We start from the raw sequence: 72089 nt of genomic DNA, 5'->3' as shown, positions 1-72089 counted from the left end.
CTGACAGAATAGTGAGCCCACGAATTCTTTTCCTCCTGATCTGTCGGAGTTGCTATAATGGCCACCTTAGATGATTTAATGGCGGTAATTGTAAAAATGCAAACTGATCTAAATGAAACCATGAATGCAACTGCGTTATTGGCTGAGAAAGTGGATAACATTCAACTTCAGAATACACCATTGCCTGATGAAGTTCAGGATACAGGTTCAAGAGCTCCCACTAATATCTCTGTTACTGTACCCCCGCAAATTCCTTTAGCATCCCCAGAACGTTTTACTGGAGATCCTTCTAAGGTGCAAACCTTCTTGACACAAATTGAGTTGCACTTTTCTTGCAGGCCTGCAGCCTTTCCCACTCCTCAATCTAGGATTGCGTTCCTTATATCCTACCTGTCTGGAGATGCCGCTACTTGGGCGGTTCCGTTGGTCAGACAGGATAGTGCCTTATTATATAACTGGAGACGTTTTGTAGGGGAATTTGAAAAGGTGTTTGATAGGCGAACCGTAACTTTATCTGCAGACAGGGAATTATTGCAATTAAGACAAGGAAACAGAGACCTTATTTCTTATTTGTCCCATTTTAACAGACTGGTGGCCGAAACCTCTTGGCCAGAAGAAAAGAGAGCTGCTCTTTTTTATCAGGGTTTGCGGGATGAGTTGAAAGATGTTCTTGCACAAATTGATCCACAACCAACTGCATGTTCGGATTTGATTAATCTAACCTTACGACTGGATCATCGGCTCTCTGAAAGAAGATCAGATAAAAGAAAGAGCGAGAAGCCAAATTGGAAGAATGAACCTAGATCTCGGACTCAACTATCTCACTCCGAATCCAGTTCAGAACCAATGGAGATCGGAGCTCTTAGACAACCATTATCTAAGGAAGAAAAAGAAACCCGACGCAAAAATGGACAATGTCTTTACTGTGGTCGCAAAGGACATTTCGTGAAGGATTGCTTGATGAAGCCAAAAACTAAGTCCTTCAGTGCAAACAAGGCGGCAATCCTAGGAAAAACAGATCAAACGTCGGAAAACTAGTTTGCCCGAGATGTTTAGAAGGGGATCTCTTGGGTACCATTGCTTACCCTTCCATAAACTCTTGTGTGTCCAATTACAAAGCTCATTTCAGGTTAGCAGTACAAATTCAAGTAACTCTTAAGATTTGGCAAATGGAAGTTTTAATTGACTCTGGTGCTACTGGGAACTTTGTTGATCTAGACACTGTACAGAGACTAAGTATCATTTGCGAGAAAAAAGAAACTCCAGAAATTGTCCAAGCAGTCGATGGGAAGGTTTTGTCCGGAGGGCCAGTTACAATGCAAACCTCAAAAGTGGTTATGATCTGTGAGGATTCAAAGAAACAAAGACATTTAGAAGAAGTGCAATTCGATGTGATCCAAGCTCCTCAATATGGGTTTATTTTGGGCATGCCTTGGCTCTGCTTGCATAATCCTCTAATCGATTGGCAAAAAAGAGAACTTGTATTCCTCTCAGAGTTTTGTCAGTCATCTTGTTTAAAAATCTTGGAACCAATTGTAAGTAAAATCGCAACTGCAGAAGAAAAAGAGACAATTTTACCCAAAGCATACAGAGAATTTCAGGAGGTGTTTAGTGAAGAGAAAGCAGCAAAACTTCCACCTCATCGAAGCTATGATTGTCAGATTGATCTTCTGCCAGGATCATGTGTACCCAATTGTAGAATTTACGCATTATCAGAAAAAGAAAACCAACATTTGAGAGACTATCTAGACCAATATCTAGAAAATGGTTTTATCCGTCCTTCTAAGTCTCCAGCTGCCTCCCCTTTGTTTTTTATTCCAAAAGCGAACGGGGAATTAAGAACTTGCATCGACTATAGGGCGCTGAATAAAATAACCATCAAAAATAAATATCCATTGCCGTTAATCCCTGTCCTTTTGGATCAAGTCAAGACAGCAGTGATTTATACCAAACTTGATCTCAGAGGGGCTTATCACTTGGTACGAATCCGACAAGGAGACGAGTGGAAGACTGCATTCAAAACTCGATATGGTCTGTTTGAATACTTGGTAATGCCATTCGGTCTCTGTAACGCCCCAGCAGCATTCCAATTCTTCCTCAATGATGTCTTGCGAGAATTTTTAGATCTATTTGTTATCGTCTATATCGATGATATTTTAATCTACTCAAACTCTGTGGAAGAACATGAAGGCCATGTAAAACAAGTTTTGAAAACCCTACAAAAACATAATTTGTATTGTAAACTAACAAAATGTGACTTTCATGTATTTGAAGTGGAATTTTTAGGTGTCCTACTCACCCCAACAGGAATGAAAATGACTGATCGAAAGATCCAAGCAGTAGCTGAGTGGCCTATTCCAACTTCAGTCCGGGATGTACAATGTTTTTTGGGTTTTGCAAACTTTTACCGTCGATTTATTGATCACTTTTCTGCAGTAGTAGCTCCTATCACAAGATTACTGAGAAAAAAGGTAAAATTTGAATGGTCTTCCGAGGCAAATGATGCATTTCAGAAACTAAAAAAGGCGTTCACAGCAGCTCCAATTTTAATGCACCCGGATGTTAAAGAACCTTTCATAATCGAAGCAGATGCGTCAGATGTGGCAATTGCAGCTATTCTTTCTCAAAGGCATCCTAAAACTGGTCAAATGCATCCGGTGGCATACATGTCACGAAAATTGAACTCAGCCGAACAAAACTATATCATCGCAGAAAAAGAGTTACTTGCTATCCTAGAAGCCTTCAGAGAATGGAGACACTACATCATGGGAGCTAAATTCACGGTAACCGTTTACACGGATCATAGGAATTTGCAATTTATGAGCTCAGCCAGAATGTTGACACCCAGACAGCTAAGATGGATGATGTTTTTTGCAGAATACGATTTCGTAGTAACTTATCGTCCTGGTCAAGACAACAAGAAAGCTGATGCTCTTTCTAGGAAAGATTCTTCTTTGCACAGGTTCGAAGGAGATCCACAAGCGATCATAAGCCCAGATAAAGTACTTTGTTTGATATCAGCCGATCAATTTCTAGAGAAAATACACGAAAGCTTCTCTCCTAATCAATGGAAAAAATGGGAGAATAAGGAAGAGAATCAAACTATCAAAGAGGGATTACCATTTCATGGAAGGCAAATCTATCTACCAACCAAAGAACTACAAAGAACTGTTTTCAGTTGGTTACATTCTCATCCAATGGCAGGACATCCGGGTCCGAGGAAGACAGTGGAGAAAATACAAAGATTATTCTGGTGGCCAACTCTGCAGAAAGATGTGACTCAAATGGCTCAAAACTGTGAAACTTGTGCAAGATTCAAAACGGATCACAGTAAACCAAAAGGTCTGTTGCAAGTGCTACCCACTCCAACCAGACCTTGGGAACATATTTCCTTGGACTTCATTACAAATCTTCTGCAAAACAGTCAACATTCAGTTATCTTGGTAGTTGTAGACAGTTTAACAAAGTACGCACATTTCATAGCTTGTAAACAATTGCCTACAGCTGGACAGTTAGCGCAAATCTTTCTAAAAAATATCGTGAAACTACATGGACTGCCTTCAGTATTGATATCGGATCGAGGTTCTCAGTTTTCATCCAAGTTCTGGCAACAATGGTGTCAATGTCTACAGATCACGTCAAATATGTCAACCAGTCATCATCCTCAAACGGATGGTCAAACCGAACGATTAAATCAAACCCTGAAGCAATATTTGCGATGCTATGTAACAGATTCAAAAGAGTCTTGGTTGGATTTGCTATGGTTTGCTGAGATAGCCTATAACTCATCACCTCATTCTTCTACAGGATCCTCTCCTTTTGAGGCCCTATATGGCTATATACCAAAAACAATTCCTCTAAATCTGCCCAAAGAAGAGACCAATGCACCCGCAGTTCAAGAGACAGTGCAAATCATGCAGAACATTCATCAGAAAATTCACAAAAGGCTATTACAAAGTAAAGAGAAATACAAGCAGCAATATGATAAGCGTCATCGAGCAGGACCAATGTATTCTTCTGGAGATAAGGTGTGGTTATCCACTAAGAACTTACAATTTAAACACAAAAACATGTTTCGTCCCAAATTCATTGGTCCATATTCAGTGATCCGTCAAGTTAATCCAGTGACATACAAATTGCAACTTCCCAAGAACTTGCGGATTCATCCTGTATTTCATACGTCATTGTTAAAGCCAGCTAGACAAGGTGTAACCCCCAAACCTGCACCGATCCTGATTCAGGGCAATTGGGAGTATGAGGTGCAGAAGATATTGGATTCTAAACGCAGAGGCACGAAACTATGGTATCTGGTTTCCTGGAAAGGTTACGGTTCTGAGAATGATTCTTGGGAACCGGCAGAACATGTTCATGCCCCTCGGTTGTTACGCAGATTCCACCTCCTTCATCCTTCTAAGCCGGGCCCTAGACCGCTCTTGGGAGGGGGAGGTACTGTCAGGAATATCAGGGCGGCTTGCGGTCTAGGGCCCGCCCCACGGCATGAGTTATGCTCGAGGTCTAGGGCCCGCCCCACGGCATGAGTTATGCTTGAGGTATTTGTGTGGGAAAGTTCACAGTTTTCCCTCCAGGGGGCGCTGGTGGTTCGCTTGCACAACCTACAGTAACATATGTTGATGCATATAATGATGTGTGATGTAAATGTACTTGGAACATGCTCTTTATACCCCTTAGTTCGCCTAATGCGTGAGATTTGACTGTCTCACGCGAAATGAGTGAGGTTTGGCAACCTCACGCGAGATGAGTGAGGTTTGGCAAGCGGTATTGAAAACCTCACGCGAAATGCGTGAGAAACGGCAAGCGGTCGCGTTTAACATCGGGCGTAGCCACGTTAACGTGCGCGACCACGCCCAGACCTCTTTGCTCACTATTCTAGAGATCTTGAGGGTGTAGCAGCGTCTCCCTGTAGCTCTGAGTGGAGTTCAGAGTTTTGGAAGCATTTTCTTGGACTTTGCTTCTGGAAGTGGTTGGCAATCCTTTTGAAGGTCCTTGGGAAGGCGCAACCTGCTGTGGAGGCATGTGGGAATCCTTTGCAGTACCAGTAAGTTGGATATCTGAGGCTTAGGTTTCTTCGGCCACGCCCTGTGTATCAGTAGAGTAGGTCGTACTCTACAGGTAGGACATTTTAAGCTATTTTCTGCGCCAATATTTAAAGTCCATTATAGTAAACTTATTTAAAAGTGTTTTTTGAGTCTTTTATCTGCGCAAATTACACATTCTTTGTTCTCTGTGAAATAATTCTCTGAGAGCTTAGGCTCTAACTTGTTGGGTCTTTTTCTTATGGTTTCTTTGGTCGCAATCCATAACCGTCGCAGTACAAATTGATATTACAAAAGAAAGAATTATATTGTTAAAGAAAGAATTTTCAAGTGAAGGTTTTGAACTTGAGATTATTTATGTAAAGACTGCACTAGAGATTATTCATGTAAATGTTTATGTTTTACTAGGCGAAGAGACATTTTTGACTGTCATTGTAAAGTGGTTATTTACAAGAAAGGTGTCATTCTGTCAGTGTTGAATCTGAGACCCAAATGTGTTTTCTTTTGATGCTTAATTTAAAGGAATGATTTCATATATGTTAATTTGGAGTTAAACCCAGGTTAAAGACAAAAGGTCTTTTATTGAGGGGTGAAATTTTAGTTCTTTAAGCTGTTGCAGAGTTCTTAGAATATCGGTATAGATTTGCAACACTAACTTTTCCTTTTCAGATCTCCTTCCCTGCTGTTCCCTACCCAACTCCCCTGACTAACTTTTCCTTTTCAGATCTCCTTCCCTGCTGTTCCTTTCCCAACACCCTTTTCCCCTCGCTTGATCACTTCAATATTCTGTGTATTTACTACAATCAGAATTGGAGGTATCGAGAGGTGGGCCCCTATATCAACTCGACAGATCCCGAGGAAGACCTCGTCTGACACGACCTCATCAAATTCCTGCGTCTGAATACCGGACTTTACGATTGTATGCAGAAGATCCTAGGTTTCGGCAATGCATTCCCTATTTGTTTCATCTCCTGTTTGAAAGCGATCTGTCTGGACTGTCATATGCAGTGAACCACATCTTAAAAAGTGGTATACAGATGCGAAACATCTCGGCAAGTGACTTTATGCATAAAGTCAATGTCCAAGACAGTATTTTGGATTCTCACTTAATTAATCTCATGGCGTGTCAGCGTGGTACTAATGAGTACTGGTACCGTCGTCATGGTGATTTAAAATGTATGCTGAGGAACTTAGGAACTCCAACATGGTTCCTCACTCTGAGCTGTGCCGAGTATGGCTGGGAAGACTTACTTGAATTTCTACGAGAGGCAAATGGAAATATTGAAAACATTGAATTCAAGACACCTGGAGAACTGTGTTCTTTGGATCCAGTGAATGTATGCAGGTACTTCAATCATAGATTTGAAGCTATGATGTCTTTCATCACAAATAAAAAGAATCCACCTCTTGGAGAGGTGTTGGATTTCTTCTGGAGAAAGGAGTACCAAGCAAGAGGTGCCCCTCATATACATATGTTGTTGTGGATCAAGGATGCACCTAAATTTGGAACAGATCCGGATGACTTAGTGATGAATTTCATCGAACAGTATTCTACGTGTGCTGTTCCAAACGCAACGGAGAAGAAAAGTCTAAGAGAACAAGTTCTACGTTTCCAAAGCCATCATTGTGGAAAGTACTGTCGTCGTAAATTCAGAAACAAGGACAAGTTCTACACCAAATGTCGTTTCAACTTTCCACGACCGGTGATTTCTAAAGGAAGAGTGAACAGTTTGATGTCTTCGCTGCGACATAATGTGACGAGAAAATCACCCAAGAATACATACAATTTGAAAAGGAACGAAGAGTCCAAGTACATCAATGACTACAACCCAGTGATTTTGTCCATGTGGAATGCTAACATGGATATACAGTTTGTGGCTGACAACTGTATGGCTGTGGCTCGGTATGTGACATCTTACATCACCAAAAAAGAAAAGACCGAACTGAAGGATATGTGGGAGGACATTTCCCATGAAAAGAGCCTCAGCAAGAAGTTGTACAGTTTCAGTCTGAAGATGTTGTCGCATCGAGAAATCGGAGCTTACGAATGTTCTGACCGATTGTCTTCAGCAAGTCTCTATGCCAAATCCAGGAGTCTCGTTTGGGCGAGTCTTGGTCTTGCTGCAACGCGAAATCGAGTTCTAAAACCTGTCCGGGAAATTGAGTATTTGGCAGAAAAGGAACCAAACAGTACCGACATTTTGAAGACCAACATGTTGGATACATATTATCCAAATCAAAGCAGTCACCTTGAGAATGTTTGTCTATATGAGGTTCTCCAAAATTATATATTCAAGAGGAACATCAAAGAAGATATTGAGAAAGGAGTGTATGCTGTAATTGGAAGTGAGGGATGCCTGGTCAAGCAAAGAAAATGCCAATTAGTAAACCATCGAAAATTGAGTGGTGAATCTCCAGAAAAAAAGGAGTTTTTTTATTTAGCACTTTTGCAACTTTTCAAGCCTTGGCGTGCAGAAGAGGAACTGCTTGGAGATTTTCTCTGTTACGAAGACTCTTTCAATGCAGCCAAGGAGTCCATAGAATGTCCTGCTTTTTCTAAATATCAAGAAATGCTAACTTTGGAAATTGAGCAGGAAGCAACGATTGCAGCCGAGATTGCCAGAGACAGTTCTCAGGACAGTCAGAGTTCTGTTTCATTGAGTCAAGATCCACTTGGAGGACCTATTATCGAAAATGAAGCTGCCACTGCTATGAATGAAGTAGAAAGAGCCATGGCACATGCTCAGGAGGATTCAGTTAACTTAGAAGACTTGGAAAAACAACTCAACGTTGAGCAGAGGAAAATGTATGATGAAGTTACCAAGGAAATTGAGCACGGATTAAGTCATGAGAAGAACAAGTGCTCATGTACATCGTTGAAGCCTGTCCGACTGTACGTGAGTGGAGAAGCGGGAACTGGAAAAAGTTTCCTCATTAAAGCAATCTCTTGTTATTTGCAGGAAAGGACTGAGTCATCGCTGTCTTGTGTTGTCACCGCTCCTACTGGACTGGCGGCACATAACATTAAAGGTATTACTTTGCATCGTCTACTGATGCTGCCGGTGGAGCATGACAACAAATTACAATACAACAAGTTATCTGGAGATGCTTGCTGTGAAGTTTCAAGAGTCTTGAGGAAAATGAAACTACTTATCATTGACGAAGTAAGCATGGTTTCCAATGTCATGCTTGCCTTTGTGCATTTGAGAATGCAAGAAGTACTTAAAACTGAATATGATGTGTTATTTGGTGGGAAACACATCATTGTTTTCGGAGATCTTCTGCAGCTGACACCAGTAAAAGGTCAACCTGTGTTCAAAATACTCACGCATGAAGATACCAGGAAGTGCCTAGGGAGCATTGGCAACGTCAATATATGGTTAAACTTCAATTATGCAGAACTGCATCAAAATATGCGTCAGGCAAAGGATGAAGATTACAAGAATATTCTACAAGATATTAGAATTGGAAAAGTGACTGAGCATGGGAAAGAAGCTTTAAATGCACGATTACTGTCAAATTTATATCCCAAACAAGAGATTGTGCCTGAGAATATTTTTCAGAAAATTACTGAGAAGAAATCCGGGATATGTCTCATGCCAACTCTTGCAGAATGTGCCATCTTCAACAACAAAATGTTGAATTTAGAAAAGCAAGAGATTGTGAAACTTGAAGCTATCGACAAATTAGAGCATATGGGATCAACAATTATTTTGTCAGACAATTTGAAATCAAAATTGGATTCATTAGAGAAGACTATATCTAAAACAGCGGGTTTTGAAAAGACTTTGAATGTGTGTTTAAATTGCCGAATCATTTTGAGAAGGAATTTACATGTAGAAAGAGGTCTGGTAAATGGATCAATGGGTAATGTTGTTGATTTTGAGAAATACAGAAATAGAGATGGAATAGAATTTTTAAGAATTAAATTTGATGGCATTGAGGAAGTACAGCAAATTGGTCGTTGTTCTGCTAGGTTTTTGCTTGTTAAAGACTTATATGTTCGCCGTAAACAGTTTCCTGTTTGCTTGGCATATGCGGTGACAATCCATAAATCGCAAGGTTTAAGTGTAGACTGTGCATTGGTGAATATTGGCAGTTCTGTGTTCAAGGAGGGTATGGCATATGTGGCATTGTCACGAGTTAGAACTTTATCGGGATTGTACTTAATTGACTGTGATGTCAGAAACATTTGTGCGGATCTAGATTGTGTTAAGGAATACAATAGGTTAAGAAGAGAGTATGCGCCACATTTGCCTCAATATCCTTTGTTTGAGAAACGTGTGGTAGGCCGGAAACGTAGAAATAGCAGTAATAGTAGGGAGGTTGTTGCAAAAAGACTAAAAGTCAATGAACCGAAAATTGTTAGCAGAAAGAAAGTGGATTCTGTTGAAGATGTTGTTGATTTTCAATTTGAAAACAGTTCTGGTGTCAACTGCTATGCAAATGTAGTGGTTAATGTTCTCTTTTCACTAGAGAGTTTAAAAGAACAGATTCTGTTGAATTCAGAACAAATTTTATGCAGTTTGTTGAATTCTGTTTTCGAGAAATGTAGCACTGATCGAACAAAAGTAGAAAGTGTGTCTGAAGTTCGTTATCTGTTAGATGAATGTTCAGGTCAAACAGACTTCTCTGAAAATAGTCAGCAAGATTGTCAGGAGTTTTTAATGTATATGCTTGATATATTGCAAGATGAGGGTGTTGATGTAGATCAACTGTTTGGGCTTTCTTATCAATGGCAGCATGACTGCGAGAATTGTAGGGTATCAAGTACTACTAGTGTAGACTCAGAAAGATTTATATATTTAACTTTGCCAGACAGTAAATCAGTCTCCTTTAATAAGCTAGTAAATGCAGCTGATCACAACATGGAGTGTAGCCAATGTAAATCTGAAATGATGTCAACATTACTTATACGTAGATATGGCCAGTATGTCATTTTAATGATGCAACGATGTAGGCCTGATGGATCAAAATTGTCAACTTTAATAAAAAATTTTGTGGCTTCTCAGCTTTCAATATCAGGAAGGACTTTTGTAACTGTAGCAATTATCTATCACGATGGTCCTTCAACTACTTCAGGACATTATACAGCTTATTTAAAGTCTCGAAACGGCTGGTCATTCTGCAATGATTCCGTTGTAAGTTTCAAAAAAAAATTGCCGTTTGACCTTAAAAATTCTTACCTGGTGTTTTTAAAACCAAAATTTTAAAGAAAGAATCTCGAGATTTCCTATGAAGAATTGGAAAAGGTTCATCAAGTTGAGGGAATGTAAGTCTGCAATGCTGTCTAGATTATTGGTCCAAAACTTTTAATTGTAATGTTATTTTGTAAAATCCGACTATATAAACCTGATGCAAGTAAGTCTGCTTCATAGTAAGCAGTATCAGTGTCATAGGAAAAGGAGAACATGAGTGACAAAGAAGGGTAAGATATTAGTAGTCCAGGATTGTGAAAATTATCTTAAATGTTTTCTTTTTGAAAGTTGCGAATATAGAAAATGACGGGATTTGATTGGAAGAATTACAAGACTTGTGAATAGCTGCAACATGATTTGGCCAAGTGGAAACATGTGGTAGAATGTGAGAAGTCTTTTCTTGTATGTAGCATATTTTTCGAATTGTTGGAGGTTTTCTTTCAGAAAGTGGCGGGCTGACAATATTTATAGCACAACACAGTGGACGCTGTTCATAGGACATCCTTCGACGTCATTGAAAGTAAGTTAATTTTAAGGAGTTTTGAATTCAGATTTCTTATGTTGAATGGGTTTTTTAAACACAATCATTTTGATTGTGTTTTTTTTCCCCCGCTGTTACATGATGAATACCTTCAAGTGACTGATTTAAGTGAAATTTGATACATTCTGAGAACAGCAAAAATAAACCATTTAACATGTATAATTAATGTTTTGCTTTTTGTACTTATGATATACATTTAGAAATGTGAAGTAGATATGGAGAAACTGAGTCTTCTGTAAGTGTCAATTTTAATCCTTACAGTGCTGTACTTCTGGGTACTGTTTTAAAAAAAAAAAATGAATAGGCCTCACCTCAAAGAAAGCTGTTGAAAGCACACATCTTATTTGCATCCTGAAACAATCATTTAAAATGTTAGACACAATTTTATGATGGCTTTACATCTTTTTTGCGCTGCAATTGCATCACTATTGTGAGACATTAGCAGTGCAAAAAAAGCACCATGTTCCAAAATAGGCCTCAGTTCATCAACATCAAGATACAGTTTTTTTAAAATATATATATTTAGGATTGTGTAGGGGACGTAGAGAAGCAGAGACTTCTGTAAATGTCAAAGTTGTTGAAAAACTGTTTGTTCTTGAACCTTTTCCCTTGTCTTTTCTAATTTTTAAATACATGTTTTAATATTTTTGGAAATGTTTGTTCTCTGTTTTACAGATTGAAAGTATGAAAAAATATTTTAAAAAGGTAACAAGAATTATAAGGTAAATGTTTTCTACTCTTTTTACCCGCAATGCACTGCTGATGATGTCACTGACACTATCTCTCATTTACTCTCTATAGCTGTCTTTCTTTTTACATTATTCTCTGTTTACTTCCCTTATACTAACTCTTCTTTTTTTTAAAAAAATATTTTTTTAGTTCGCTTACAGTTCGCGAACCGGTCAGCGAACTTGAAGCGAACCAAAAGAAATAGAGCTTGCCAGAGTGATAAACATTCTAGCAATTTTATTTGAAAGGGGAGGTAGTTCTGAAAAGAACTTTTTTTTTTGTTTTTGTTGTTTTATATATATTTTTTTTTTTTTCTGAACATTTTTTGATTTTTTTGTATTTTTAGAACAGTTTTATGTTTTTTTTGTGTTTTTTATGGAGGGGAAACAACAAAAAAACAGGCATTGAAAACGGCTCAACAGGAGCAAAAAAAAAATTACTGCTTGGGTGCATTAGGGCACTTATGGTTTTCGAACACCATATTAATCAAGTTGATGCTCATGTTCCCATACAACAGCATTGCACCACAATATATACAAGTTAACCTCATATGTTTAAAATTTGGTTGAATGTTTGGCACAGTTTCCTGTGCCTCTCTTCCTGTCAAAGACATTGTTGAGGTAGATCTGGCCACAGGAGTTGTCGGGGGATTGTCTTGTAGGTCCCTTAACTCAGCCCGGCTGTAGTTTAAGGGATGCCACCTGGTCATATGTCGATGCATAGTATAGTTGCCCATACTATATTTCTTCTCTGTGCCTCTAGACAATCTGTAATCACAGATGAGGCAGGTGGCATATTTCGCATTCACCTTCTTCTCCCCTGGAGGGATGGAAAAAAACTGCCAGATGAAACTTGTTTTTCTCTTAGAAACACGGGGCAACTCCAGGATAAATTGTGGTTGATCTGTATCCTCTTCTTCTTCTTCCTCCTCTTCCTCCTCTCTGTTGGAGATAAATTGACTTGGTGGTCCTCTCTTCTTATGAGGAGGTTGAGGTGGTGGTGGGGGTCCACCAGCTGCAGCAAGTACAGAAGCCATTGCTCAATTATAGGTAAATGGTCTTTCTCTCACCAAGATGAAAGTCAGAGTGAGGAAAGAAGGAGGGGTTTACATGATTTGGGAAAAGCAAAAGTTCTAAACCAATGAAAAGTGTTATTTTTAGGTCACATGACCTAGTCATACATCATTTGGAAACCAAAAGTGAAATGAACCAATGAAAAGTTTGATAAACAAGTCACATGACCTGTTCCGCTTACGTTACGCGGTGCGCGCCGCGTCCCGGATCGCTTCCGGTTCGCGGTCCGGAGCACTTCCGGGAGCGCTAACGCAGCGCGTCATTAGACGCATTACGCGACAACGTGATACGTCGCGCTTCCGCGACGCGTCACAGTTCCGCTAACGTAACGTTGACCGGTTCGCGGACTAGGTCGCGGCATCAAGATGAGCTAACGGAAAGCTTCCCGGTTCGCGAACTAGAAGCGAAGAAAAAAAATATTAAAAAAAAAATTATTATAAACATCTAAAATATATTTTAAGATTTAAAGAAGAATACATTTTACAGCTACAGATGTTAGCTTTTAAAAAACCAATGAAATTCACAGAAAAAACCATAGGTTATAGACCATATATAGTTAGGAATTTGCATTTACAAAACCTTGAAAATTCACTGAAAAAACCATAGGTTATAGACCATATATAGTTAGGGATTTGCATTTACAAAACCTTATTTTACTCGCATAAAACCATTGAAATTCCATATATAGTTAGTTGCGCTAACTATATATCGCGCACCCGCAATCCACTGCTGATGATGTCACATATTACATCATTCATGACATGGTCAGTGACATCACTGATGACATCACTGATGACAACATCCAGTGACTGTATGTTTCTGTAAAGTGTAAATATGTCTTACATATTGATGAATGAGTGGATGTATAAGTGTCTGGATGAAGGATTTAGTAGGTGCATGACTGACTGTATGAGTGAGTGATTAAATATGTCTCACTGAGTGCATGGGTTAGTGACTAAACTGTCTTAATTTGTGCATCATTATGTCTGTTGTTCTGTAAACTGCTGCATGTGTTGATAAGTAGCTATATGAGTAACTATATGGGTTATTGATTGGTAGCCCAGGTATTTGTATGGGAGACTGAGTGTGTGTGTGGGTGGCTGGGAGGTGTATGACTCTGTGCATAGATGTGTGAGCAGTGGATTCACTAGATGTATGGTTTCAAAAGTGCATGTGGAAACAGCTGTATGGGCGGTTGACTGTGTGCACGAGTGTATTGGTGAGTGAATGGATATCTCAGTGCTACATGTCAAAGTAAGTACATATGTAAAACACAGTACATGTGAGAGTTGACATATATAAATAACTGTGCATAAGAGCCAGTGAATGTGTGAGTGGCTGTATGGATCATTGTGAACTTGTATCAGGGATTGTATAAGAGAGTAAATATGTGTTAGTATATGTTTGAATAAGTAAAGTTTGTATAACTGTATAGTTGAGGAAATGGAGGTGTGATTGATTCTTTGCATGACTGACTAGGTGTGTGAGTAACTCCATGGATGAGTGACAGTCTGTGAGTGTCTGTTTACACTGATTGTATCTAAGGTTATATTAGAGTCTGAAGAGGTTCATCGTATTATCACATGAATGATATCATCAGTGATGTGATCAGTAATGTCAAATGAGATGTCATCAGTGATGTCATCAGTGATGTCATTTGAGATGTCATCAGTGATGTCATTTGAGATGTCATCAGTGATGTCACTGACCATGTCATGAATGATGTAATATGTGACATCATCAGCAGTGGATTGCGGGTGCGCGATATATAGTTAGCGCAACTAACTATATATGGAATTTCAATGGTTTTATGCGAGTAAAATAAGGTTTTGTAAATGCAAATCCCTAACTATATATGGTCTATAACCTATGGTTTTTTCAGTGAATATATATATATATATATATATGTATATATATATATATATATATATATATTACCTACTGGCGGTCGCCAGTAGGTAGTTATAGTTAGGATTTTTTTCAATGTTAAATCTCAAAATTCTATTTGGAATAACTTTGGCACCGGTTGACGAATCTGCCTGAAAATTTCCTGAAAATGGCCTCGTCGAGCTCCGGTCCTTCCTTGAAAGTTTGGGGGGGATTCGTCAAGCGGGGGCCGAGATAAAAGGGGGGTCCCAAAACGCGTTTTCCCCATGTTAATTTCCATAGGGCGGTCGATTTCACTTTTAGCCCGAACGGCTGAATGGATTTGCACGAAACTTGGCAAAATTGTAGGGACTGGTAGCCCGATGTGCCTTTGCTATGTCTCAAGATATGTGCTTCAGTGGATTTTGAGAAATTAACGTTCAAAAAAATATATATATCTGTAGCCGCTCACCGGTGCGCGCACCGGTGAGCGCTCCAGGCGCGCCACGCGACTTGCGCGCAGAAAGCTGATTGGCTGTCAGTTGTCTGTAAACATTCTAAACAGTCCGGAGCGGCCGCCATCTTGTCTATCGGTAAAATCTAGTCATAAGAGGTGGCAAAAACAAAGGGGGGAATTGACTATAAGGGGGCAGGGTAGACCCCCCCTGACCCCCTAGGTTTGATATGGGGCCATTAAAGGGCCCCGCGGGGCCTCAAAAAAAAATTTTTTTTTTGCGTTTTTCGCGGGGGAAGCGCCCGGTGCGCGCACCGGGAAGCGCTCCAAGGAGGGTACTATGGAAAAATAATCACTTTAAAAAATTGTATGTTTATTAATTGTTTTTTTTTATTTTATGTAAGTACCTACATGTAGGTACCAATGCAGAGACTTTCATTTAATGTACACCATCTGCTCTGTAGATATCTTGCATGTTGTTATTGTATGTTTTTGTGGTATATGGAATTCATAACATAGTCTGTCTGGAAAGGAGAAACAGATCTTTTAAGCACTCCCTGAGAATTTCTAGGGGATCATGAGTAGTCTATCCTGCTCACTTATGAAAATGAGGTGTAAAATATTCATATGAGATAATATAGTGGGAGAAAGGTAGTAACTATGAGTAAACTTACTATGTAACAGAAAAATAGTTGAACAGTATACTATAAGTCTCACTTTATATTTTAAACATTTTTGGTAATACTTTATGAATTACATATAAAAAAGAATATTGTCTGAAACAATTTGAAATTATTAAAGATAAATTTATTCCTCTGATTCTTTTTCATAATTTAATAAAATTTCTAACATAATATTGTCCGGAATTTCCTCATAATTATATGTACATGATTCCATTTCTTCCAAACATTCTATAAACTGTTCATCCAAAGAGTCATCCATGAAATCAACTTCTTTTTTTTGATCTTCTGGTTTTTCCACCTTTACTTTGATAGAAGTATCATTTGCCTGATTTTCTCCTTCCATTTTCTTTCTGAAAATTGCATACAAATTAACTATATTAGTAGAGTTAGGGTACTGTATACCAGAGAAGCCTAACTCAATCCATAACTATTACAGAGAAGTCTATCTCTATCTCTAACTATTAAAGAGGGATAGCATATCACTAACAGAATATTTTTTCAGAAATTAACTTAAAGTGTACAATATACTTCCATAATAACAACTTACCTTAGAGAAATCAGTTGAAGTTGTCAGTGAAATTTGTTTTCAAATGTACTTCTGGAAGCAGTAGTCAATATGGCCGAGATACCCGCCACCCCCTCTCAACACAATCAATCCCCAAAAGGAGGGAAACCGGAAACAGTTCTTGAAGTTTTTGGAAGTGGGATGGAGTGACCATCCCGGCCGTATTTATTAAAACAAAATTAAAACATTAAACGTTTCATGTTATGTACAATTTCATTACCATATTACGATGTTTGGCTAACCTTAACAGATTCTCTAATACAGAGGTTCTCCTAGCCGAACTAGCATCCTACAAAACATTTCTTGACATATTGAAATTGTACAACCTAACGTTTAAGGGCCAACGGCAAGATCATAACCGGTGTCAAGATCCCTAACCAGACTTACCCCTCCCACTTGGGCTGGGCGACAGCACGGAGGCGTACCTCAAGTGCAACTATTCCCAATTTCCCTTGACTTGACGGGGGCACCTAAAGACTCGACGCCAGTTAAAGGTCGTTCGAATACTCGTGTGAGGTATCTAGAAGGTACCGTAGACCTTATCCCAACCCCACACTACTTACCGCATCTGCCGTCGCAGATGTCACTGGCCCCGGGAAATTCCCCAGGAGGGGGCTGTAACCCCTCCTACAAAGGAAGGGGCCTTGACCGCCTTTCCTTTACTTCCGGCGACCCATCCTTAGAAGGGACCGCCTCCCCATTGAGGGGCCAATGGCCACCTCTCCCGAGCGCTCCCATCCGTGTTGGGTGACGCCCACTCATAGGGATCTACTAATTAGTGCTCACCGATCATGACCTTACCGCCTACCAAAATAAATACGACAGTGCAAATTAACCTACGAATACATTGGCCACTATGACCGAAAGAGCATGCATTAAAATTCAACATTAAACTGAATATCTTTAATGGCAAACATACTCAAAACAACCATTCTTAATTAACTCATCAACATGGCACTACAACTTGTATGTGAAAACCGAAGCAAAAATTAATCAACTTTATTATACACAACTGGCTGTCTTCAGGGGCTGGTGGGTGGGTCAAAATTGGCTCTTCGTTCTGTCCCGAGCTCACGTGCAGCGAGGAGGTGCAGCTTCAGAGCACAAGAACAAGAGGATGTCTTCTGGTCTTGCGTCCCTTTTTATCCATCTTCAGGGCGGGCGTATACCCGCCCCTGTCTGCCCCGAGGGCGTGGCTGGCTGCGTCGGTGTCTAGGCCAGCCCACTCTAGGGCGGGAACGAGCGCGCCCCAGCTACGCCGCTTCGGGCATACCAGCTGAGGCGCGCCTCCCGCCCAAAAATGGCTTCCCGGGGGGATCGAGGCACTCGGCCATACGTTCGGGGGGACCGAGTTGGTCGCCCCTTTCCATATGGCCGAGATACCCGCCACCCCCTCTCAACACAATCAATCCCCAAAAGGAGGGAAACCGGAAACAGTTCTTGAAGTTTTTGGAAGTGGGATGGAGTGACCATCCCGGCCGTATTTATTAAAACAAAATTAAAACATTAAACGTTTCATGTTATGTACAATTTCATTACCATATTACGATGTTTGGCTAACCTTAACAGATTCTCTAATACAGAGGTTCTCCTAGCCGAACTAGCATCCTACAAAACATTTCTTGACATATTGAAATTGTACAACCTAACGTTTAAGGGCCAACGGCAAGATCATAACCGGTGTCAAGATCCCTAACCAGACTTACCCCTCCCACTTGGGCTGGGCGACAGCACGGAGGCGTACCTCAAGTGCAACTATTCCCAATTTCCCTTGACTTGACGGGGGCACCTAAAGACTCGACGCCAGTTAAAGGTTGTTCGAATACTCGTGTGAGGTATCTAGAAGGTACCGTAGACCTTATCCCAACCCCACACTACTTACCGCATCTGCCGTCGCAGATGTCACTGGCCCCGGGAAATTCCCCAGGAGGGGGCTGTAACCCCTCCTACAAAGGAAGGGGCCTTGACCGCCTTTCCTTTACTTCCGGCGACCCATCCTTAGAAGGGACCGCCTCCCCATTGAGGGGCCAATGGCCACCTCTCCCGAGCGCTCCCATCCGTGTTGGGTGACGCCCACTCATAGGGATCTACTAACTAGTGCTCACCGATCATGACCTTACCGCCACAGGCCCGGATAGTTGACCGGCTATCCGGGCACCCAATAGAATAGAGATATAAGTGCTGTAAGATGCTCAATTCAATGGAAGAAGCAGTGTTATTTTAGGGAGATGTAAAAGAGACTTTATAAAATTATTTTCACAAATTATCAGTTTGTCCACATTGTCTATACCCCAAAACTCAGATCCGAACTGGGCTGGTGCCTGTGCTTTGTACTTAAACACATCAATGGCTGGGAAAATTTTAGATTTTGTAGCCTGCTGTTTTTTAAGTTTAACAGCTGCAAAATGTTGAAGCACAACACTGCACTTCTGTATGTTTTAGGACCAGGAAAGCCTACTATCAAGCATTTTTCCCCAGGTATTCACAGTTAGCCACTCAATCAAGGCTCTTCTTCTGTATTTCAGGTTTTTTGGGGTTGATTTCTAAGCCTTAATATTCACAGTATGCATTAAATTTATCATCTGCAAATAGCAAGGCAGGCACAGTGGTCCCATCTTACTTAGAGGAATCACTGATAAAGTCAGAGAGGACAGCTATAACATCATTCACGTACAATGTGAATAATCTAGCCGCAGGTACACAGCCCTGTCTGACACCCCAATACAATCAGTTAATTCCCCCTATGGCCCTCTAAGTACTTGAGCAAAGTTGTCAATATGAAAACCTATTAGTTGATCTGAAAGATCCGGGGGTACAACTTGCTTCCCATATCTCTCCCCTAGGCACTAGGTCAAAACCGGACCATAGATTTACAGTAAGTGAGTATAACGTTATTGGTTAGTTAATTAAAACCATAACAATTTTAGAATAAAGCAGATTTTAAAGGATAAATAGGGCACCAATCTTGACCATGGCAAATATAAGGTTCTCCGGTAATGAGGACGCTATGTTTATGATCTGTGTTTAAGGGTCTAAAAGTCCAGCGACTTGCACCATCTTCTTCGAACAATGACTAAAACAGATAAAGTGCGGATGTTGATAACCCAAAGGGGTGTGTGGGGAATAAAAAAGGACAGAATCACACCATGAAATCAATTTTTGAGCAAAGCTGACGGGGTGGGGGGGGTGCAGGGGGTGTCGGAGTAGGTCTTTGAGCTTCTTGACGTATTTATGGCACCTTGATAGGGTTTGTGTGTCAGTATGGTAGAAGCACAGTGACAATGCCTTCAGATATGAGTGGATATCCTTCTTTAGATAAATTGGTTTAAGGAGAGATCTCCTGGGGGCATTGAGTGTGGGAAAACATCACCGAAGGTGGAGTCATTATTTTTCCTTGTAATTGCCCAATCTGCAGGCCCCCTCTTTTCCTGGTGGGACCCATTGGTTGAAGTTGGCCACTGGTAGGCCTAGCACGGGCAGAAGTAAGATGTCTCTGCGAACCCGTCTTTTTATACCTTCTGAGAGGTATGACTTCTTCTATAGGTGAGAATTATTCAGGGGGGATAAGATAGTAGAGGACTTTAAGGAGCAGGTATCCAACAAATTTGAGGTTAGTTTCAGCCGCCTGTTGATGACCCTTTTCCATGCTGTGTAAGGGATAACGTCAGAGTTTATTACAGTGCCTTTGATTTGTAAAGAAATTAAAGCTTTTTTTGAATTGTCGTGCCAGGGATTCCCAGGGCTCTCAAATGTCTCTTTTAGGCATGCTTTAAGAGGGTTTTCCAGTGCTTTTAGGGACCCTTATATAAAATGTCAGGGTGTTCGCCTCGGGAGTGAGTGATTGTCTTTGAAGGCCCAGTTCCTTCGTATGTATCTGGGGAGTAGAAATACTTGCTTACATGCCATGCATTGAGCATGGTCAAGGCTTGTGGCACAGGCCTCTGGAACGGCCTGTGTCCCGTAGTTTAGTGCTGGGAGAATAGTGGCTTTTTATGACCTTTAGAATAGGAACTGCTGAGGCACTGTTTAAGTTCTTATTGAGACACGTCAATCTATGTGTGATGGCTCCGGCTTTCTTTTTCAGGCCATTGGTCTGGAGGTCTTGTTGAACCATAACCCCAGGTAGTTGTACTATGTGGTTGTTTTAATATTAATAGCTCCCAAGCGCCATGTTAAGAGTTTCTTTTTTCTACAGTGGCCAAAGATCAGGACTATGGTCTTGTCCTGGTTTGATTGTAAGAGAGTTGGCTGCATTGTATTCCTGGAGCTTGCTCAGGGCTCATAGGATTCAGACTTTGTTATGGTCCATTATGAGAATATCGTCAGTGTATTGCAAAATGTGTAGCTTTGAATGGCCGAGTTGTGGTGGTAGCATGCAGCTACACTCCAAGAAATTCCCCACCCCAGCTGTGTATAGGATGAAAAGGAGGGGAGAGCAGACGCACCCCGGCTTCAAGCCATCATTGGTTGTGATTTTAGAGGAAACAGTGGTGGGACCCATTCTCACCCATACTCAAGTATTTGAGTGCAGAGAAATAATGGCCCAAGCAACTGCCGGGCTAACCCCCACGCATTTAGTTTCCCCCAAAGAGCGTTGCGGTCCACCTTGTTATATGCAGCACCTTAGTCAATGAAACCGCTGTAAAGGGGAGGTTTGCTTTTTTGGGCTGCCACAATCAATCAAGATGGCAAGTGTTGTAATGTTATCGATTGTAGAGGCAGCAGCGTGGAACCCAGTTTGGAAGTAAGGCAAGATGTTATTTTCTGTGACCCATTCCTCAAGCAGTTTGTGAAGAGAACGGGCGTAGGCTTTGGCCTCTAGGTCCAGAAGAGGATGGCTAGAAGTCAGTAGTTAAATGGAATAGTTGGGTTTTTTTCTTTGAAGATTGGGCATAGGGTGTAGCCTCTCTATGAGTCTAGGATCTGTGCAGCAATGTAGGCTTGGTTGAAAAGGTGGGCTAACCCCTTATCATTTGAATATGCCAGCTGGTAGGCCATTGGAGCCTGGAGCTCCTTCATTTTTCATGGCTTTTATGTATTTGCAGACCTGGGCCTACGTGGCCAAAGCTTGAGGTTCCCCAGGCGTGTTGTCTGCAGCTCCTTAGCTGGGATTGTTGCTAGTGCATAGAGGCAGACTGTCGTATAGTGCTTTGACGTGTCACACCCAGGATTCTTCTGGGACTGCATTCCTACTGGAGTAGTTGGAAGATCGAAGTTTGATGTAGTACCAGAAGTGGGTCAGGCTTTTCTGTTGCTAAATTTGGTGAATTTTTAGCCATTCCTTTTGCTCAGAGTTTTCTTTGCTTCCCGAGTTAGTTTATTTGTATGTTTTGTGGAAATTGGCAGTGTTCTTTGTGGAGTTTGCTGTGTGATTTAGATTGTGAGCCCATGTTACCCTTCTCAATGCTCTTTGTGCAGTGAAAATGCCCCTGTTATGCAGCTTTCTGAACTGGTCCTCCTGGAGGGTTTTAGGGTATTGACGAGAGGCAACAGATCCCACCAGGTGGCCCCTAACTTAGTCATTAGGTCATCCCATCTGTGTAAAAAGTCCTACAGGGAGTTGTTGGATTTGAGGATTACGTCTTCCAGCCACTTACCCACCTTGGGGTGCCTGATGCTCACCATTTGATTCTCCTGACTAGTTTATGTGCTTCGGTCCACAAAGATAGACCCCCTTCTGAGACACTGGGGGCTGTTGTGGCATATAGATCAATTGTTACAGTCAAGGGATTGTGGTAGCTTTCAGGGCACTCGAGGATCTCCAATTTGACCAGGTGACTGGCTAGTGGGGCTGACAGGAAACTGTATTCTATGGTTGAGATCCCTTCAAATGTAGCGGGGAACTGAATGTGGGGGTCTTGTGCCTGTGATATTTGTTTGGCATAAAATAGAATATGGTTGGACAGAAGAGTGTTCATTGTTTTCTGTCTTTGGTTTTATGGACAGAGTTGTAGGTGCTCTCAGGTGCCCTGATGTCAAAATCTCCCACTAACAAGGTTTCATGTGTAGCAAACTTCAACAGGAGATCCTCCAGGCTGTCGGGAAAGTGTTTGGTAGCAGGGAATTTGGATAATTTGGTTAAGTTATGATAGCAGTTTATTAGAAGAAGAGGAATATATTTATTGGTACTTGATATGCCAGAAATTAGCATGCAGCGGTGAGGACAGAGGCGCTATATAACGCAACGGGGGCACTTACTTCTCCTTCCCCCTACAGCTGGGAAGCTCTACCCAACCTCTCCAGGCAAAAAAAAAGGGAAATCCCTTTGCTTTCTGCAGCAGAGGGATTTCATGAACATGTGCTCATGACAAAATGGTTCCATCATGAGCACACTATAACTTGTGCTCATGACTGAACCATTCCATCATGAGCATATAAGGGGTTAAGGGGAGCTGAATAGTGGTAGTTTGGTAGCCTCTGATTGTTTTTTTTTTTAAACGGTTCTCTTTGAGCTCTAGGCTCACAAGTTTCAGTATTTTTTAGGGGAATGTGTCCACTCTAGCAACATCCAAGATTCCAGACCAGGGGCCACCTCTTTGTCCTGGGACTCAGTCTCATGGGTTCCACCAGTGGGGTCCCGGGAAAGTCCAGTTGTAACCAGTCAGCTGGGCACTTTGCAGATGCAGGGCTTCTTTAACTTTTATTTTTTCAGGAGTTTAAGAAGAGGTTAGTCTAAAAGACTTTGGAGTCCACTCACTGGTCCTTGGCATAAGTAGGAGCAGGTCTAGCCCTTGGGGTCTCTCTCCATGACAATCAGAGCAGGAGCAGTCACTCTTTCTGAAGTCATTTATTTGGTTCAGCAGGTGAAGTCCTCCTTGGTGCAGCCTTTCTTTCCGAGGCATACAGGTTCAGCAGGTGCAGTTATTTTTCTCTTTTTTTCAAGTCCAGTAGCGTTCCGAGGCTAGTACTCAGGGGTGTCACTTTTAGGACAGTTTCGAGATTGTGGATGAGGAGGACTCCCTAACCAATGAGGGTAACATTCCCACAGGTAAACCTTCTCGCTCTTTACATTACTTCCAGGGGGAATGGCATCAATCAATCCCACAGTGGATTTATCTCCCAAATCCAATATGTTAGAACCTTTGCTTGGTCGGAGCTACGGGCACACCCCTGAAGTGCATCCAGTATAATGAGCAACTCCTCCTGGAAAACCAATTCCGCTACAGGGTTTCCCCCACTGGAACAGATGCCAGCCTTTCTACCTGGACAAAGAAAAAGGCAGGTTAAAGTATGACTTGCAGTTGCCTCTGACAGGCATTTAGACCTATGAAGCTTGGCCATCTCCAGCCATGTCTCTCTGGCAATCCTGTCGGGAGGAGGTCATACCTCCTCCTCCCACCAACAGACCTTTTGTTTTTTTCTTTCCTGGGATCCATTCACACCTCTTGGCAGGAGGGTAGCAGGCAGTGTCAGGTGACAACGGCTATAGTTAATAAGAAACTGCTACTAGAAACGTTGGGTAAGAACGTGGTGACTTTCTCAATGCACCTTTATATTAAAAATTACCTTAAACCCAATTGTAGCAATATTTTGTTTAATACAACACTTAATTTGATACCTCGAAATAAAACACATTTTCCGATACTGAATGTTTTTCTTGTGTAGGAGTATAGTCCTCCATTCCTCATACACTCAAGAGGGGTTGTTTTGAGCAGGGCGGTCCTCTTACAGAGATCTATCATTGCTTTCTCTACATATACAGTTCCACTTTCATCCTGCTTCAGTTAACAGAGATATCTGTGTCTGGTCAGTCAACATCAGGATTGTAGGGCTATCAAAACAAGAGCTTTTCTATTTGAAGATGGCTGGAATTTTTGTTACTGAATGTTTATCTACTTGTTATGTCACAGTTCAGGGTAGTCGTGTGGATGACATGGATACAAAGTTGACAGGGAAAGAAGTCAGCGTTTGAGATCTGTGGGTTCCTGGGCTGCATGCAAACACAAAAACTAAACTGACTTCCTCTTGTCAGAGTCATGTGTATGCATTGCTACAGCAATAATAAACGCTCACATTTTAGTGACTAATAACTAAAGATATTTTTTCTTGGCCAGAGCTCTACCATGAAAAAACTAGGAAGAGAGATATTAGATTCTCATTCTGGCATTTACAAGAGTTTCTCAAGGTTGCATCGGTTGACGGGAAGAGTGATCAGATTGTACATAGAATTCCTCAGGTGAATAGTGTTTTCTAAGGAGAAACTTCTTCTCACATATTTCTGGTAACTGGTATTTGATTTTAACCAGCATCTTATTAGGAATGTGCGTCAGCAACTCACACTAGTTGCAAATAATCTCTACCTGCCCCTCTGTGGTCCATGTGCATCCCCTGACTCCTCCCTCCTGCTCTCTGTGGTCCTTTGAGCTACTGCTGACCCTCCCTCTGCCCTTCGTTGTCCATGCAAATGCCTTTGCCCCCTACCTTGTGCCATCCACGGTCCATTATGCTGCCACTGCCCTCCCACCAGCCCTGTGAGGTCTATTGTTCTGACACTGTTCTTCCAGCCTGCCCAACGTGGTCTGTTGTGCTGTCAATGCCCCTCCCGTCTATTCAACATGGTCAGTTTGCCATCTCTGTCCCTGCTCCCACCCCCCACCCTCTATTGTCCGAGTCTGTGCCCCTACTCCCTCGATCCCTTCCCACAGTGTTCTAATGAACAACTAAAGCGCTAACATTCTGATTTTAAGACAAAACTGTGGCATACCTGAAGTCACCTTAATGGAATCAAAACTGTAAAACTCAAAGCATTTCTTTCAGAAATGAACAATATAAGGGGAGTCTTTTTTTCTCCCAGAAATTAGGTTAATGCTCTAGAAAGCTACAATGCTTATATATTTTCTGAGTTCTCCATGATCCAGAATAATCACCTCAGAGAAAAAAGAAGTTACAAATACTCATGGTGATAAGTCTCAATGGGTGCGACAGCGGAATGATGTATAGACTTTGGTTTGCACTTTATTTTGGTACCCAAGGCAACACATCAATGAATTAGGTTATAACAGAGCAGTTTTGGCAATTTCATTTCTTTCACAGGTTTCTACACCCGTGAGTATTTTAATGTACCTTTTACACTGATGTGATTGTTCGGGATCACGCTCTGCATGCTGTACCCCACAGCTTGCCTAAGGGTTTTATTTTCACTGTGGGCACCAGCAGGCCCACCGGGTATCCCTACGTCTTGGCGAGACCCTTGAATTGTGCTAGGGGTTGAAACGTTATCGACATATAATGCAAACAGATTGCCATTACATGATTTACATGTATACAGGTCACTAAGGGCCTGGTTTAATGGACTAATTAAAGTGCAGTTTGTATACTAACATACCAGTCACTTTGCACTTATTCTTGGGAGATGTTAACTTGGGTATGTGGTTTATGCGGGAACTAAACCATTTCTTGTTACTGGAACCTGTACAACTCTCCTTTCAAATCATTATGTGCAGTCATTTTGTTGTGCTCTATACAGGGGTAGAAGAGGGCGGGTTCGGAGAGGGCACGGCGTGCCCCTACTTTGAAAAATTCTTACAGTCCGTTCCCTTACTTCTTTATTTTTGAAAAGCGTCCCGGGACGGCAGGAATGTTTCAAATTGAAAATTACAGCTGTAGCATTCAGCCGTGTCCCCTGTGTGGTGCCTTGAGCAAGGCCTCTGCAGTGCCCACGGCCTCCTCCCCCTTCCCCTCTGTAACTGGGTGCAGGGGCCTCCAAAGCAACACTGAAAGGGCCATCAGTCTTGGGTTAGCACGCCTCTGATGGCCCTGCTGCTGCAGTGATTTACAGCTCATCACTGCCGAGGCTACCTGCCTGCCCCCATTTCAATGGTCACATCAGGATGCTTTGGTGGCCCCCCCTTGAACTCCTCTGCCCGTTATTTTCGGGCTCACGCAGACTGACAGACACCTGGAAAAGAAAACAAGCATTGGCTATGCCAATGCTTGTTACGAATCTGATTGTGGTCAGTGGCTTGTTTTGCTGATGTGAATATTTTTCAGCGGTTGGGAACCGTTGCCTCACCACCCTGTTAAACGAATGTGTGGGAACCGTCCCTGTTGGTGACCAGTATGTGGTACGATTCTCCTGGCAGAGCTTGTGTTTCCTGATAGTTTTATTTTCATTTCTGAGCTGCACCATGGCAGTTTAAGACCCAATGTAAAACTTTACTGATTTATCAAAATAAACTGCTCTTCTAACAGTGCATCCCCAGTTTTTGTCTGACACCTTTAGTGTAACGTAGGATTACATCCTCGATAGCAAGGGAACATTCACACTAGTGTTGTGGGGCATTACTGATTGAAAGAAGGCACAACGTAGAGCTATTTCGGGTTGCTTTGGTTACGATGTTGCACCATACATGGAGCACAGCAGAGGTACCTTGAGCCTCTGGGACCACTCCTTCACCAATCACTGCACTCTTATCCAGATACAGAGTCTTATCAGGCAGTTGTAGACCTGATGTAAGCCCTGAAACCTGGCAGCTGTGGCTCAGAATTCCCTTTTAAAGGTTTAAGAAGGCAGATAGCAGAAGGAGCCTGTATTTACTTGTACACATCCTGGCTGAAGTGTGCATGACGTGCTGCCCAAATCCTGGTGCATTTGGAATGTAGCATTCCTTTCCCTTTAGAAGATTTTTTCTGCTGATGGTCATGTTCATCCCCCACTCACCCCCCGTCCAGCCTCTTGTGTCTTAACTTGGTGATTATAAGGGTTTCCAATCGTCTAAAAACTAAGGAACAACAATTTTCTTTTTTTGTTCTCTTTCTCTTAAACTATCCCTACCTTGCACCTGCACCTTCCTGATGCCCTAATAGAAGGGAGATGCACTGCGGTAAGGTGTTCATTTCCTTTGTGCTGGAACTTCATGCTGTCTAGGTGTCACACTTGAGCTCACTCCGTGCCAACATTTTGCATATCCCAAATTACTGTAAAAGCGCTTTGTAGAAGATTGCTTATTTCATAAGTTGTCTTACTGCCTTTCCTTCTTTTCGGTTCCCTTTATAGTGGCTTTATGGTGGAATAAAGTGCTAGCAAGTACTAATACTTTGACCACAGCCAGGTTGCTTGTTGACCATAATGTAGCCCCTGGCATGTTTTTATTTACTTGGTGCACTCTTTGTACATCAGTGTCTCTGAATGTTCCCAATTGGAAAATGTAGCCCTATGAGCATGGGGCTGCCTTGGAAAAGGAGATTGTCATTTTGGATTCCTTGGAAAGGAGCGAGTGGCACTTGTATTGGCAACCATTCTGTCCCCTGCTGTAGAGGTTTTGGGCATGTGTATGCCTGTGCATGACATCACCCGCATTTAAACGGGAAGCAGTTGGTCTCCTCTGCTTGATGGTAACGCTCACCTCATAGGCTGTTTGGTGCCTGTTTGACTGTGCAATAATATTGCTGCCACTGCTGTTGTTCATATGTGTCTCATGAGCACAATGCCCAAGTGTAAATCTCTGCTCTAGGTGCCATTGGAAGCCAGTATGACCAGTACACAGAAAGTCATGGGATTTAATAGATAGCTGGAGAGGTAGGACATCATTGTTTTGGTTAGACATTTAGGGCGGTCATTCTTCAGCCACCAAAGTTGCTTTCAAGTTCTGGAGTAAGAAAGTAGGATCTAGAGCCACTGAAGCTCAGGTGGACAATGCTGAGAGTGTATATGTTACCTTAGGGAGCTTACAATCATGGCTTAGTTTTTTTTTCACTGCACTGGATGTTACTTTTACCATTTTTAGGTCTCGCTGATCCAGCGCATGCGCCGCTATGCGAGACATTTAGTGTGTGGCTCCAGAAAATGCTACCACACGCTTTTGCATGTGGCAGCCTAGAGCTTGCTATTACGCACACAAGCTTGCGCGCCTCGCTCCGCCTCTCCAATGCTCACTATGCCTCTACTTCTTCCTCTTTTCTTAAGGCTGTAATGCAATGAGGCTCGAGAATACTTCTGAGGCGGGCAGGGTGCAGCATGTGTTAAAGTGGTAACTTTTGTGGACGATAGGGGGACAGACAGAGAAGGAAAAGGACTCTGTCTCTTCCTTACTGTCCAGAGAAGACACAGACAATGTCCTCTTCTTTTCTGTGCTGGCAGCTGATCCCCCCCCCCTTCCTATTATTCCCTCTCTTTCTGTCTTTCTCCTCCCTTACTGAAAACCGTGACTTGAAGAAACGGTTCACAATCTCTCTTTCCTTCTTTCATTTAGTTGCTTCCCTATGAAATGGAGCCCAAAAAAAATAAAACACTCTTGCGGGAAATGCCCTTTTTCTGACATTTTACTATTCCAAAGTGCAGAATCGGGACGGAGATAAATAAAAGGTTTTAAATATGAAAAATAAATACATAACTAAATAAAGCAAGACATAGTGGTTGCAAAGTGGCCAGATTGGTTTTATTTACATCCAAACACATCAGTCTCACTTTACAGACTTTACAGTGAAGCGCTACTTTTCTTTTCTCGTCTTTCTTTGAACAGCATTGTTGCCCCAGATGGTGAAGTGCACCATTCCTGGATGTAATGCAATACCTGGTTGATGGGTGGATTGGAAAACAAAATGTGTACCTCTGTGTTTATGGACGTGGTCTTTTTAAACCATACTGTTTACTTTTATTAAGGATATAAGCAATGGACATTGAAAACAGTTCCCTTCAGGGCCCTGTAGTGATGTCCTTAACTTTTTAGGTAAAACCACTCACTGATTTCTGAATAGTGAGTGAGAGATCGTTAAGGTAACAATGTTGTTTCTGCTTACATTTCACATGCTTTACTTAGTCTTGCAATCCCTATGAGTGTTTGCTTTTACTTTTTTGTTTTTCAGACAGCATAGTACTCTTATCAAATGCATAATTTGAATTAAGTTGCATCCTGGTGTTTACAGCGGGGCACAATTGGGTTGTCGCTGAAGGCAGTATGAGTTTTTCTCAGTGGGGCAGTATGGTGTTCAGTGGGGGAGAGGATGTGGCACTATGGCCAGAGCTGTCCAATTTGGAACCGGGGAGTCAGGTTCAGCCTTCAAGACCAGTCCCCAAGACCACTCTCCTGAGGGAGCACATTCCCATGCTAGACCTTAGAAAGCCCCACTAGACCGTAGAAGCCCAGGGTTCTTAGCACCAGCAGGTGGACCTTTGCAGTTACAAGTGTGGGTTAACCTTGAAGGCCTGTCCACCACAATCCATACTGAAGTTTGCCTCCAGCCTTGCGGGCAGGCCTACGAAGCAGCACACCCTAGAGTAACAGTGATCCAGTCACTGTGACTCTGTCACTGAGGTCACATGAACCTTGAGCAGGTTAGGGTGGTGGCAACAGTGTGACCGTACTGAGGTAATATGAATTTTTATAGTCATGAAATGTCCCCTAACGTGTACCCCACCGTCTCCATGTACGAGCTTAAAGTGCATGTAACTTCCCTCCTCGACCAGCTATGAAGACGCAAATACATTTGCGTCCAACGTTAACATGTCTTCTTTCAGATCCACCATGAATGGATTAATAATTCAGTTCCTAAGTATGCCTTGCCATCGTCTTTTCATGGTGCACTTTCACGTTTTTCCTGGTCCTACAGAGCTAGGCCATGATTTCTGCCATCGAGCCCTTTTCTTGCATTCTGTCTCCTGAAAGCTGCAACGTGGGATACATCCCTGACCTCTGTCCTACTCCCTGCGCGGCGAGCGGTGCCCGGCTCGGCCTGCTTGCCTGCCAAAGACAGTATTTTGCCTTCGAGTTATCAGTATAGCCGAGCTCAGCTCCTCGAAAATACATTCCAGTCTAGCAGAACAGATAAACAATTCCCCGGCTGCAGAGCAAAGGGCCCGGCCTTTCTGTCTCCATGCAAGTAATTCATTGCTCCCGTTACCATGGTAGGCCCATGGCCCCTCTTCTTTCACGCAGACACGTAGTCGCATATGCACGCATTAATAGTCAGTATAGAGTAGCCTCTGACCAAGAGACCTTTACTTCTAGATAATATAGTTCCCCAAACACAAGATATCAGATATGATTTAGGAACGAGTCGATCTGACATGCCAGACTTCTGTCTCTTTCCTCTAGTGTTAAATGTCAAGTCCCCTGCACCCTCCAGCCTCACGTCAGTCACACGTCATGCTGCTGCGCGCGCATCTTTGCTACAGATTTCTGCTGACACTGCAAGATTTCTCTATGTATACACCCACTTGTGACACTTTCATGTGACGTTTTCAGCACACACCTCTGTGTACGCCCTAGTGCACGCCTTCTGATTACGTATTGTTACGCACATGTGTTCTTATCTCGTTTCTCTCAGCTGTTACGCCTTCTGTATTCATCACCAGTATATGCATTTACTATAAAAGTTGTATTCTGTCAATAAAGTATGCTCTATCCCTTCCTGATCCTTTATGGTGAAAGGAACATGATACCCTGGTTCGAACCATTCCATTTTATGGAATAAAACTCATTTTGAAACTCAGATATCACGGATTTTGCCTCTTATTTTCGACTGAGTTGTTTTATTGAACTTTATTGCATAGAAATTCAGACGGTAAATATTTATTTACCACATTAATTTGGCGCCCGAATAGGGACCCCTTCCCCACCTTACGCGCCGGCGGTGCGTTGCAAACCTAGCCCCCTGCCACAGCCAAGACGGACAATTACGCTTACCCGCAGGATTTCCTGTATCTCCCTCTGGCCAACGGAGGTGACTGAGACTGCGATCGACACCCAGACGAGGCGGTAAGGAGTGCGGAGGATCCCAACCAGAGCCTAGCCAAGAGTGCAAGATCCGAGGTGTTTAGAGGCCCACCAGTTCCGACGTGCCTGTGACGTCACGAGTCGAGTCGAGTCCAGTCCGGTCCAGTCCAGACGAGTTTTCCGAGGCCTTCCGTTCCGTGCTTCCCGGTGAGTACCGTTGCTGGGGACGCATCTAGACGGGTGTATTACTATGCATCCGGTCAAGACGGGTTTGGGTACACAGACCCGGTCTGCACTGTTTTAGCAGTGTATCTGGAAAGGGGCGACCAACTCGGTCCCCCCGAACGTATGGCCGAGTGCCTCGATCCCCCCGGGAAGCCATTTTTGGGCGGGAGGCGTGCCTCAGCTGGTATGCCCGAAGCGGCGTAGCTGGGGCGCGCTCGTTCCCGCCCTAGAGTGGGCTGGCCTAGACACCGACGCAGCCAGCCACGCCCTCGGGGCAGGCAGGGGCGGGTATACGCCCGCCCTGAAGACGGATAAAAAGGGACGCAAGACCAGAAGACATCCTCTTGTTCTTGTGCTCTGAAGCTGCACCTCCTCGCTGCACGTGAGCTCGGGACAGAACAAAGAGCCAATTTTGAGCGTTTTAATTCCTCTTTTTGTCTTCTAGATACTTCGTCTGAAAAGATGCCCAAGAAAGGCGCGAAGAGAATGTCGACCGACCAGTTGGTTCGGGCCCTCATGAAGGACATGTCCGAAATTAAGAAACGGTTGGCGGAGCGAGACGGTGAGGAGGGATCGGGGCGTCCACCGGCCGGAGGGAAGCCAAAGAGGCCGAGAAGGGGGCCGGTCGGGGGAGACGTCCCGGTTCCCTGTTCCCCGCTCGAGGCGCCAGCCCCGGTACCGGTCCCGGTACCGAAGGAGGGGAATCCGATCCCCGTAGTAGTCACCCCGACATCCACTGAAGATATGCCTCCCGAGTTGGCGGCACAGTTAGCGGCGTGGTTGGGGGACAGCAGCGAGGGCGCCACGGCTGCCGAAGCGCAAGCACTCATTAAACAGTTGCGCGAGAAACGTGATACAGCCAAGGTGCCCGCGTCGGATGCGGTGATAGACAAGCCACGAGTGGCGGAGGCAGCGTCCGGTGCAGGTAAGCGGCCATTGCCGATCGCAAGGGATGAGTCAACACCCTCTCGTAGAGAAAAGTTGGGGCAACATGTTCCTTTGGCAATAAAGGAAAAGATTTGGGCGGGGGAATACGTAAACATTTTCTCCTTGCTCGTTGATCATTATGAGGTGGAAACTGTTAAGGGCCAAAAGGATCTGATGCACCCAAGTGTTTGGCGCGCAAAAATGGCCGCCTTTAAAGTGAATGAGAATATTGGTAACTGGGGTAATGCTTGGGGAATTTTTACGTCAATTTTGGGGGAACGTAGGCCTGAATTGCTCCCTGAATTTCCAGTATATCAGTCACGGATTATGGGGTACTCGACATCGTACCAAGGTAACCAATGGTTCTGTTATGACAACCTTTTCAGGAAAGCGATGGAGCATAACAAAAGTTTAACCTGGGACTGTTACGATTCTTTGACATGGAATAAAATGAAAGAGTCGGGGATGTTGAAAGTGCCGTTGGTGGGGAGTTCTGTTGGTGAGTCCTCCCGCCAAAATGGGGGGACGCCCTTTCGGTCGGGTACGGGTACAGACGATTATCCGAGACCCGCCGGAATTACAGGGAAGAGGGGTTTCTGTTTCAATTTTAACAGAAGTAAATGTACTAGGCCCCCGGGATCTTGTAAATTCAAACACGAATGTAGTGGTTGTGGGGCACCCCATCCTGAGTCCTCGTGCAGAGCCAAATCGGGTGAAAATGGGGGTAGAGGAGGCGCCAAACAGGTCTAATATAGTCCGAGGGGCGCCTTTACCAACCCCGATTGATACCCTGGCAATGATTCCCTGGCTCAGCGAATACCCGGATCGTACTTCCGCTGGGGTGCTACGAAACGGTTTTTCATACGGTTTCCGCATCCCGGTGGGGGACTTTCAGGGTGTCGGGACGTGCAAAAACCAACTTTCCGTCTTGCAGCATACGACTGTAGTACAGGATAAGATCCGGAAAGAGGTTACCCGAGGTCGGGTTGCCGGCCCGTTTAGTGTTCCCCCGGTACAGAATTTTGTTTGTTTTCCTTTAGGGGTGGTCCCCAAGAAGGACCCAGGTGAGTTTCGATTGATTCACAATTTATCAGCGCCTCATGGCCTTTCTGTGAACGACGCAATTGATCCAGAGATATGTTCGGTGCGGTACGCATCATTCGATGAGGCCGTAGCCATTTTGAATCGCCTGGGGCCCGGGACGCTGATGGCGAAATCAGATATCGAGTCAGCGTTCCGTTTGCTCCCGGTATACCCGGAAGACCAACGTCTTTTGGGATTCATGTTTCAAGGTTCGTATTACATGGACAGGTGTATGCCGATGGGGTGCTCTATATCTTGTGCATATTTCGAGAAATTCAGTAGTTTTCTACAATGGGTTTACACGAAGAAAACGGGTTTTCGGAATGTGATGCATTACCTCGATGACTTTCTGTTCCTTGGGGCCGCTGGGGATGATGAATGTGCCCGGGCCTTGACTGAATTTTGTGTTTTAATGAATCAATTTGGCGTGCCATTGGCACCAGGTAAAACGGTGGGTCCCATGACTTGCCTCGAGTTTCTCGGGATCGAGTTGGACTCTAGTGAGGGTTGTTTTCGTTTACCAGCTGCAAAAGTGTCGAAATTCAGGGCAGCCCTGCAAATGTGTATTATTGCATCTAAAGTTACGCTGCATCAATTGCAGCAATTGGTGGGGAAGTTGAATTTTGCCCTAAGGGTGATCCCGATGGCCCGCCCCTTCTCCCGTTCAATTGCCCAGGCGATGGCTGGCCTAAGAGAGGGTCATCATCGCACGAGATTATCGGCCGAGGTCCGCCAAGACATGCGTATTTGGTTAGCATTTTTGGCGGATTTCAATGGTCGAGTCGTCTGGAACAAACCGGCCTTGTCCTCTGAAGAGCTTGGTCTATGGACAGATTCAGCGGGAAGCATGGGTTTTGGCGCCATCTTCGGCACAAAATGGTCGGCACAAAGGTGGCCAACATGGTGGCATGAAGAGGGGCTGACGAGCAATATTGCTTTCCTTGAACTTTTTCCCATTTTGGTGGCCCTCAGAACCTGGCCCGATGGATTCAAAAATCACTCTGTCATATTTTGGTCTGACAATATGACCGTTGTAGAATGCATCAATAGTCAGGCAGCACGTTGCAAAATGATTTTAAGGCTGCTTAAAGAAATTGTCTTACTGTGTATGCAACTGAACGTGGTATTCAGAGCAAAACATGTCCCAGGGGTGATGAATCAGGCTGCTGATGCACTGTCTCGTTTTCAAATGCAGGCTTTCCTGGGTTTCCTTCCCTCAGCGGACCCAGAGCCAGCACCCTTTCCCGAAGCTCTCTGGTCTCTCGGTGCCCCGAACTTCGTTACCTCGTGGGAGAGAGTCTAGCACCAAGGACGAGGAAGGCATACGAAGGGGCGTTTCGGGCTTATTTAGCCTTTTTGGGGACTGAGAGAGGGGGGCTTTGGGGGCATGAGGATTGGGTAGTACATTTTCTGATGTCCTTGCGTAAGGCTGGGAAGTCGGTGGCTACAGCCCAGAGGCATCGCGCTGCCATTTCCTTTGTTGCCAGGGCGCATAATATCCAGGACCCGACAGCGTCTTTTGTGGTACAGAAAGCGCTGCGTGGGTGGCAACGCCTTGAGGGTCGCAAAGTAGATGAGAGGCGCCCGATAGGTCTGGATAGGTTGTCCCAGTTGCTGGCCACACTCCCCGCCACATGCTCGTCTCAGTTCGAGGCCTGTTTGTTCCGAGCTGCTTTTACGCTTGCATTTCACGGGGCAATGAGGATAAGTGAGCTGGTAGCAAGGAACAAGCGGGATGTGGTGGGGGGGTTGTGCCGGGAACACGTTCAGATCAGGGGTGAGACGATGACTGTATCCTTTGTCAAGTCAAAAACCGATCAAGGTGGGGTGGGTGACTGCATAGTCATTCGCAGGATTTCAGGGTCTCCCATGTGTCCGGTGAAGTGTTTAGAAGATTACCTAGCACAAAGGGTGGCATCATGGGGGGGGACATTGTTGAGACACGCGGACGCCACCCCACTGACGAAGTTTCAGTTTCAGCGGGTGCTCGCGATGTCAATTACCGCAGCGGGCTTGGACCCGGGTGAGTTTGGGACCCATTCCTTTCGGATAGGGGCTGCCACTGAAGCTACAGCCAGGGGTCTTAATGTGGAACAAGTAAAACGAGTGGGGCGTTGGTCCTCCAATTGTTATAAGAGGTATGTGCGGTTGCACATGTTGTGAAGCTGTAATAATGTACTCACGCTTCTTGTCTTTTGTTTGGTTTTCAGTTACGCAAGCCTTCGAGGCGGGGCGGACTATGCAGTCGACCCAACACCAGGCCAGCGGTCTGACATCACCGGCTGTGAGAAAGGAGGTGTGGGTCGTGGGCCACTCATACGTGAGGCGTGCCGCTGACGTATTCGAAGCAGGTGACATGATTCACGTAGCTGGGGAATACGGGTACAGAATGTCCTTCTACGGAAGGGGCGGTCTCTGTATTGACCAGTTTCAGGCATTCTTTGAGGGTTTGTTAGGGCGGACGAGGTCACCGCCGTCTATAGTCATAGTACATTTAGGGGGCAATGATTTGGTCACCACCGGTAGACGACTTCTCCTGGAGGCAATGCTTTCCACTGTAAGTTGGTTGGCGAGGAAAGTTCCGGGGTGCATAATTGCGTGGTCTCATATGATCCCACGAAAAGTGTGGCGGGGGGCTGTTTCGATCCCGGCTTTGAATCATTCTGTTAGAAAACTTAATAACAAAGTGAGTAGGTTGTTTCGTTCCAGGACATTGCATTCTATCTCGCACGGTTGTATTAATGATGACAGTATGTATCTAGGGTGAAGAAAAGTGGAAAATGACTCACTCTCCCCACCAGGGATCTATCCAGCAGTTTGCAAAATAAAGCAGATAAGGAATTGACAGCCAATCTGTAAAATTAAAAGACATCTTTATTATAATTAATTATGAGGCTTCGTCGTCCAACCGTAGTTTTACAATTGAAAGAGGGAGCCTGCCTGAGCTTTCTCAGGCAGGCCTTTTATACAAAAAGTTTGGCCCTAGGCTCACATTCTTGTTGTGACACATATCATTGTAGGTCGCTCCCATGGTACCATAACAAAGCAGGCTATAATTATGAATTCCATTCTACTTGCCCAAACTGACCAACCCATCTTCCATCATGAACATATGTCAAACTTCACATATTTTCCTGTGCAGGCCCGGTTGAGCTCACAATAGAACTGGTTTCCTCCCCATCATATAAACAGTCACCTCCCCATTGTAAAAGCCCAGAAGCAGAGAAACAGAGCCAGGTGTGGAAGATAGAAATGTAGGATAAGGGATGCTTGTGGGTCATAAACAGGCATGGCTACTGTATTCGGCCTTCTAATCTTGCTCAGGCCAATGTACACAACAAGTTGCTCAGATCTTTAATATAGATTGACTAGAGGGCATGGACTGGTTTGGTGAGGCCAACATCACGTAGGCAGATTCAGCCTGTTCAGGTCATGGAGAAGTCAGAGAAAGGTGGACGTGTCCTTTGGATCAAATTCAGCCTTTAATCAATTGACTATATGAGGGCAAGACACAAGATGGATGCCGCTCACAAGATGGATGCCGTGGGCTCAGGACAAGAACAGTGATTTAAGGGTGATAGCATCACTCGATCGTGACGAAAATACACAGGCATAATGTCCTGATCATTACCGGTCTATTGATACCAAATTCGTCATGGTATGATGATATTTTCTGCACAAGTGTTTAGGCCTTGGTACACCATTATGGCAGGGTCCGGAATTTTCAGAACCACAGACGCCCCTTTTGCCCTTATATAGGCAATAACCTAAACGCATGTCAGTCTGAATCTAGGTTTATACTTATCAGATCATCAAAAGGGGTTGCTGTAGTATTATCTTACTACTTAGCAACTCTCTCGGGACAAGTCTTCTTACACACGTAGTGGTACAAAGGCCATGTATGACAGGACCAAATAGTGAACACCTCTATCTGTAGTACGTGGTATAAGATCACCCACCCAACAATTAGTGATGTTCTAGTGTTGATGTAGAAGCTGTACAGAAGGGTCTATCAGTAAACTCTGGCCTAACCAATGTATGTTCAGGTAAAACATGAAAGTCATGTGAAGAAACAGTGAAGAAAGAAAGAGTATGTTGGGAAGTTGGTGCAGACATCAATTGTGTAGAAGAAACAAACCAAAATATAGTAGCCAATAAAATACATAAAAGTATTAAAATAGATAGAGCTATACCACTCTTAGAGAACAATATTCTATAATTTCGGTTTTTCATCTCTTGCTTTTTATCGTCATTCCTCAATACAATCTCCATTTTCTAATGTCGCTCACGCGATCTTGATAGAGTACTTCAGCTGTGATTATTAGCAGGTCATAGGGACACTGCAAGTCCTGCAGGCCTACTGCCACTACTCAGGTCACAAACTGAACCGTTGGTACTCCTACGTGACCCTGCAACTGGCAAATGGTAACCAATCAAAAATTTAACAAAAAACCATAATACAATTTCAGAAAAAGCAAGAGAAAAGGAAAAGCAAAAATCAAATGCAAAGAAGTAATAGTAGGAAGAGACATAGGTTGGAAGGTGGGTACAGATGTCAATTTGGGTAGCAACAAGAACAATCCCACCCACAAAAGACAATGTCATTTTAGAATGGCACTAGTAAACACGTTGTTGAGAACATATAGACCACGGGAGGATGTAGTGACCATTATTACGAATGAAATCATAATTTTCCACAATCCTAAACAGAAGGCAAATCCTATAATTATCTAATAACATTCTATATAGCTTCCTATGCATTTCAGTAATCTATTATATGTTCAAGTGAAACAGTGGCGTTCCTGATCAATGCTCTCAGATGAAAAAGGGATACACTTCCACAGAGAGACTTCATTCTGCTTTTACTAAACAGAATAGTATTTTAAAACAAATGCCAGCAAAGCAGCAAAAATTAGTTTCCAAACTCCAATTCTATGCAAGCTCACAGAAAATACCCAGAGTCCGTCAAAGCCTCTCCTGGCAGGCTTCTATTATCCATCAAATCCGCTTCCAGTGTCTTCTTCGCGTTGGGCCTCTTGATCCAGGCCTTTTTTCATGCTCAGTAGGAGTGCCCTCCTGGAACACCCACAGTTCATTCAAAGTCTCAATGTCTTAAAACAAATGCACCAGTGTCTCTTCTCTGTGACACCTCAGGAAATGTGCTCTTCATTGATCAAGGGCACAAAACATCTTGTGCAGAAACAAGCACCACTGAGAATCAACCTCTCAAGATCAGTAGCTCCTTTCAGACTCCAACACTCATCATTTAGTGTCAGAGGACGATCAAGCTGCTCTTCTCATGGGCACCGGAATGTAGTGCCTTTTCCAAACTTGGATTCTCAGGTGCACTGCCTTTCTGCTGGAGCAAAGGGAAAAGAGGTGTGTGTGGGGAAAGGCCAAAAACTCAGGCCAAGGGGGTCAGTGGACCGCGCGCTGCCAGAGGTTCAAGCACATGACAGTTTGAACAAATTGCACAAAGTGGATGACAGTCCTGCCATCAAAAGCAGGGATCCTTCGCATCTTTGCACTGAACTTCTGAGGCAAAACAGAAAATCAGCTCCTTTTTTCTTTTCTTTTTACAACGCCTTCTGATGAAACAAATGGCTTGCTTAGGAGGTACCACTGGAGGCACGCTGATGATCGCTGTCCATGCTGATGACCGCTGCCCACGCTGCTGATTGCTGTTCACGCTGCTGATTGCTGTTCACGCTGCTGATTGCTGTCAGGAATTGCAAGGCCAAGAAGTCTGTAGTCGTCTGCCATGTTTACTGATGGGGACCAGGCTTTTTCTTGATCACCGGTCTGCAGGGTAACATTCTTCCTTTTTGACTCTGGAAGATTCCCGCAGAACCTAGTGGTATAGGAAGTGTAACACAATTGTTAGTTTCCTTCAAGTCAGATATAAAAACAGTTCATGGGTTGGCTTTTTGACAAGAGAGCTGCAAGCAAGTGGCCTGCAATCTGCAAAGGAGTGGCAATTCGTCATGGCACCCTAAATGGATGCCCTCACACAGTGGCATTATCTAATAGGATACATTATTTAATGGGGTAAATACATATTCTCCTTAATGATGAAGCCTAGGTGTTCCTAAACTCCTTGTCTAGAACATCTCAAATAGAGCAATGGCATAATACACATTATCAAGGACATGAAGAAAAGTCCCTTTTTAAAACAATGTGCATCAAGTGCGCTATGTAATACAAAGGCTAATGATCAACTGTGCAGACAAGAGGACAAGAACTAGAGAGTCCTGGTATCTGCATGATTAGAACACATCTTATTAAAAAATTGAAACAGCAGAAACAGAAGGGAACTGAAAAAATAAACAATAGACATTAAAAATATGTCGTACTAAAAAGAATGTAAACTTGAGATATCTCCTATTGAGATGGAAAATCTCCTATTGAGATGGAAAACTTGTATTGGGTAATTTAACCAGGCTATCACTATCCTGACAGTCAGTCTGAAAAGACATTAGAAGTGGGCCTAAAGAAAATTCTTGAGAACCAGTCTGGTCACACAAAAGGGAATGGTATGTAGCATGAGGGGGGTTCCTAATAACAATACACCCATAATAATAAATGGGTTGACTGGTGAAAGGAAGATGGAGAAGGGAAAATGGAAGTAGGACACAACTAAAAATCTTCAATAACTAAACATGATGCAACATTGGTCAGGTAAGGAGCAAAAAGAAAAATCTATAGGAAGGACAAGAGTTTGCTTGGGTGGCCTAAGGCATGTGACACATGAAAAGACCAATGTTACAGAATTTTAACTCTACCGCTGACAATCTATACCCTACACGGTAATTCTAACTAATGTTCAGTTGTCTCTTCAGGGGAAAAAAATGAATCCATAGGCTTATTTCAGGAATCAAAAAATGCGATAAAAATGCGATATCAAAATTTGGCCACCTTTAGTCACGGATCTATAATTCCATCCTTAGGCCCAATCAAGGATACATAAATGCAGAGCTGCCTGTCCTTAAGGAAAAAGGGCAGTTAAGTGACTAACAACGGATGGCATACTTTAATCCAGTATATCATTTTAGTTTTCTTAAATAAAAAAATCATTACAGCCAAATTAGGCATGCACTGGAAAAACACAGCTGCCTTACTGCTCACAGTATGAGGTCCATATCTGTGAAATTTGTCTTAATACAATATTCATCTAAATTATTGTGAAACAATGCATATCGTCATATGTGTTCCTTCACAACACAGGGGAACTTGTAATTCAAAGTAGCACCATAGAACAGAACATACACAAAAAACATTAAAAAATAAATACACATATCAAGCCATCTCAAGCCATAAGATATACTTGCTGTATATCAAGCACAAGGAAAAACAGCCCAGACAAACAAACAGCATATATGAATAAACGGTCATGCATAATACCATGGCACATGCCCTTCTTTTGACAGCAGGGCATCAGGTAATTGATACCCTGCAGTCAACTATAATGTCGCTGTGTCAAATAACGCGTTTCAGTGGACCAAATGTATAAATTAAACATAAACACACACATTTTTTCTTAAAGAAATTACGCAAAAAAAACATTTCTCTTCAACCAGCCAACTCACGTGTCTTGTGAATTAATCCATGAATTATCTGTAGGAAGAAGCAGAAAAAATACACAACACACACATTTCTCATAATACAACATAAATTTTAACCCTTTTTATCAGACTACAAAACATGGCACAACGTGACATACAAAAACTTTTCATTACTTACCTGTAACCTATTTTCCATGTACCTTGCAAAAACGCCCATTCTCACTCAGGCCTAAGGCCTTTAAGTTGCAGAATTTTGGGGAAGGGCTTCTACTTATTGCCTATCTAAAACTCAATGTAACACTTCGTTTTTCATTTTGTCAAATAAACTTAACTAAAAAAAATTAGTTTCCTAGCATGGAGACACACATATACCAGTTCTACAGATCATTTAGCAGAATGTTTGATATTTGTTTTCTCAAAGAAATCACTTTTGCATTTGCCCTTTTTAAATCATGTTCCTTCATTTTACACAGTGCTTAATTTGTAAGACATGAAGTGCAGGTGCTACAATTTTGCATGAGGAATACCTTTCCTATTTGTTTATTATCTCAGATGTGCGCTTTTAACGCAGATGTAATGTGAATGCGGCAAATGAGAACAAGCCAGCCTGCAATGAATGAAGGTTACAGATTTAAATCATATACAATCAACTAGATCTCATATAAAGCGCTTGTGTGCAGCATTTTGAAAGCAACTGGGAGCTATGCAAACCACGTGTGGTGTTCCTTTTATTATTATTAGCGGGATGCAATGCTGTGTCAGCACATATCTAATTGAAAATAAATGTGTTGGTGACATAATTTACCAAACAACAAGCGTTTTGAGGAACATGCTGGAGCTATTATTTATTCTTTGGCTAAAATGCAATCATCATTGCTGTACATGGCCCTGAATCCTCTGCTCATTTCAGTTCAAAAACAAAACGAAAATCCCATCCCAGCTAATGTCATATTTGTAACCTCTAAGAAGATACTTTTAAATTATGAACATGAGCAGGAATTAAATTTATCGGAGCAAGTCAGGCAGTGACCTCAGGTCAGGACCGTGGCAGGGGCAGGGATTTAAACACAAAGAGGCAGCTGAAGTTAGCATCAGATGCACGTTTAACCATGTCATGCTGCATTCCACAGGCGAGGCCCTAATTAAAAGGTCACAAATGTCAACAAGACAGCCTTACAAGATAACATCTTGGCCGCTACTGCTGGAACACGTTATACAGGTTCTGCCAGTCCCCTGCTCGTGGTAACTGAAGCTGACAAGGCCAGTAGGTTTAACCACTTCCACATAACCTGCAATATTTCACTATATTTAAAACAATTTCTATGACACATTGACTCGCTGAAACATAAGAAGGCACAACCTGCAAACATATATATTAAGATCTAAATGTATGTATTTTACTGAAAAGACACTTTAAACAGGGGCCCTGAAACCATTTAAAACAGTCTATTTATGTGAAAATCGACTTTTGTATTCTGGATACTAAGAAAAAAATATTCTATATTTTATTGCATAATGGGTATTACTAGAATGTCTAATACCCAATTTATGAGCCATACTTTTGAAAATACTAAGTTATACCTTATAGAAATGAGCTTGTTTGTGCCTAGGGTAAGGGAAATTGCGCACAGACGTGTTTGGTCATTTTCGTGGTACAACATAACTTAAATCAAACATTTTAATGCTAGGGGGTCATAGTATGAGTGTTAAGCTTCACAAATATTAAAAAACGATTTTTGTAGCACTTTGTTTTTAATAATTATTTTTCATAATTAATAATTATTTTTTCCTAATGAAGCCTAATTATTGCTATTTGTGACTGTTCTACATATAAAATGCTCACTACATCCCTTACCTATTATTTAGATACATATTAACACACAAGCCTAAGCGCAGCTGCCTAACTGGGAATGCGTGAGATTACTGCGCCGCATTTATTTAAAAAAAACTGTTTGCAAAATTCCACCACCCGTGTTTAACTAGAGAGGTGCTGGCTGAATGATTAGATATACTGCAGCTGAAAAGACTTGGCTGTGAACATCTAACACTGTGCGTCTAAAGAACAGGCAATTTCGTTTTTTTTAAAAAAAAAATTCTTTGGTACCTTATTTACATCTATTGAATGTGACCCATACACATACATACATTGAGCTTATTCCAGACACAAAACAGAAGGGGGGTCAAACACTCAGGACACACAAAACAGCGCGCTCTAACCATTTCTTGTACATAGCGCCGTTCTTGTACATAGCGCCGTCGCAATGTACAAGAAAACCTTCAAACAACATAGACATTTAAACACACATTTTAACCCATAGGTCAACACTTAGGACAGGAACAAGGAACAGCCTACAGACTGTGTTCAAAAATAACCTGCCAAAACTAGTTGTAAACCATATTTACAACAAAAACGTTTTAGTTCCTATTTTTTTTAAATTCTTCAACAGATTTCCAGAAGGCTGCAAAAGAGACAGCCTCACAGACCTTTAAAGAGAGCTCATAAATTGGAGTTCCAACTGGAGGTATCAGACGCGAATCCTCCAACCGGGAATCCTTTGTTGCAACCTAGTCAATACTAATACCAAACAAAATACCGCGACCAGGCATCTGCGCTCACTAGTCGGGTTTCAAACTTCATGGGGCTATCTCCAACGATATACACGCAAATGTACGTGACCCACGGTTTTTGAATACTGCAGTGTTCAAATAAAACCAAGGAACCAATACTGAGGAAGATTATCCAACGATAATCTGAACCACAGCAACCAAAAGGCCTACCAACTGAACCAAATGTACCGGTACCCAAACCAAAGCGTCACATTTCTGCGACCAATAAATAACTAAGGACTGCGTCACATTTCTGCGACCAATAAATAACCAAGGACTGCGTCACATTTCCGCGACCAATAAATAACTAAGGACTCAGAACCAAAAAAAAACTGGGAGCGACCCATTTTTATTCTTCAACTAAAACAGATGGAGAAAATATCTCTTCAACTGCCTATACAAATTGCAATTTGCATATACACAAATATTTGTCCAGATTATAACTGTCAATTCCCCACTGCACTAACAGTCTGTTAAAAAAAATACTTACAGCAAAAAAAAAGAATGGGTTCCTTAGTCAGGAGTGACATCTTTAGGAGAGTTTTAAGTCAGAAAAATCGAAAAACATCCTGGGCCACAGAGACAGATAATCCCCCAGAAAACCCTGTGCCCAGAGTACCTCTTTTTGGTTGAATTCTGTCTTGTCTTTCCCAGCAGTTCTTCCATCCTTTGACAAAATACTCCTGTAGATAACCACTCCATGATAAGGCCCCGAGTTGGGCAGCCAACTGAAGAAAAGTGGAAAATGACTCACTCTCCCCACCAGGGATCTATCCAGCAGTTTGCAAAATAAAGCAGATAAGGAATTGACAGCCAATCTGTAAAATTAAAAGACATCTTTATTATAATTAATTATGAGGCTTCGTCGTCCAACCGTAGTTTTACAATTGAAAGAGGGAGCCTGCCTGAGCTTTCTCAGGCAGGCCTTTTATACAAAAAGTTTGGCCCTAGGCTCACATTCTTGTTGTGACACATATCATTGTAGGTCGCTCCCATGGTACCATAACAAAGCAGGCTATAATTATGAATTCCATTCTACTTGCCCAAACTGACCAACCCATCTTCCATCATGAACATATGTCAAACTTCACATATTTTCCTGTGCAGGCCCGGTTGAGCTCACAATAGAACTGGTTTCCTCCCCATCATATAAACAGTCACCTCCCCATTGTAAAAGCCCAGAAGCAGAGAAACAGAGCCAGGTGTGGAAGATAGAAATGTAGGATAAGGGATGCTTGTGGGTCATAAACAGGCATGGCTACTGTATTCGGCCTTCTAATCTTGCTCAGGCCAATGTACACAACAAGTTGCTCAGATCTTTAATATAGATTGACTAGAGGGCATGGACTGGTTTGGTGAGGCCAACATCACGTAGGCAGATTCAGCCTGTTCAGGTCATGGAGAAGTCAGAGAAAGGTGGACGTGTCCTTTGGATCAAATTCAGCCTTTAATCAATTGACTATATGAGGGCAAGACACAAGATGGATGCCGCTCACAAGATGGATGCCGTGGGCTCAGGACAAGAACAGTGATTTAAGGGTGATAGCATCACTCGATCGTGACGAAAATACACAGGCATAATGTCCTGATCATTACCGGTCTATTGATACCAAATTCGTCATGGTATGATGATATTTTCTGCACGAGTGTTTAGGCCTTGGTACACCATTATGGCAGGGTCCGGAATTTTCAGAACCACAAGGGGATGGTGTGCATTTGTCCCGGGTGGGAAATGAGTTACTCATAGGGGACTTCTTAGCATGGTTAAAAAACGTTGGAACATGACCTTTAGCTAGGAGTTTTGTGGGGGGCCCGGATAGCCGGTCAACTATCCGGGCCTGTGGCGGTAAGGTCATGATCGGTGAGCACTAATTAGTAGATCCCTATGAGTGGGCGTCACCCAACACGGATGGGAGCGCTCGGGAGAGGTGGCCATTGGCCCCTCAATGGGGAGGCGGTCCCTTCTAAGGATGGGTCGCCGGAAGTAAAGGAAAGGCGGTCAAGGCCCCTTCCTTTGTAGGAGGGGTTACAGCCCCCTCCTGGGGAATTTCCCGGGGCCAGTGACATCTGCGACGGCAGATGCGGTAAGTAGTGTGGGGTTGGGATAAGGTCTACGGTACCTTCTAGATACCTCACACGAGTATTCGAACGACCTTTAACTGGCGTCGAGTCTTTAGGTGCCCCCGTCAAGTCAAGGGAAATTGGTAATAGTTGCACTTGAGGTACGCCTCCGTGCTGTCGCCCAGCCCAAGTGGGAGGGGTAAGTCTGGTTAGGGATCTCGACACCGGTTATGATCTTGCCGTTGGCCCTTAAACGTTAGGTTGTACAATTTCAATATGTCAAGAAATGTCTTGTAGGATGCTAGTTCGGCTAGGAGAACCTCTGTATTAGAGAATCTGTTAAGGTTAGCCAAACATCGTAAATATGGTAATGAAATTGTACATAACATGAAACGTTTAATGTTTTAATTTTGTTTTAATAAATACGGCCGGGATGGTCACTCCATCCCACTTCCAAAAACTTCAAGAACTGTTTCCGGTTTCCCTCCTTTTGGGGATTGATTGTGTTGAGAGGGGGTGGCGGGTATCTCGGCCATATGGAAAGGGGCGACCAACTCGGTCCCCCCGAACGTATGGCCGAGTGCCTCGATCCCCCCGGGAAGCCATTTTTGGGCGGGAGGCGCGCCTCAGCTGGTATGCCCGAAGCGGCGTAGCTGGGGCGCGCTCGTTCCCGCCCTAGAGTGGGCTGGCCTAGACACCGACGCAGCCAGCCACGCCCTCGGGGCAGGCAGGGGCGGGTATACGCCCGCCCTGAAGACGGATAAAAAGGGACGCAAGACCAGAAGACATCCTCTTGTTCTTGTGCTCTGAAGCTGCACCTCCTCGCTGCACGTGAGCTCGGGACAGAACAAAGAGCCAATTTTGACCCACCCACCAGCCCCTGAAGACAGCCAGTTGTGTATAATAAAGTTGATTAATTTTTGCTTCGGTTTTCGTATACAGGTTGTAGTGCCATGTTGATGAGTTAATAAAGAATGGTTGCTTTGAGTATGTTTTCCATTAAAGATATTCAGTGTAATGTTGAATTTTTAATGCATGCCCTTTCGGTCATAGTGGCCAATGTATTCGTAGGTTAATTTGCACTGTCGTATTTATGTTGGTAGGCGGTAAGGTCATGATCGGTGAGCACTAATTAGTAGATCCCTATGAGTGGGCGTCACCCAACACGGATGGGAGCGCTCGGGAGAGGTGGCCATTGGCCCCTCAATGGGGAGGCGGTCCCTTCTAAGGATGGGTCGCCGGAAGTAAAGGAAAGGCGGTCAAGGCCCCTTCCTTTGTAGGAGGGGTTACAGCCCCCTCCTGGGGAATTTCCCGGGGCCAGTGACATCTGCGACGGCAGATGCGGTAAGTAGTGTGGGGTTGGGATAAGGTCTACGGTACCTTCTAGATACCTCACACGAGTATTCGAACGACCTTTAACTGGCGTCGAGTCTTTAGGTGCCCCCGTCAAGTCAAGGGAAATTGGTAATAGTTGCACTTGAGGTACGCCTCCGTGCTGTCGCCCAGCCCAAGTGGGAGGGGTAAGTCTGGTTAGGGATCTCGACACCGGTTATGATCTTGCCGTTGGCCCTTAAACGTTAGGTTGTACAATTTCAATATGTCAAGAAATGTCTTGTAGGATGCTAGTTCGGCTAGGAGAACCTCTGTATTAGAGAATCTGTTAAGGTTAGCCAAACATCGTAAATATGGTAATGAAATTGTACAAAACATGAAACGTTTAATGTTTTAATTTTGTTTTAATAAATACGGCCGGGATGGTCACTCCATCCCACTTCCAAAAACTTCAAGAACTGTTTCCGGTTTCCCTCCTTTTGGGGATTGATTGTGTTGAGAGGGGGTGGCGGGTATCTCGGCCATATAGGTTCTGTGCAGTGTTTCTTACATGTTATTCAAAAATCGATTTTTGGGTGCAATTGATTGGTATATGCATTTGGCTCTTTTTATGATTGCCATGTGCAGCTGATGCATGACTTTAAACATGGGTAATAAGTGACGCACTGGTGGCGCAAGGCTTTCATAAATAAGGCCCTGACTTTGTTTGATGATATTGAGTGGTTGTACATAGGTTCTGCCCAGTGTTTCTTACATGTTATTCAAAAATCGATTTTTGGGTGCAATTGATTGGTATATGCATTTGGCCCTTATTTATGAATGCCATGTGCAGCTGATGCATCACTTTAAACATGGGTAATAAGTGATGCACTGGTGGCGCAAGGCCTTTATAAATCAGACCCTGACTTTGTTTGATGATATTGAGTGGTTGTACATAGGTTCTGCGCAGTGTTTCTTACATGTTATTCAAAAATCGATTTTTGGGTGCAATTGATTGGTATATGCATTTGGCCCTTATTTATGAATGCCATGTGCAGCTGATGCATCACTTTAAACATGGGTAATAAGTCATGCACTGGTGGTGCAAGGCCTTTATAAATCAGACCCTGACTTTGTTTGATGATATTGAGTGGTTGTACATAGGTTCTGCGCAGTGTTTCTTACATGTTATTCAAAAATAGATTTTTTGGTGCAATTGATTGGTATATGCATTTGGCCCTTATTTATGAATGCCATGTGCAGCTGATGCATCAGTTTAAACATGGGTAATAAGTGATGCACTGGTGGCGCAAGGCCTTTATAAATCAGACCCTGACTTTGTTTGATGATATTGAGTGGTTGTACTTAGGTTCTGCGCAGTGTTTCTTATATGTTATTCAAAAATCGATTTTTGGGTGCAATTGATTGGTATATGCATTTGGCCCTTATTTATGAATGCCATGTGCAGCTGATGCATCACTTTAAACATGGTTAATAAGTGATGCACTGGTGGCGCAAGGCCTTTATAAATCAGACCCTGACTTTGTTTGATGATATTGAGTGGTTGTACATAGGTTCTGCGCAGTGTTTCTTACATGTTATTCAAAAATCGATTTTTGGGTGCAATTGATTGGTATTTGCATTTGGCCCTTATTTATGAATGCCATGTGCAGCTAGTGCATCACTTTAAACATGGGTAATAAGTGACGCACTGGTGGCGCAAGGCCTTTATAAATCAGACCCTGACTTTGTTTGATGATATTGAGTGGTTGTACATAGGTTCTGCGCAGTGTTTCTTACATGTTATTGAAAAATCGATTTTTGGGTGCAATTGATTGGTATTTGCATTTGGCCCTTATTTATGAATGCCATGTGCAGCTGATGCATTACTTTAAACATGGGTAATAAGTGACGCACTGGTGGCGCAAGGCTTTCATAAATAAGGCCCTGACTTTGTTTGATGATATTGAGTGGTTGTACATAGGTTCTGCGCAGTGTTTCTTACATGTTATTCAGAAATCGATTTTTGGGTGAAATTGATTGGTATTTGCATTTGGCCCTTATTTATGAATGCCATGTGCAGCTAGTGCATCACTTTAAACATGGGTAATAAGTGACGCACTGGTGGCGCAAGGCCTTTATAAATTAGGCCCTGACTTTGTTTGATGATATTGAGTGGTTGTACTTAGGTTCTGCGCAGTGTTTCTTACATGTTATTCAAAAATCGATTTTTGGGTGCAATTGATTGGTATTTGCATTTGGCTCTTTTTTATGATTGCCTTTTGCAGCTAGTGCATCACTTTAAACATGGCTAATAAGTGACGCACTGGTGGCACAAGGCTTTCATAAATAAGGCCTGACTTTTTTTGATGATATTGAGTGGTTGTACTTAGGTTCTGCGCAGTGTTTCTTACATGTTATTCAAAAATCGATTTTGGGTGCAATTGATTGGTATTTGCATTTGGCTCTTATCTATGAATGCCATGTGCAGCTGATGCATCACTTTAAACATGGGTAATAAGTGACGCACTGGTGGCGCAAGGCCTTTAAAAATAAAGCCATGAGTTGCTATTGTATAAACTTAAATATGTTGCAATTTATTGTTTATATTGTTTGCTTTTTAACATTACTTTGTTGTTTGCTAATAGTGGTCTTTAATGTGTTTTTTTAACAGAACAACAGATTCAAATCAACTTCTGAAAAGGAAGCAAAAATGCCTTCAAGGCAAAGAAATATCAAAAATACCATACGGAAAAGGAGAACATCAACAACAGACTTTATGGAATCCTCTTCAACAAGTACTTCAAAAAACACCAGAAAAGCTTCTGGTAAGCCAATTAAGTCCTTTCTTCGCAACATATGTCGTAGGAAAAAAAATGAAATTGCTAATGTGAATATACAGAAAAAGTCAACAAATCTAAAAAGGAAAGAGAAGCCCACAAAAAATGTTTCCATTGGACCAGGAGAGAAGAGAATGGTTAGCAATAGAAGGGTAAATGTTTTTAGGGACATTCGTAGGCGAATGTTTCGCAATAGGGTAGTTTTAAATCTGCTAAAAAATGATAAGAAAAGTAAACTAAAAGCTGCTTTTTACAAGAAAAAGAAAAGTGTCGAAAAGATTGTTGATCAGGCTTTTGAAGTTAAGAAAAAATTATTTATTTTAATAATCAATAGAATTAGGATACTTAATAAGGCAATGGATGTTTTCAAATCGAACAGTAGATGGAAAAGAATTATGGAAAGGGGCGACCAACTCGGTCCCCCCGAACTTATGGCAGAGTGCCTCGATCCCCCCGGGAAGCCATTTTTGGGCGGGGGGCGCGTCTCGGCTTGTATGCCCGAAGCGGCGTAGCTGGGGCGCGCCCGTTCCCGCCCTAGAGAGGGCTGGCCTAGACACTGACGCAGCCAGCCACGCCCTCGGGGCAGGCAGGGGCGGGTATACGCCCGCCCTGAAGACGGATAAAAAGGGACGCAAGACCAGAAGACATCCTCTTGTTCTTGTGCCCTGAAGCTGCACCTCCTCGCTGCACGTGAGCTCGGGACAGAACGAAGAGCCAATTTTGACCCACCCACCAGCCCCTGAAGACAGCCAGTTGTTTGTAATAAAGTTGATTAATTTTGCTTCCATTTCGTTTACAGGTGGTGGAGTCATGTTGATGTTGAGTATAATAAAGAATGGTCGTTTTTGAGTACGTTTTTGCCATTAAAGAGATTCAGTTATAGTGTTGAATTTTAAGCATGCTCTTTCGGTCATAGTGGCCAACGTATTCTTAGGTTTAGTTAGCATTGTCGTATTTATTTTGGTAGGCGGTAAGGTCATGATCGGTGAGCACTAATTAGTAGATCCCTATGAGTGGGCGTCACCCAACACGGATGGGAGCGCTCGGGAGAGGTGGCCATTGGCCCCTCAATGGGGAGGCGGTCCCTTCTAAGGATGGGTCGCCGGAAGTAAAGGAAAAGGCGGTCAAGGCCCCTTCCTTTGTAGGAGGGGTTACAGCCCCCTCCTGGGGAATTTCCCGGGGCCAGTGACATCTGCGACGGCAGATGCGGTAAGTTGTGTGGGGTTGGGATAAGGTCTACGATACCTTCTAGATACCTCACACGAGTATTCGAACGACCTTTAACTGGAGTCGAGTCTTTAGGTGCCCCCGTCAAGTCAAGGGAAATTGGTAGTAGTTGCACTTGAGGTACGCCTCCGTGCTGTCGCCCCTCCCAAGTGGGAGGGGTAAGTCGGGTTAGGGATCTTGACACCGGTTATGACCTTGCCGTTGGCCCTTAAACGTTAGGATGTACAATTTCAATATGTCAAGAAAATGTTTATAGGATGCTAGTTCGGCTAGGAGAACCTCTGTATTAGAGAATCTGTTAAGGTTAGCCAAACATCGCAATGTGGTAATGAAATTGTACATAACATGAAACGTTTAATGTTTTAATTTTGTTTTAATAAATACGGCCGGGATGGTCACTCCATCCCACTTCCAAAAACTTCAAGAACTGTTTCCGGTTTCCCTCCTTTTGGTGATTGTGTTGAGAGGGGGTGGCGGGTATCTCGGCCATATTAATCGGAGTAATTTGTGTGAAGTATTTTCTGGTGAATGGATGCATAGTTCAAGTTCTGAGCCTTTTTTTAATGAGGAGAGTTACTTTCAGGAAAATGATTTGGTGCATGCAGTTGACACCAGTGGTCGTGCATATGAGATGAAAGATAGTTGTGTGATGGAAAAAGAGAAACTTGTATCTAGAGATGCAGAAGAGGTGTTAGCTGATGAAGTTTTAGGGAGACGTACTAAGGGTCCAGTGTACACATGGAAATGCAGTAGTATTTGTAGTGCGCGACAGGAATCAATTGATTTGCTTCGAAATTTCTTACGTACATATAGTAAAAAAAGTCTCAAACAAAAAATGAAGATCCTGCAAGAGTTAGATCCTTGCAGAGTGAGAGAAAGCACAGGTTTGCAAGGGCATTCACTAGCATGTCTTTCTAGAAAAGTTTGTCGGAGTGTTTTTCATCATTTTAGGATGTTAGCAGTGCATCATAATAACGTAAGGAAATTAGTGAGGAAGTTGTATTATGCAAAAAGTCCTGCACTTAAGCTTAAACAGTTAAATAGTGCTCTTTTGCATGGATCTGAAGTGGATGTGAAGACTATTTGTGAAGAAATTGAGTTTTGTTATTTTGGGAACAAAGAGGACAGTGTAGAAATAGATATAGTAATGGATGGTAATGCAGAAGATAATGGACAAATTTCAAGTATTGAAAAGTTTGATGAGGAAATTATCAAGTTTAAGGTGAAATCAAGTGAGAGGCCTAATTTAACTTGTGTGTGTTGTCGACGGACTCATTATAAAATTCAGACTAGGTTAGTTGATTTATATGCAAAAAGTGAATTGGAAAATAATAGTGAATGGGAGGATTTTGTAAGTTATTTGTTGGTGGAGAATTCTTTTGATTTGAGTTTGGATCAGCGTATTTTCAATTATTGTTTGAAAAAATTAAATGAAAATAGAATGCCTGCAAGAGCAGTTTATAATAATCTTCAGTTGATAGATATTCCTTCTGAATTGATGGATCTAAATACTTATGAATCTATTTTGATTCAATGTGTCCATCCTTTTCAGGCTATTGTACGCATGGAGCCTAAGACAGGGAAATTGCCTCCATCAGATTTACTGAGAGGATTAAAGGGAAGAGTTGTTTATTTGCCTCTAGATGTAAAGAAAAATATTAATACAATTGGTGTAGAAAGAGTAGAAGAAGATCCTTTAGTTATTCTAGTTAATGGGGTTCCAACAAAGAGTAAGAAAATTTGGCAAGATTTAGTGGATGTTAAAAAAGTCAAGAAGGCAACGTTGTATTTAGTCAGAAACAATGAGTATTACAAAAATGTAAGTGTTGGAGTAGAGGAAACAGCTACAGAAGAAGATAGTGATTCTTCAGTTGGTCAAATTGAAAAAGTTGATGTGTCTAGAACTGAAGAAATATATGAACATTATACTGTTCATCCTTTGCATTCCAAAGAAGTAATGGGAAATGCAATTGACTTGTTTCAAATGAAAGCAGCAAAAGGAAGTCCCATTAGTGTATGGGAAGAAAGTTTGGAAGCTCGTTGTTTTCCACAATTATTTCCAACAGGTTGTGGTGGACGATATGATGATCGACCAGTTCAAATTCCTGCAGCTGAATACCGGACTCTAAGATTATATGCAGAAGATCCAAGGTTTCGTCAATGCATTCCATATTTATTTCATCTACTGTTTGAAAGTGATTTGTCTGGGCTTTCTTATGCAGTTAATCATATATTAAAAAGTGGACCTCATTTGCAGAATGTTTGTGCAAGGGACTTTATGGAGAAAGTTAATCTGCAAGACAGTATTTTGGAATTTCAGCTAATCAATCTCATGGCATGTCAACGTGGAACCAACGAGTATTGGTTTCGTCATCATGGAGAATTGAAATGTATGCTAAGAAACTTAGGAACTCCTACATGGTTCCTCACTCTTAGCTGTGCTGAGTATGCATGGGATGATTTACTTCAATTTCTACGAGAGGCAAATGAAAACATACCAAATATAGAATTGAAAACACCAGGAGAACTGTGTTCTTTAGATCCAGTGAATGTTTGCAGATATTTTAATCATAGATTTGAAGCTATGATGTCTTTTATTACTAACAAAAAAAATCCTCCCCTTGGAGAGGTTTTGGATTTCTTTTGGAGGAAGGAATATCAAGCGAGAGGTGCTCCTCATATACATATGTTGTTGTGGATTAAAGATGCACCCAAATTTGGATCAGATTTAGATGAAACAGTGATGAGTTTCATTGAAGAGTATTCAACATGTGCTGTTCCAAAATCTACTGAAGAAAACAATTTAAGGCAACAAGTTTTACGTTTTCAATCTCATCGTTGTGGAAAGTACTGTCGTCGAAAATTTAAAAACAAGGAAAAGTACTACACGAAATGTCGTTTTGCATTTCCTCGACCAGTGATTTCTAAGGGAAGAGTAAATAATTTGATGTCATCTCTACGACATACTGTGACGAGGAAATCTCCCAAAAACACATATAATTTGAAAAGAAATGAAGAATCTAAGTACATCAACGATTACAACCCAGTGATTTTGTCCATGTGGAATGCTAACATGGATATTCAGTTCGTTGCTGACAACTCTATTGCTGTGGCTCGATATGTGACATCTTACATCACCAAAAAAGAAAAGACAGAACTGAAGGAAATGTGGGAGGACATTTCACATAAAAAGAGTCTAAGCAAGAAATTATACAGTTTCAGTCTGAAGATGTTGTCGCATCGAGAAATTGGAGCATATGAATGTTCTGATCGGTTATCATCAGCAAGTCTCTATGCCAAATCCAGAACAATCATTTGGGTGAGTCTTGGTCTTGCTGCAACACGAAACCGAGTTTTGAAATCTGTACAAGAAATTGAATATTTGGCGGAAAAAGAACCAAACAGTACAGATATTTTGAAGACAAATATGTTGGATACATACTATCCAAATAGAAGTACTCACCTTGAGAACACATGTTTGTATGAAGTTCTTCAAAACTACAGTTATAGGAGGAACATCACAGAAGATATCAATAATGGAAAATATGCACTCATTGGCTATGAAGGATGTCTAGTGAAGCAGAAAAAAGGCCATTTGATTAATCATCGAAAATTGAGTTGTGAAGTTCCAGACAAAAGAGAATTTTACTATTTAGCTCTTTTGCAACTCTTTAAGCCATGGCGTACAGAAGAGGAACTACTTGGAGATTTTCTCTGTTATGAAGGCTCTTTTAATGCAACTAAGGATACCATAGAATGTCCTATTTTTCTAAATTATCTGCAAATGTTAAATGAAGAAATGGAGCAAGAAACCACAATTGCTGAAGAGATAGCTAGAAACAGTTCTCAAGATAGTCAGAGTTCTACTTCATTGAGCCAGGATCCACTTGGAGGACCAATTATCCAAAATGAAGCTGCCACTGCCATGGATGAGGTGGAAAGAGCTATGGAACAAGCTCAAGAGGATGGAGTTAACTTAGAAGATTTGGTAAAGCAACTAAACATTGAGCAGAAAAAGAGATATGATGAAGTCACAGAGCAGATTGAACATGGATTCAGACATGAGAAAAAAGAGTGCTCATGTATATTATTTGACCCTGTCCGACTGTATGTAAGTGGAGAAGCGGGGACAGGAAAAAGTTTTCTAATTAAAGCCGTTGCAAGTTATCTGCAGAAAAGGACTGATTCACCACTGTCTTGTGTTGTAACTGCTCCAACTGGTCTGGCAGCACATAACATTAAAGGGATTACTCTACATCGTTTATTGATGCTGCCAGTTGAACATGATAATAAATTGCATTACAACAAGCTATCTGGAGATGCGTGTTCTGAAGTTTCAAGAGTCTTGAAGAAAATGAAACTTCTTATCATAGATGAAGTAAGCATGGTCTCAAATCTAATGCTTGCTTTTGTGCATTTGAGAATGCAAGAAATTCTTAAAACAGACTATGATGTGTTATTTGGAGGAAAACACATTATTGTTTTTGGAGATCTATTGCAGTTGACTCCAGTAACAGGACAACCAGTGTTTAAAATGCTCACGCATGAAGATACCAGGAAGTCCCTTGGAAGCATTGGAAATGTTAATATATGGCTACATTTTAAATATGCTGAACTGCTTCAAAATATGCGACAGGCCAAGGATGAAGATTATAAAAATATTCTACAAGATGTAAGAATTGGAAAAATGACTGAGAAAGGGAAAAAAGCTTTGCATAGTTGATTAATTTCAAATTTGTATCCAAATGAAAACATTCTTCCAGAGAATATTTTTAAAAAAATGACTGAGAAGAAATCTGGGATATGTTTGATGCCAACTCTGCAAGAATGTTCCATCTTCAACCAAAAAATGTTAGACTTAGAAAATGAAGAGATTGTGAAACTGGAAGCAATAGATAAAATAGAGCATATGGGTGCAACAATTGTTTTGTCAGAAAATTTGAAAACTAAATTGCATTCATTGGAGAAAAGTATTTCAAAAACAGCAGGTTTTGAAAAGACTCTGAATGTGTGTTTAAATTGTCGTATCATTTTGAGAAGGAATTTAAATGTTGAAAGCGGTCTGGTAAATGGAGCAATGGGTTATGTTGTTGATTTTGTGAATTATAGAAATAGAGATGGAATTGAATTTTTAAAAATAAAATTTGATGGCATTGAACAAGTACAACAAATAAGTCGTTGTTCTACTAGATTTTTACTTGTAAAAGACTTATATGTTCGCCGAAAACAGTTTCCTGTTTGTTTGCCGTATGCGGTGACAATTCATAAATCTCAAGGTTTAAGTGTAGATAGTGCTTTGGTGAACATTGGAAGATCTGTGTTTAAAGAGGGTATGGCATATGTGGCATTATCTCGAGTCAGAACTTTATCAGGATTGTACTTGATTGCGTGTGATGAGACAAAGATTTCTGCAGATCTAGATTGTGTTAAAGAATACAATAGGTTAAGAAGAGAGTATGCTCCACATTTGCCTCAATATCCTCTGTTTGAAAAACGTGTGGTAGGCCGAAAAAGAAGAAATGAGGATAATTGTAGTGAGGTAGTTGCAAAAAGACAAAAAGTAGAGAAAACTGTAATTGAAAACAGGAAGAAAAAGAATTGTGGAGAAAATGTTGTTGGATTTCAGTTTGAAAATAGTTCTGGTGTCAACTGCTATGCTAATGTAGTGGTTAATGTTGTTTTTTTTCTTAAAAGTTTACAAGAACAGATTGTTGAAAATCGGGATCAAAGATTGTGTGGTTTATTGAATTCTGTGTTTCAGAAATGTAGCAGTGGTACAGCACAAATAGAAAGTGTAACAGAAATTCGAAATATTTTAGATTTGTGTTCTGGTCAAGATAAATTTTCACAGAACATTCAGCAGGATTGTCAGGAATTTTTAATGTATATGTTTGGTGTTTTGGAAGATGAAGGTGTAGATGTAGATAATCTTTTCAGTCTTTCTTATCAATGGCAGCATGACTGCCACAATTGTAGTTTATCAAGTACTAGTAGAATAGACACTGAAAGATTTATATATTTGACTTTACCAGACTGTAAATCAGTGTCTTTTAAAAATCTAGTTAAAGCAGCAGATCATAATATGGTGTGTACCCAATGTAACTGTACAATGCTGTCCACATTATTTATACAAAGGTATGGGCAGTATATTATTTTAGTTTTCCAACGATGTAGACCTGATGGAACTAAATTGACAACTTCTATCAAAAATTTTGTGGCTTCTCAGTTATCAATTTCTGGAAGGACCTTTACAACTGAAGCTATTATTTATCATGATGGATCTTCGACCACCTCAGGACATTATACATGCTACTTAAAATCTGAAAATGGATGGAGTTACTGCAATGATTCTCATTTAACTTATAAACAACGTTTGCCTTATGACTCTACAAATTCTTATCTAGTGTTTTTAAAACAAAAGTTTTAGTAAAGGGAATTGACCTTTGAAGACGGGAATAGTTAATAAAAGTTAGTTAGTTAGTTAGTTAATCTAATATTTTAAATTATTTATCTCATGTAGATACTTTAAGTGGATCTCAAAGTAAAAAATACTGATATATCAGACACAAATTGGCCGTGAGGATTGTGTATGGTATGATGTTTTTAGATCTTTTTTCATAGGAAGTCGATGAAATGGAACTTATAAGGAACAGCAGACTTTTTTTCCACCAAAAGGACCTTCACTATCTTCTATTTGGCCTCATGGAAAAGTAAGTGAATCAAAGATTAGTGTACATATATGAGATGTATGTTTGAATGGTTTTTTTTAAACACAATCTTTTAGATTGTGTTTTTTTTTCCCCGCTGTTATATGATGAAGACTTTGAACTCACTAATTTAAGTGGAATTCAATATATTCTGAGAACAGCAAAAATAAATAATGTAACATATTGTAGAAGTTATTGTGTAGTTTGCATTGTGTAATTTATATTGTGTTCACATTGTTATACACTCATTTTCTTTTTCACCCTTATTTGCCTCTCTTTACTAATTTACACTCTTTTTTCATCGCTGTTTCTTTACTGCACTTCATTCACAACTTCTTAATCTGATAGGAACTATCTGCATTTCCTCTGTTCCTTCCACCACTTTTTATCTTTTTCATATTCTCTTAGTACCACTGCTTTAGTTTCCTAACACTCTTTCTCTTTCTCCATTTTTTTTTCTTTCACACTCATTGTACTGTAGTTCAGTTAGTTCTTCCTTTTGTCTTTCTGTGTACTTACTCTCTCACTCCTGTTTTATCCATCGTTCTATAATAACTTCATTTCTTTCATCCCTTCACTCTGTGACTTCCCTTCACTCACTCTCAATCATCTTCTATTCCTCTATTTTATTTATAGTTTATCAATCTGACTTCTCTCCTTTTCAATCATTTTTCTTTTAGTTTCTTATCTTTACTCATTTTGTTTTAATATTTTACATTCTTTTAGTATCTTTTTTACCTTTAGGAATTTGTTCTCTAACTATTTCTTTTTCCTTTTTTTTTTCTTTCTACATTACTTTCTTTCTGTTTTTGTATCCTTTACTATTGCTTCATTTCTAAGTAAACTTTTGTAGATTTTTAAACATTATGAACTGTTTCTTCTATTTTATTATACATTTTTATGTAATTATAACATGTTTTTTCCTTTATCTTTCACAGATACAAATTTGCATTGATTATATGGTAAGTGTGTTTGTAAAATGTTTTTTGTTATCACCTTTTGTTTTATTTTCACTATTTTTCTGTCACCCTACCGCACACCTATTTCCTTACTTTGCTTCCCTCACTTATTCTTTTATTCCATGTTTACTTCCTACCACATTCAATTTCTTTCAGTACTTCTGCCTATGCACACTCCTTCACTTACCTTTTTTACTGGTTCACTTAGTCCCTTTGTGACAGTCCTTCTTTTACTCTCTCTCTTCTTTCTCTCTATTACTCCCCATGTGTTACCCTTATTCACTTACATGTACCCTCTTTCACCCCTCTTTACTTATATTCACTGATATTTACTTTCCCTCAATCACTGCTATTCTTTTTCTCTGATTCCGTCACTACCTGACATTCCCATACTTAACTGTCCTTCTTTTTACTTTCAACATCCATTTACATTCTCCCTTAACCTCTGCTTTAGTCTTCTTCCTATTTCTTCTTTCTTTTGCTCCCTTATTCATTTTTCTTTTCTCAGTTACTTCCTTTTACACTTTTTATCTGTCTTACTATCTATTACACAGTCCCTGCTTCATTTTTTTTTTCTTTTTTTTGTTAGTGCGCTGACGGGACGCGCACCGGTGCGCGCACCGAAAGCGCACCAAAGTGAAATATAAAAAAAAAAATTTAAATTAAAAATATTATCTCAATATACATTATAGTGTTCATTTTTACAAAAACATACTTTAGCAATTCACTAAAAAACACATAGGTATGAGTCTGTATAAAAAGTTAGGAATTAGCATTAAAAAAACCTATGAAATTCACTGAAAAAACCATAGGTTTCACACCAGTTATAGTTAGGAATTAGCATTTAAAAAACCTATGAAATTCACTGAAAAAACCATAGGTTTCACACCAGTTATAGTTAGGAATTAGCATTTAAAAAACCTATTAAATTCACTGAAAAAACCATAGGTTTCACACCAGTTATAGTTAGCTGGAAATTTTACTGATATAAAACCATTGAAATTCCCACGTTATAGTTAGTCGGACTCACTATAACTTGCGCGTGCAATGCACTGCTGATGACATCACATATTACATCACTCATGACATGGTCAGTGACATCACTCATGACATCACTGATGACACCATCCAGTGAATATGTGTCTTTCTGAAAAATAAATATTAGTGAGTTATGTTTAAATATTTAAATACATATATTAGTGTTTCACTTTGTGTATAAGTGGCTACATGTGTTGATAAGTGGCTACATGTGTTGATAAGTAGCTACATGCGTATGTATATGGGTTATTTGATATTTTTATTAGTATCAGTATGAGTGTCTATATGGTTTGGTGGGGGTATTACTTAGCACATAGATGCATGAGTGACTGACTTTTTGTTTGTATGTGTTTTGAAGACAGCATATGTACAGGACTGTATGGGTGGATGAGTGTCTATATGTGTTTGTTAGTGAGTGAATGACTGTCTCACTAGTGTCTTTATCAGTAACTACATATGTTTTAATCTAGTATATATGAATATTGATGTATATAAGTGAGTATATGTGAGAGTAAGAGATTGTAAGATTTCCTGTTTAAATAAGTATGTGTTTGTATAAGTGATTGTTTAAGAGAATAAATATGTGTAATTTTCAATAGAAGTAAGGTGGAAGTGTGTGTATAACTCTATATTCAAATAAATGGTTGTTTAATAGTTTATTTGCACTTGTGAATATGTGTGTGAGTAACTTTTGGATGAATGTCGGTGTGTAACAGAATGTATAGGTGTATCTCTTCATATGTTGAGTGAGTATATGTATGAGTGACTATATAGAACTGTTGGTGAATGAGTGGATGAGTATATAGATAGTAGAAGTACAGATTTGCTTGTTGTAACTGATATAGGTATGTCCATTTTTTAAAAATTTCAGTTTCTATTTTTGAATATGTGTCTCAAGGGTTACTTTACACTGAGAGGAGGTCTGTCACTGTGTCACAAGGATGGTGTCATCAGTGATGTCATGAGTGATGTCACTGACCATGTCATGAGTGATGTAATATGTGATGTCATCAGCAGTGCATTGCACGCGCAAGTTATAGTGAGTCCGACTAACTATAACGTGGGAATTTCAATGGTTTTATATCAGTAAAATTTCCAGCTAACTATAACTGGTGTGAAACCTATGGTTTTTTCAGTGAATTTAATAGGTTTTTTAAATGCTAATTCCTAACTATAACTGGTGTGAAACCTATGGTTTTTTCAGTGAATATATATATATATATATATATATATATATTCACTGAAAAAACCATAGGTTATAGACCATATATAGTTAGGAATTTGCATTTACAAAACCTTGAAAATTCACTGAAAAAACCATAGGTTAGAGACCATATATAGTTAGCTGGACATTTTATTGACATAAAACCAATGAAATTCCATATATAGTTAGTTGCACTAACTATATATCGCGCACCCGCAATCCACTGCTGATGATGTCACATATTACATCATTCATGACATGGTCAGTGACATCACTGATGACATCACTGATGACATCTCAAATGACATCACTGATGACATCACTGATGACATCTCAAATGACATCACTGATGACATCATGACACACCAATACCAGTTACTACATTCGCACTCACTGATTCCTACGTCTACACACACATTCACTCATTCACCCATACAATCACTCATACATACAGTCACTCATTATTACAACACATGGTTTTTTAAAAGCTAATATCTATAGCTGTAAAATATATTCTTTATTACGTGACGTATCACGTAGCCACGTGAGACGCCTCATGACGCGTCGCATAACCGTGACGTATCGGCTCTGCAGCGCAAACAAAACCCGTAACGTAAGCGTGCCGGAGCACGCTTACAGATATATATATATTTTTTTACCTTAATTAGACAAAATCCACACGTGCACATATCTTGAGGCCTTGCAAATACACATCAAACAAACAGTCCCTACAATTTTGCCAAGTTTGCTGGAAATCTATTCCCTTATTTTTTTTTTACTGTTTCTCTTGGTTTTCCCCTTGTTACGCTTACCGGGACGCTACCCGGTACGCGAATCGGACGCTCCAAAAACACAAGATGGCGGACTCCCGTTACGCTGCCGGTTAGCTGCCCGGTTCGCGTACCGGGAAGCCCCTCTACCGCGAAAAATCGCGGGGGACTTTAATATCCCCCTCATCAATCCTAGGGGGTCAGGAGGGGTTTACCTTGCCCCCTTTCCTTCATTTCCCCCTTCTTTTTTCACCACATCACATCACATAACACGTGCACCTTTTTCAATAATCTCCGCTCTGTTTCTCACAGTCTACCTCGCTCTGCTTAGTGTCCCCTCTATTCCGATATTTTCCCTCTTTCCTTATTTTAATTTTTCTTTCTTCATAGTACCATTTTTTCTCAAATTTCCTTATGTCCTTTTAGCCCCCTTCTGTCATTATTGTCTCCTTGTGTCTCTTAATAGTCCCCCTTCTTTTTATAGTCTCTCCTCTGACCTCTTAATCCTCCTTCTCTCCTCATGTCTCTCTCTTAATAATTCTCCAGTCAGTATACATAGACTGCTGCATACACTCTTGGGCAGATTTACAAGCCCCTTGGGCCTCATTTTTGTTCTATTTTGCCTCATTTTTGTATTTAATGTTGGAAAGTAATAATGCTGCAAATTGTCTTGTCTTTCTTTATACTTTATTGTTTTGTTCATATTGCCTGTTCTCTTCTCTTACTCTTCCTTGACTCCCTGTGTATACTCTGTAGGAGTTTCCTCATACTACCCATCTTTTCATACTGACCTTTCTCTTCATATTTGTTTGTCTTCTCATAGTCTTCCCTCTTTTGTCATACTCTTTTCACTCTCCATAATCGTCCATATGTTTATACTCCTTCCTTTCTCCTCATAGTGCATTTTCTGTTCTTATACCCTTGTTTTCTTCTTATTCAGCAGTTTTTCTCACACGATCCGTGTTCTCTTTTGGTACTCTTTTTATACTGCCCCCCAGTCTCTTTATACTCTATCTCTTTTTTCTTCTACTTTCTCTTATTTCCTCATACTGCCATATTTCTCCTTATACTCCTCCGTATCTCTTCATACTTTCCAGTCTTTTCATACTCTAATTATCCCCTTATACTGCAGTGTCTGTTTCTTTTCTCTTTTCAATGCATATTTCCTATTGTCTCATAGTCCTCTTTCTCTTGTCGTAACTCCTATTTTTATACTCCCACGTTTGTTGTCATAATCTCCCCTCTCTTGTTATAAGTAATATAATAGTGTATTTCATATATTTATTTTTCTAAAGTGATATATATATTTATAATAGATTGTTTTGATCATCACCGAAAACAAATCATCATGCCAAGAAAAATAGAAAAGAAGAAAGAACGAAAGAAAGCAGTTTATTTAAAGAGAAGTCATCTACAACATTTACCTGAAGAACAATGTGTTAACAAAAAGAAAAAAAGTCCTGGTAAGAAAACTAAGAGTTTTCAGCGAAGATTGTTAACCACTAACAGTAGTGTGCGTAAAGTAACAAATAGCATCACTGTTTCTGCAACCAGGAGAAAAGAGAAGAACCATGGAAAAACTTATTCTGAAAAAAATGTATATAGTAAAAGGAGGAAAAAACAATATAAGGAAATAAGGAAGAAGATGTTAATAGAGTTTTATCAAACTTGACTAGGTTAGTCAAGAATTGTAAAAAGAAAACAGCATTTTGTAAGAAGAGAAAATGTATTGAAAATGTAGTTGAGAAAGCATTTGAATTAAAAAAGAAACTGTTTTAATAATCAATAGAATTCGATCACTAGATAAGCTAATCCATTTAATGAAGGGCAAAAGTAAGTGGAGAAGAGTAATTAATAGAAGTAATTTTTCTGAAGTTTTTTTGGGTGAATGGAAACATACTTCAAGTTCTGAGCCTTTTTTTAATGAGGAGAGTTATTTTCAGAGTAATGATTTGTTGCATGCAGTTGACACTACAGGTCGTGCTTATGAGGTTAAAAATGGTTGTCCTATTGAGAAAGAGAAAATTGGTCCCAGAAATATAGAAGAGATTTTAGCTGATGAAGTAGTAGGGAGAAGGCCTAAAGCTCCAGTGTACACTTGGAATTGCAGTAGTATTTGTAGTGTACGGCAGGAATCTATTGATTTTTTACACAATTTCTTACGTAACTATACTAAGAAAAGTGTTAAACAAAAGATTAAGATGTTGCAAGGATTAGACCCTTGCAGAGTGAGAGAAAATACTGGTTTGCAAGGTCATTCTTTGGCTTGTATTTCTAAAAAAGTATGTCAAAGTGTTTTTCACCATTTCAGGATGTTGGCAGGACATCATACTGAAATGAGGAGATTAGTCAGAAGGTTGTATTATGCAAAAAGTCCAGATCTAATGTTAAAAAAGTTGAACGGTGCTCTATTGCATGGATGTGTATCAGATGTGAAGAACGTTTGTGATGAAATTCAGGTTCCTTACTTTGGCCCTGAAGAAGACAGTGCAGAAATTGCTAAGTTAGTAGAAGGAAATGTAGAAGAGAATGTACAACATTGTTGTTCAGAAAAATTTGAGCAAGAAATTACTAAATTCCAGGTGATTTCAGGTGAAACACCAAATTTTTCTTGTATTTGTTGTCGACGTACCCATTATAAAAATCAGACTAGAACTGTTCATCTGTATTTAAAATGTGAAAAGGAAAATAATAAGTAGTGGATGGAATTAGCCACTTATTTGTTGGTAGAGAATAGTTTTGATTTGGGTTCTGATCAGCGTATTTGTAAACATTGTTATAACAAATTAGACGAGATTAAAATGCCTGCTAGAGCTGTGCATAATAATTTTGAGTTGGTAAATACTTATGAGTCCATTCTTATTCAATGTGTGCATCCTTTTCAGGCTATTGTTCGTATGGAGCCTAAGACAGGGAAATTGCCTCCTTCAGATTTACAGAGAGGATTAAAGGGAAGAGTTGTGAAGTTGCAACTAGATTTAAAGAAAAATATTGAAACAGTTGGTGTAGAAAATGTAGAAGATGAACCTTTAGTTATTCTTGTTAATGGCGTTCCTACTAAAAGTAAGAAAATCGGGAAGGAATTAGTGGATGTTAGGAAAGTGAAAAATGCAATGTTGTATCTGATGAAAAATAATCAATATTATAAAAATGTGTTTCTGAGTGAAGAAGAAATAACTGTAGAAGAAGATAGTGACTTGCCATCTGGACAAATTGAAAAAGTGGATGAGTCTAGAATTGAAGAAATCTATGAACATTACAGTGTTCATCCACTTCACTCTAAAGAAGTAATGGGGAATACTATAGAGGTATTCCAAATGAAAGAAGCAAAGGGAAGTCCTATTAGTATATGAGAAAAAAGCTTGGAAGCTCGTTGTTTCCCTCAGTTGTTTCCTACAGGAAAAGGAGGACGATATGATGACCGACTTATACAGATTCCTGCATTTGAATACCAGACATTAAGATTGTATGCAGAAGATCCAAGATTTCGACAAAGTATTCCGTATTTGTTTCATCTTTTGTTTGAGAGTGATTTGTCTGCGCTTTCTTATGCAGTAAACAATATATATTGAAAACAGGTGTACATCTACAAAATGTTTCGGGAAAGGAATTTATGGATAAAGTATACCAGAAAGATAATGTTTTGGAATATCAGCTTATTAATCTGATGGCATGTCAGCGTGGTACTAATGAGTACTGGTACCGTCGTCATGGAGAACTTAAATGTATGCTAAGGAACTTAAGAACTCCTACATGGTTCCTTACTCTAAGCTGTGCTGAATATGCTTGGGATGATTTACTTTAATTACTTCGGGAGGCAAATACAAATATAATAAATATTGAATACAAGACACCTGGAGAATGGTGCTCTTTGGATCCAGTTAATGTATGCAGGTATTTCAATCATAGATTTGAAGCTATGATGCCTTTTATCACCAATAAAAAAAATCCTCCTCTTGGAGAGGTTGTGGATTTCTTTTGGAGAAAGGAGTATCAAGCAAGAGGTGCTCCTCACATACACATGCTAATATGGATCAAAGATGCTCCCAAATTTGGAACAGACGCAGATGATACTGTGTCGTCTTTTATTGAAGAATATGCTACATGTGATATACCCAAAAGCACGCAGGATAAGTACTTAAGACAACAAGTCTTACGTTTCCAAAGCCATCGTTGTAGGAAATATTTTTGTCGAAAGTACAAATCTAAGGACAAATTCTTCACCAAATGCGGCTTTGGATTTCCACGTCCAGTAATATCAAAAGGAAAAGTGAACAGTTTCATGTCATCTTTACGACATACTATCACAAGAAAGTCTCCTAAAAATACCTACAACTTAAGAAGAAATGAAGAGTCAAATATATAAATGACTACAGCCCTGTCATTTTGTCCATGTGGAATGCTAACATCGATATTCAATATGTTGCAGACAATTCCATTGCTGTTGCTCAATATGTAACATTGTACATAACAAAATCAGAAAAGACGGAATTGAAGGAAATGTGGGAAGAGATTTCCCATGAGAAGAGTAAGTACGAAATTATACAGTTATAGTTTAAAGATGTTGTCTCGTCGAGAAATTGGAACGTATGAATGCTCGGATCGCTTATCATCTGCAAGTCTATACTCCAAATCTAGAAGAATCATTTTGGGGAGTCTAGGTCTTGCTGCAACACGAAACCGAGTTCTTAAATCTGTACAAGAAATTTAATATTTAGCTGAAAAGGAGCCAGAAAGTACAGATATTGTGAAAACAAACATGTTGGATACATATTATCCAAATAGAATTCATCATCTTGAGAACATTTGTCTCTATGAAGTGCTGCAAAACTATATTTTTAAACAGAGTATTACAGAAAACATCAATAATGGTATATATGCTGTGATTGGTTCTGAAGGATGTATGGTGAAGCAAAGAAAAGGATATTTGATTAATCACCATAAACTGAGTTGTGAAACACCTGACAAAAGGGAATTTTACTATGTATCTCTTTTGCAACTTTTCAAGCCATGGCGTTCAGAATTAGAATTACTTGGAGATTTCGAGAGCTATGAAGATTATTTCAATGCAAATTAAGATACTTAGAATGTCCTGTTTTTGCTAATTATGTGAAAATGTTGAACGATGAAATTGAACAAGAAGCTACAATAGCAGCTGAGATTGCTGGAGACAGTTCTCAAGACAGTCAAACTTCTACTCCTTTAAGTCAGGATCCATTAGGAGAATCAATTATTCAAAATGAAGCAGCAACTGCTATGTAAGAGGTGGAAACAGCAATGTATCAAGCTCGAGAAGATGTAAGAAACTTAGGAAATTTAGAAGAACAACTAAATGTTGAGAAGAAACAAATATATGAGCAAGTGAGAGAACAGATTTTCCATGGATTACTTCATGAAAAGAAAGAGTGCTCTTGCTCATCGTTTCAACCTATCCGATTGTATGTGAGTGGACAAGCTAGAACAGGGAAAAGTTTTTTTATTAAAGTAATTTCAACTTATCTACACAAAACAACTGACTCGTATTTGTCTTGTGTTGTCACTCCTCCAACAGGGTTGGTGGCATACAATATTAAAGGAATTATTTTACATTGTTTATTAATGTTACCAGTAGAGCATGAAAACAAATGAGAATACTACAATGTATCTGGAGAAGCTTGTTTTGAAGTTGCAAGAGTCTTGAAGAAAATGAAACTTCTCATTATTGATCAGGTAAGCATGGTATCCAACTTAATGCTTGCCTTTGTGCATTTAGGAATGCAGCAAATTCTTAAAACAGACTATGACATGTTATTTGGAGGAAAACACGTCATAGTTTTTGGAGATCTACTACAACTTACTCCTGTAAAAGGACAACCAGTGTTTAAAACACTGGCACATGAAAATACCAGAAGGTCTTTGGGGAGCATTGGAAATGTTAACATTTGGTCATAATTTGATTATAAGGAACTTATTACAAATATGCGTCAGGCAAATGATGCAGATTATGGAAAAATTCTTCAAGATATGAGAATTGGAAAAGTGACAGAACATGGCAAACAAGCTTTACAGAGACAATTACTTCCCAATTTGTTTCCAAATGAAAATATTGTACCAGAGAAAATATATACATGAAAATTACAAAAATCAAGTCTGTAATCTGCTTAATGCCAACTCTGCGTGAATGTTCTGTATTCAATGAAGAAATGTTAAATTTGGAAAATGAAGAAATTATAAAATTGGAAGCTATTGATAAAATAGAACATGAAGGACTCACTATTATTAAAACTGCTGGTTTAGAGAAGAATTTTATGCATGTTGAAACTGTAGGGTAATTTTACGACTTAATTTCAATGTGGAAAAAGGTTTAGTAAATGGAGCAATGGGTAAAATTGTTGATTTTGTTAATTATGTAAATAGAGATGGGATTGAATTTTTGAAAATCAAATTTGATGAAATTGCTGAAGTACAACAATTTAGTCGTTGTTCATCTCGGTTTTTTCTTGTAAAAGATTGGTAAGTACGCAGAAAACAGTTTCTTATTTGTATGGCATATGCGGTGGCCATTTATAAATCTCAAAGTTTAAGTGTAGATAGTGCTTTATTGAATATTGGAAGTACTGTGTTTAAAGAGGGTATGTCATTTGTTGCTTTGTCCGGAGTCAGAACTTTATCTGGATTGTACTTGATTGATTTTGATGAGACAAAGATTAGTGCAGATGCAAATTGTGTGAAAGAGTATAATAGATTAAAAAGAGAATATGCACCCAATGTTGGTCAATATCCAGTATTTGAAAAGCGTGTGGTAGGTAGAAAAAGAAGATTTGGAAATATCTGTAGTGAAACTGTGAAGAAAGAAAAAAAACATGATGAAGTTGTGCCTGCAAGCAAAAATAAAAAGGACAGTGTTGAAGAGAATGTTGGTTATCAGTTTGAAAATAGTTGTGGTGTCAACTGATATGCTAATGTAGTTGTTAATGTTGTTTTTTTTCTTGAAAGTTTGCAACAGCAAATTTTTGAACATCGGGACGAAAGGTTCTGTTCATTGTATTCTGTTTATGAGAAATGTAGTAGTGATAAATGAAAAATTCAAAGTGTTTCCGATATTCGAAATGTTTTGGACATGTGTTCTGGTTGTAATCAATTTACACAGGATATTCAACAAGATTGTCAGGAATTTTTAATGTTTTTGCTTGGTGTACTGGAAGATGAAGGTATAGATATTGAAAATCTTTTTGGCCTTTCTTATAAATGGCAACATGACTGTCAAAATAGTTTGCTTACATATAACACTAACATAGACACTGAAAGATTCATATATTTGACTTTAACAGACTGTGAATCAGTGTCCTTTAACAATCTAGTTAGAGGAGCAAGTCAAAACATGGAGTGTAGCCAATGTAAATCAGAAATGTCATTAACATTATTTATACAAAGATATGGACAGTATGTAATTTTAATGCTGCAACGTTGCATAGCTGATTGAAGAAAATTAGAAACTTTAATTTAAAATTTTGTAGCTACTCAACTATCAATATCAGGAAGAACTTTTGTAGCTGTTGCAATTATTTTTCACGATTTACCTTCTACAACATCTGGACATTACACTGTTTATTTAAAATGTCTGAAAGGTTGGATACATTGTAATGATACTCAATTAGTATTTAAACAAAGTTTGCCTAAAGAGTTACCAAAATCTTACCTAATATTTTTAAAGCCAACATTTTAAGATCAAAATTTGGCCTTTCAGGATTACTGCTGTTAAGGTAGATTAGTCTGGTGTTGTAGATTATTTTGTAACTGAGGTTGAGGCAGTGTAGGTGTATCATGTCATGGGTGAAGTGGCTCTAGCAGGGGACATTGAAGATCATTCAGGTGGAGGTGCTTTGAATTGGTTGTAGTTGTTATAGGTGTTTGACTGGATTTCTTGTGTAGAGGGTGTTACCACAGTGTACTCTGTTTCTTCTTCTTTTCTTTAGGATGTACTTGTAAATGTTGTGGAGCATGTGGAGGGTGTTATAGCAGTTTGAGGAAAGGTTGTAGACTTGTTTACACTTGTAGAGGTAGGAGTTCAATAAGAATCATAGGTTGTGTACATGGTCAGTAGGTCTTGGTACTGTTCACAGTGTAGTTGGCCAAAAGGACTCATCTGAAGCTAAGGGGTGAGTTTGAGGATGAGTATCTTCATGTTGTGTGAATTCATGTTTAAAGAGCTGCTCCTTATCCACTTGGTGACATCCTTAATTGTGTTGTGGAAGTTGTTTTTTGTGGTATGTGGCTCCATGGTGAGGAAGAGGATGAGCTGGGTGTTGTAGATGTAGTAGATAATGTTGTGGTTGAGTTGGTGGGCCATTTGTGTATGGGCGGCCATGGAGATGTTGAATAGCGTTGGACTGAAGAATGAGCAGTGGAAGACGGTGCAAATGATGTCAGAGATTTTGGATCAGAAGGCTGGAAGGCAGACGCTCAGAGTTCCAATTGAACAACTTTTAAACTAAGAATTTCACACATACTATTTAGCCATGGGGAAAAGTATGTGAACTCCTTAATGACTTTTTGTTGTAAATTTTGACTGCATATATTTGTAAGTAATATTATTTATAATGGAAGAAAATTATTGATGGTGTTTTGTTTTTTCAAGATGGTTTGCCATACCTCATAGTTACGTAAGAAATTGGTCTTAGAAAAAAACATTTAAGATTGGTATTGAGATTGTTGTTTTTTTGTTTTTTTTAGATAATCTTCTTGATTGTCTTTTTTTTGCCCGCTGTCATGTGATGAGTACTATTGAACTCACTGTTTTTAGTGAATTTCAATATATCCTGAGAACAGCAAAAAAGGCATCTGAAATGCTTTACAAATGATTTTGTGTTGTAAAAGATGAATTGTAACTGTATTTTTATTGTCTTCTACAGATGCTAAATGTATAATTATTATTTTTTTAATGTATTATTTTGAAGGTAAGTATAACTAACTGTTAAAATGATCGATGGGATGTACTTCTACAGAGCTGAAGTGAGAGAACGTCCATGGTGTACATAAGTTTGTAAAGACGGTTTATATCTTTTAAACATTTTTGAAGAAATTTAATAAAATATATATTAAGTGTACCTGTATTCTTTGCATTTAACTACAACACATCAACTACTTTGGAACTGGTAAGGGGAATAGATATTTTGTACTTTTTTTAGTACTGCATTTTATTATAAAAGCCTTAGTTTTTTTCTATGGTGATAACGAGTGACTGGTTTGAAAATGTAAGGAAATTTTAAAACTAAAAATTCATATAAGCAATTTTATTGATATAATCATATAAAGTAGTTGAGAATGGTTTTTGCATAATATTTTTTAAACTGCAAAATACTTGATAAACTTAGTTTTGTATTATGTATTAGGAAAAATTATAAAATGAAGTGTTTATGTTTTTCTACAAGGAACAACAACATAAAAAAATTCACTATGGAAGAAGAACAGAACAATATGGAAATTAGTTTTGAAATTAGTAACACTCTGATAGAGGATCTAAAAATACCTTTCATGGGGAGCAAGAATGAAGATGAAAGTATTGCTGCCGGAGATATCACCTGCGATTTTTCAGATGAAACATTGGATGATGATTTTATTGAAGCATTAGACGACATCGAGTTTCATGATATGACTTTTGAAATTGATCACCTAGAAAATGAAATTTCAGACGAAATGATGTTAGAAGCTCTATTAAATTATGAAATGTTACAGGAATAAATTTATGATTTAAAATGAAAACTGGTTTGAGAGACTCTTCTTGTAGAATTGTAATCATTCCGGTAGTATCCAAGTATTCATGGTGCAAAGTGGGCCTTAGGACATGGACTGCTTCAAACCTCTATAGATGATGTATTCTCTCTTCTATGCACCAGCAGAGTTGTGTTTTATAGCTTTTATTTCCAGGACTATATTCCTCTGTCTCCCTCCCTCTGTCTGTCACTCTCCCTTTCTGTTTGTCTCCCACAGTTTCCCTCTTTCTCTGTCTCCCTCCCTCTGTTACCCTCCCTTTGTCTGTCACCCTCTATCATCATCTCTGTCTGTCCCTGTCTTCCTCCCTCTGTCTCCCTCTCTGTCTCTCTGTCTCTGTCTGTCTCTGCCTCTATCTCTCTGCTCCTGTCCCTGTCTCGGTCTATATCTGTCTGTCTCTGTCTCAGTCTTTATCTCTGTCTGTCTCCCTCCCTCTCTCTGTCTGTCTCTCCCTCCCTCTCTCTCTGTCTCTTTTCGTCTCCCTTTGTCTCTCTCTCCATTTACCTTCCTCTCGCTTGCTCTCTACCTCTCTCTTACTCTCTCTCCATCTGTGTCACTCACTCTCTCGGTTTCCCTGTCTCTCTGTTGCTACAAGGCAGCAAGTGGGAAGTCAGCATATATTGCAATTGTCTTCCAGAAAGAAACCCTCCCTTACACCCAACTGAAGTTGAGTACTATACTGGTTTCTACCCTGAAAGGGGTTTACTAGAGCCCTTTGCAAGAGCAGATGTCTGGCATGTAGAGACCACTAACTCAAGAAAAGCCAAACCTTGATCCATACACAGAGCACTTCTTCCTTCTTCAAAAGGGTTTAAACTTGCTAAACTGTGCACAGTTTTAGCTTACAACACATCATGAATATACTGCCATCAATAAATGAGAGAGCAAACAGAGAGAATGTGACTTGAATTTTCAGAGAGCAGCCATGGAACATCTCTCTAATGGTTCCATGCAGAATAGCTCTGGCGTGTACCAAAAGTGAAGATAAACTATGAACGCAT

The sequence above is a fragment of the Lissotriton vulgaris genome, chromosome 1_1 (genome assembly GCF_964263255.1).
Source record: "Lissotriton vulgaris chromosome 1_1, aLisVul1.2, whole genome shotgun sequence".
In the NCBI taxonomy this organism is placed as follows: domain Eukaryota; kingdom Metazoa; phylum Chordata; class Amphibia; order Caudata; family Salamandridae; genus Lissotriton; species Lissotriton vulgaris.
Note: the sequence above shows the minus strand (reverse complement) of the source record.